Genomic DNA, 70,014 nt, shown 5'->3' on the forward strand with positions numbered 1-70,014 from the left:
TTTTTATCAGTAAACTATCTGTGACAGTGATGTTACAAAAATTCCAAGGTGCACAACCAAGCGCCGCGACCACTTGCCAGCCATGATTATGTCGTTTTTCTGGCGCGCGCACCTCGCGCCGGCTTCACTACAGCGAGTATAAACTGAGCTTGAGCCAAGAACAAAATAGAGTTCAGACTAGAAAAGTGCAAAGCTGGATAAGCTTTCATCCCACAGGGTATAGTGCGCCTCAAATACTGCATATCAAGAAGCTCGGTTGGAGTTGTGAGAGTCCCGCTATTGTGGCAAAGGTCCATTAAAGCACCAGCACATCAGAAACATGTCTACCCGCCTGTTTTGTGACTGCACAGAGCCGAATAATGCCACATCGGGTTTGCCTTGAAAATGAGTCTCTTTTCTCTCTGCATCCTTTTTTCCCCCCCACTAAAAAGAGGCGAAACATCTGTGGTACAGAAAGACAGTTCAGTCAAGCCTTGTTTTGATGCTAATTAGTCCAATTAGCCTCCCCCATCCCCCATCTCACACAGTTTTAAACAAAGCTGAGCAGCAGCTATGCTCAGTTTAACCAGCTCTTCAGTTTGATGTGTGGCAGAGCTGGAAAGCTGCAGAGGCCTCTAGTTACAAACACAGACGCTACTTTAAACAGTTTTCAGGGCCCCTTCCCTTCACAGGGTAAGACTGCACCCTGCCATGTCCTTTGAAATAGTCTGTGGATGTCCCTTTCGCAAGATTTCAGCACAGAAACATGCTCTTGTGCAGCAGGAGTCGGTCCGCAGTGAGGAGGCAAAATTCCCACAGACGTAATTCCATGATTAGCAACGCTGAAGGGCACGTTCCACATTGGGCGCGTGCACCTCGTGATAACAGATTTTATGAGGAGGTGTTAATGAACCAGTTAGATACAGTTGAACAGAGAACTACAAGGAAATAAGTTATTCTGAACATAAGAAGAATAATTCATCATTCCTCTTTGTGGTTTATCATCATGAATCAACCCCCATCTTCTCTCAATTATTTCTCTTTTATAAACACAAATGATACAAATCGCTCTACCTTCTAATGACATAGAGAACAACAGCGAGCGTTTGAATTTTGCAAATATTTCCTCCTTGAGGCAGAGCAGCTGTAAAAAAAACAAGATTTCTGCAGTGGTTTCATTGAATCCCCATGTTTTGTGACCCAAAAGGAAATGATACATTCAGATGTTTTTACTTTCTTTGTAAAGGATAGACCTGTAGAAGCGGTCCAATAAGATTATTTCACAGGTTTTCCTATAAAATGATTGCATTGGCTGTAACGTCACTGTGTGACACTGAAGCAGGACTGCAGCATGCCGCCCTAACTGCTGCTGGACTACAGAGGAAACACTGAATCATAGCACATTAAAGCAGAAACAAATGATGCTGCTCTGTATCTGCTGGATGTCTAAATAGTTCCCTATAAGACACTGGCCATATCAGCGTAAAAGATGATAATATGCTGTGTTGGCCGCTTGTTTCCGGCACCTCCAAGTGGCCAACAAAAATCCATTATAGCAAGTTTAAGTCAGTACTTTATGCTATCTACAGTATGTATGAGGCTGTGGATGGGGAGCCAGCAGAATTTCAGAGCCTCGTGCTCTTGCAGTCCGTCATTGAGCCTCTAACCACACAGCTCACATAGTAAAGAGATTATTGAATAGATTTAACATCCCATGTCCTGGTTGCTGTGGTACCACATGCCTTCTTACTGCCTCGTACTGTAAATGTGATTCATGTTCGCTGTTCGCCAACTGACACCACAGTAGCTGCTGAGAACATTACCATCCCTCTGCCTTCTCTCACATGGTTTATAATTGCAGAGCAAATGTCTCAGAGGAGCAAAACAGAAATCGAACCACAGCGACCTTCTGCCAGTGATCAAAGACCCCCCCCCCCCCCCCAACACAGAGAGAAGGGGAGACGGAGGGAGGGAGGGAGGGAGGGAATCCACACAAACCATCTCACGTCTCAGCAAGAGCTACCTGCTTTACATATGAAACACACCTTTCTCCCTTTAATTCCCATGAAATCGCGCAGGAAGCGGTTCTTGCAAAGGGGGAAGTGATGTGGAACGGCTAGAGGGGCCATTACAGAAAATCCCTCATTACACCCTGGTCACAGCTTTGGAGTATTACCCCTGTGAAAACACACTCTCACCCCTGGGTGGATATTATTATTTCTTCTTTGTGCCTGGTCTCTAGACAGCTACGGTAGGGTTAAACTTGTCAACATACGCAGCTGTAGCTCGCTGTGGAACCAACAGACAGGCTGGTTTAGAGGAATATATTGAGAAATACAACAAAAAAAACATGGTTTATAAAATAGACCAGCAACACAACAAATAAGAAAAACAGCAAACACATTTAATAATGACTTATTACAATTTTAGCCATGGATTTATGGATGGCAATGCAAGTCCAGCGTTTGGTCTGTCACTTTAGTCAAGATGACTATATCTCAACAACTGGTGGTTGGATTATCATGACATTTTGTACAAATCTTTGCTATACTGACGTAAAATAAGGGCCTATAGCGTTTTTCTCCTGAGGTCCATTTGATCAAACCAGCATTATATGCACGTGCTTCAGTGAGCTGAAGACTGTATTTATGCCTCACTGTGACTGTTAGGACAGTAACGTTACTACAACAGCACAGCCACGAACTGTCACACAAAAATGCATTTTTTATACAGTCAGAAGCCATACAAAATATCTCGAAATGCATTATAGAAGACAAAATGATACGTTGGGCTCACAACATTGATACCACCATCATTTATGTTGGAAGTTGCCTGCACATAACAGCCACTTTCATCAGACAACAATCACTATCAACAGAACGGAACCACTGATAAAAAAGCACATGTAAACAAACTGCACAAACCTTCCTCTAGAAGCTTATTATCTCTCATACATGGTCAACATATAAAGCGTGGAACATTGGCTGGCAAACACATAAACGATGACGAAATGCACAAACTGTCCAAACAATAAAACTGTACTAATTGACAACTGGCAGTTAATTGAAAGCGATGTGAACTCACCAGTAACAGAAGAACAGCGCCGCAGCCTCAGTGTCCAGGCCGTTAACGTGGGTTTCTATGAAGCTGATTGACAAGAGATCCAGGTAGTTGGTTCTCGGGTATCTTCAGCCGATGCAGACACGAGAAACTCCGTTTGCATGCAGCTGATGTGACAGGTAATGTCGAAGAGATACAGAACAGGTAAGTACGACTTGAACAAGTCGGGGAAAACGTCCTGATATGGCCTTATGAACACGAGGGCAAACTGCTTTGTTTAAGGCGCTTCGCCTGCTGAATCTCAGCAGATTATCGTCACTTACTCCATCAGGTCAACAGTGATTCTTTTAACTTTCGGCCGTCTCTCTCTGACGCCTGATCTTTGAGCAACCAATCAAAAACAGGGTCAACGGAGGTCGATTTTGTACGAAATTACGACATACTTTATATTTTATTACGAACGAATCTCAAAGGATTCACTTTCATATAAAAGTTTAATTCAAAATATTATATATATATATATTTTTACTGGATTAAATAAAAAAAATATTGACATCAACTTTTTAGAGCTGGGCTCCTCCTTTTTTGGAGGAAAGGACATTCAAATGTTGAAACGGATCAACACAAACCTGACTCACGTGTTTGGGAGCAATCGTTTTCTATGAATAGGAAGGTGTATGCTACCTAATACGGTATTATAGTGCATATAATAGTAACTCTATATTATTGTCTTTTTTCCTTAATTTGGTGTTCCTTGCCTCATGATGATCACTGACCGGGGTTCATAGATTATCCCGCTTTTTATTTACAGCTGCACCATTTCTCTCTCCACATTACAATTCTGTGTCATTATGAAGATTAACAATGCAGCCATGTGGATGTTAGTGCTGCTTCATGGATATTTAAACAGCATATCGGTGCAAATTAATATTAAATTTTACTATATCATCACTATTTAATGAGTCATCATTTGGGACAGTTTCTTGTGAAATATGTCAGTTATCAATAATTTGTTCTTTCTTTATTAAAGCAATCCACTTGTTAATCCTTTAAATGTGCCACATGTGCAGCAAAAACAAAGAGGAACCAAATAGAAAATCTATTAAGACTTTAATTTTCTTAATGCTTTTAAATACATTTTTGGACAGTGGTTAATAATATATTTTTGCATTAATAAGTTACATCATAAATAAAAGCAAAAACATTTTATTTTCTCGTACGTTTTTACAACATTTATAGCAGCAGACGTGGCCAACAGAGACTTAGTTACCTTAAACACCTGCGTGTTTCCAGTTTACATGCGTCTTAACCAGCCCCAAATCTAGACCAGGACAGTTCCAACCCCAGTTTAAAACAGAAGTATCAAACCTGCGGTTAAGTCAAACCTGTGAAACTGTCTCAGGAGTCTTCCAGGAACCTCTGCACCAGTGTTCCGAAATGAAATAAGTAACAAGGAAAACACTGGGGTTGGCCCTAAAGCATTGGAAGTCACGGGAGGTAGCATCTTACTCTCCTGCCAATCAATTTTCTTTTTTTATTCATGCAGCAGGCAATGTTTATTGATCGCTATGATTATCAGAGCCATCCTTCCACATTCAACTGCATTTTTCATAGTCTCTGTGGTGAAAGCTGTACAATAATTGCTTCAACATAAAGTTGTGTGTTGAAGGTTTGCCTATGCACAGATATCTTCTTCCAATAATTTACCAAGGCTGTCTTGCGTAGTAAGACACCGTTTTATCATTAGAACAAGGCACTGGCCGGCAGCAACACTGAAATAATTGCGTACAAAAAATATGACATGATAACCTCAGATCTGCCAGTTGATGTGCCCTTTACACAAATCATATTGCACTTGGCACTTAACTTTTATTTTAACACAATACTTTGGAGAATGAGGAGGGACAAAAGCTCGGGTTTTTTTCTCAAAATAAAGTGGTCTTACAGAAGGACATCCAGTTAGTTGTCAGATTATTCAAATGTTCCAGATATGAATGAGCCAATCAGAGCTCTGATGAATGATTGATGGGACATGCAGCCAATTAAGGGCAGAATATAACTTCATGTAGACGAGATCGTCTATCGAAATTACATTTACGTGGTACAGCAGAGGTTAATGGCAGCTAACCTCTGTCAGATCTTTTATCATTAATGTCATTACGTTAAGTGGGGTTGAGAATGGACATAACTCAATAAAAGTGTATTATGCAAACAAATAATGTGCTTATTTTTTGCATTGGCCAGTAAATCACGTTGAATATAAAAGCAAGATCTCTGTCACCATTAAGAAAATGTGCAGTTTTTACCGTATCAGCTTCAACAGACAAGTTCTCCTCTGGTCGTGCTACCGGTTCTCCAGACATATTATTTTGTGCTAATTCTACAGTGCATTTTCTCTTAACATAAATGGTCGTTTTGTATATTGAAATATACAGCAAAGATGTAACAATGTCAAATGATACATGCGTGGAATTAATTTACACTAAGTGAACAGGTGCGGCCTTGATGTTGGGTGATAAATTGTGCTAAATCTGGCTTTGCTAGGGTTGGCACCGTGCAGCGGGCCAGACACGGTAGGGGGTTAATCAGGGAGCAAAATGACCACCTGTTTTTGCAAAGCAATGAGGAAACTAACTTGTCTGATTGGAGCATTTATATGGGGACTATTTTTGGGGTGGTTGCCTGATTGCTCTCCTGGAGAATGGTGACTTGAACAAGGTAATGTGGCTGTTCTGATGATTACACTGGGTAACTACACTGGAGTTACTGCCTGCTGGCAATGAGCCTACATTAAAATGTCTGGTCTGAAATGTGGACGCAGAGATCCACAGCTTTTTTTTTTCTGTGTCTTTCACACGTATCCTCTCACAGTTCAATCATACTACGCATACACACACTCACACTTGATTGCAAGCAAACAAATAACTACAAGTGCATTTGGCATTAATGCTAATAAATGTACATGGAAGCAGTTGGGTGTTGACACGTACAAAACAGAAGCAGCCTTGTGTGCTCAGTCACACACAGTCAGACATATTTAACGCACACATACTTCACACAAGCTTTCGCACACACACACACCGCTTGTTTGCAACTTCTGCCAGCTTTCTCCCTCTGCATGCCGACTGTGTGTCTGGCACCGGGGTTAAGGTCTGGAGCCACACACAAGCTGTGTGCTCTGTCTGGCTTTTACACACTCTAAATGGGCTTTATGAATGGCTAGGACTCAATGACTGAGTCAACACCAGGGGCCACACTCAACCCAATCCGACAACGGGTCTTGGAGATAAGTCAGAAACAACATTCTCCCGGCGCAACCAGGAAGCATGTTTAAATTAATATGCCACCAGGTTTTCTTTTGTTTTGCACTGCAAACATTGCGCTGTAGAGTGTGTCAATCTACAGATGTGTTGCTTGTTTGCCATTTCTGGCTGAGCCCAAGTGCCTTTAAACAGCATTCTGCAGCGTCTATGTGTGTGAGTGTGTTTGTGTGTGTGTGTGTTTGTGCTCTCGTTGCCCCATCAAAGCCATGTTTAATCTGCTCGCTGCAATGAATCCAGCTCTCAACATTGCGTGAAGCCAGTGACTCTGACAGCCTTGCAATAATGGATGGCCGGATGGAGGCCGCTATTCACAATCTTGTTCCCTCAGTGGGATGCATGTTTGCTCCATATATGACCATCAAGAAACACTCACCTACTATACATACAAACAGATGCATGCACACAAATCCTCACCACTTCTCTATCATTAGATCCAACACTCGACTGACACTCAGATCTGAATCCAGACTGAAGTCTGACTCAACAAAAGGAGCTGCCGGCGGAGTAAGAGGGCGGAGGCCGGACGTCAGAGTTTCAAGCCAGTCGGCAGCGTCAAACGATGTCGGAGCCCGTCGTTTACGTGACTTCCCAGTGGACGGCCGAGGGGAAGTACAGATGGGTGGTGGTGGTGGAGGAGCTGGGATCACCTGGCTGGGGTTTATAACCGCAGGAGACGGAGGGAGCTCCAGCAAGAGAGAGGAGCAAAGAGGGGAGGGGAGAAAGCGGTCATCCTTGTGCAGCTGGGAGGCCTGGGACTGATCGGCTTGAGAAGGAGGAGGAGGCGAAGGGCCGGGGACTGAGTGGGCAGGGGATTTATGATCACAGACGTTGACAGACCCTGGAGGAGAGGTAGTTAATTAGATTAGACACTGAAAGAAATTGCGAGTGCCATTTAAGTTGTGCTCTTTATTAATTGTGAGATACTTACCAACACAAGTCAGGGGCTCATCCAGAATGTCATCTATGGATTGCCGAGGGTCCATCTGTGGCCAAAGGAAACACTTAAATCCCACTGTGTAAAAGGAACTCCAGGTGATCTCTTCCACTTCATCTACAGACTCTAACCTGTGCTTTCTGGATAGCCTCCTGTAGTTCTTCCTCCAAGCTGCGAACACAGGACAACGTCTGAACTGGACTTGCTGTAATCTGCACTGGCAGCTCAAAATCCTGGCCAATCATATCACACGGCTGGCAGCAAAACACCTGATTGGAAAGCAGGGGGAAACCAGTTGACAGGTGGGTGATGAGAGTACGCTCACATGTTTGACCAGTTTTATAGATTGAAGACTACGTAGCGTGCCCTTGAAAAGCGATTATCCAAGATGTGTGTGTGTGTGTGTGTGTGTGTGTATTGATTTGTGTGTTTACCTGTGTAAACAACACCTCTGTCTGTGTGTCCGTTTCTGCTTTCCGTCTGGGGCATCCAGGATCCTGTTGCAGGAACGGATGAAGGGATCCTCCACAAGACTGGAGGAATAATAAAAAAAAAGTAATGATTTTAGTTCTGGAAAGCAGTCATCCTGTTATTCTCCCACTCCTCATACATAGACCAAACAAACAAGCCTGTCTTTGCTCACCTCGTTGCCCGTGATAGTGGAGTGGTCCCTGGGCCTGCTCCGTAACCTCTCCCTCATCTCCAGCTCCACACTTAGCTCCTGCTGCTGTTGCTGCTGCTGCTCGTTCTCAGTTCTCCAAGGAGTCCCACACTGCATGGGCGAGGACGACGACATGGGTAGACTGGGACTTGGAGTTCCTGAGGCGGTGCTGGCAGGAGCCAGGAAGACAGCGTTGGAAAGACACTGTTCACCAGCCAAACTGACTGGCGCAGCATTCGAGAAACCATTCGTCACGCTGTTCAGAATTCCATTTTGAGCGTCATTGAGAATCCCATTAGGAACTCCGCTGTCCGGGACGTACATCTGTTGGTTCGGGCTGCTGCTGGGGGAGTCTCGTCCAGAGCTGGAGCTTGAGCCGGGGCTCTGGCTGGGTGGCAGCGAGGGGCAGGGGGTGAGCGGCTCCAGGCTGGTACCCAGCTGGCAGAGGGGAGCGGGGGTGAGGCAGGAGCGGGGAAGCTGGAACGGGCGGAGACGCTGCAACAGAGCAGGCTTGGTGCCGGAGACAGGGAGGCCACGCTTACGTAGCTGCTGCCGCAACTCTGACACCTGAAGAAAAGGAGGAGGCGAAGGTGGATGGGCAAAGGACAAGGAGAGTTTGTCTTCACCATTCCTTTGTAAATAATAGTCATCATTATTTCAGTGCTTTCATAAATGTCTTACTGTTAGATCAACAAGATTTGCAGGGAGAAGCTCAGGCTTGGACGCAGGGTTTGTGTCAGTCGGGTTGAGGCTTGCTGTGGCGGGAACAGGTTGGGGATTCAGGGGCATGGCTCCAGAGGACTTCACATCATTGTGCTCTCCGCTGAAGGAAATGACAGAAGCATTACCTCAACCAAACAATCTGAGGACTAAAATCCCTTGATAAAGAGATCTGCCTAGTTTGCTGATTTAGAATTACAGCCATCTATACGCATACCTGGGAACAACAGTGAGCTGTTGTTGTGATTGTAGTTGTTGCTGCTGTTGTAGTTGCTGTTGCTGGTTCTGGTGGATTTGCAGCTGGAGGAAGACCTGCTGCTGATTCAGGAGATGGGAGTAGGCCGGATCTAAAGACTGGGTCGGAGTAGTGCTCTTCTGTTTGGCCCCTCCTGGAAATAAACAATTGTTTCGGATAAATTCAAACACCTCTCCAAGAGCAAGACTTGATTTGACAAATGAAAATATTTTTTAAATAAATGTTGGAAAGTAAAGCATTATACCTCCAGTCCCAGACCCTCCTCTCTGGTCTGGAGGAATGTACTGGTGATATTTGAGTTTCCTCATTTTGGGTGTGGTGTCCCGTGGTTTCCGTGGGCGGGGGAGATGGTTGAAGTTGAGGGAGGAAGGCAATGAGGAGGTTGGACTGTGGGGCCGTGCTGTCTGTAAAGACACACATTACCCACATTTCAACTCTAACCATGCTGTGGTCCCGGTGACTGATTTCAAGAGTAGTGTGTTGAATATTGCAGAGAAAATGTAAAATCATTTCACATTGTTTCACTGTATTTGCCCCATGTCAAGGTTAAACTCTGACATGAAATGAACAAATGCCTCACAAATCTCCAGATGACAGCGTGTGCTGGTTCTGACATACCGCCATGCCTGTGTGTGAATGTGTTAACCTACAGGGCAAATACTGAGCTCCCCCAGAAGTGCAAATTGACAGTAATGAATGCAGAGCAGCTTACTGCAGAGCATTGTGTTTGACAAAGCAGACGAGTGACCATCTTATTTGGTTGAAGATCTCTCCAAGTTCTTTAATGTCTGTGCTGTAGGAAGCACATGCACACACACAATCTAAATGTGTGTTTAAATGGCATATTACCGCATGTATTACTTTCATTCTTGAGATTATAATGTTATTTTGAGGAGTTGTCAAAAGATTCATAACAACAGAGACCCTTATGAAATTCAAATGAGCCACAGAATGAAAGTCAAGGCGATATGTCATGTGACAGTATTAACATGCACTAACCCCACATTACCTTTGGCAGCAGGGGTGTGGTCTGAGAGGTCAGATACATCCCATTCGGTCTCCCAGTAGTTGCCATGGAGTTTGATTCACTCATAGGTTGTCTGATGCCCTCGGTTGCCGGGAGCAACGCCAAACCAGACTGAAGGCAGAACATCAGATTTTCAGAGTTGACATATGAGGCTATTTATAAACTCACAAGTCTGTTAATGTGAGGATATTGGTGGGAACTACTTCCTTGTTGCTGCCAACCTACATGGGTCTTAATCTACACTAAATCTCAGTGTCTTTTCCTCACCTGAGCGCGAACGGGGCTGTGGTTGAGGGACGGGCCCACGGCCGAGAAGTCACTCAGTAATGACGTAAAGGCTGGTGATTGGTGAACGCCATGTTGTTCTGTGGGCGAGGAGGAGGGGCAGGAGGAAATGTCATCTTCGAAGACATCAGCAGACAGAGGGAAAGAGGCAGGGCCTGAGGAAATGAAAAGTGAAAGGAGGTAAGGTCAAAGGAGGAGGAGATGAGATTGGAATAAAAAATTGAAGGGAAGAAAAATATGTGTGTGACCCTGTCTGTGTGTGCCGGTGCATGCATATGTCTGTTGACTCACGGTTCTCCAGGGGCAGTGTGTGTTTGTGCTGTGGCGCCACAGGCCCAGGTGGACGCTGGATCCTCTCAGTGAGGTCCTGCGTCTGACGAGACTTCTTCTGCCTCTGGGCCCCGCACACAGTCCTCTCTGCGGGGACGACAAGGACGGTGCAGATAAGTGGAGAGATGATGGGACAGATGGGAGATCAGCAGAGAGAGAGAGAGAGAGAGAGAGAGAGAGGCAAAATAATTTCAGAACATATGTGATGTGAGCATGCACAGCAGTGTTGCCACAGGCAGCCAGTCCCAATTCAAACCAGCAGAGGCATCAAACAATTGTAAACACTCCTGTCAGTGGGGAGATGTATCATATGAACACACATTCGCACAACATTTTGAAAAGGGCAGCAAGGGAAATCAGATAGTTTCGTAAAGCCTGATATTTAAAAAATAGTCTTTTCAAATTAAAAGGAAGGTTAGATGGTGTGGAAAAGATAAAGCGAGAAAGATGTCAGTAGGCTAAACGATGACTCTGATTTCTGGATGGGTGGGTTTATCATGAGCTGTCAATCACTGATATGTATGCAGGCTGCTTAAAATGCAGAGTTACAGTGTGCAACAAGGTCACATATATTTTTAACTGACATCTGATGAAACACCGAGCCCATTATCCTCGCGCTGTACAACCGGAAGCGGAGAGCAGACATGATCAAATACAGACAGACAGAAAGAGAGAGGAAATATGCCACGATGTTGTTTTTTGCCGGGAGCACAGAGGGTAAAGCAGGAAGGAGACATCACTGTAGGCAGGGCATCACCTTGTGCAGTTTCAGTGTTCAGACCACAAGGGGGCAACTTCTGAGCGGCGCCACCGTCAGTTAGACACTGCATCAGGAAACAGCAGGTCAAACAGCCACGGCCCACAGATTACAATGCAGTTCACTCAGGGGAAAGCTGAATAACACTTCAATGTGACCTCATGAAATACTCATTTACACCAGTGTTTGCAAAGTCTGTGGGTGAGATGGCTCAACACAGAAGACCATCTCACCCATTTAACAGGAAAGGAAACACTGACCTACACTTAATCATTTCTCACAATTCATGTTCATTCATTTATTGTGAACGCACAGCTATATGGAAGTAAGACAAACCGTAAGACAGGTTCATAAAAATGTGGTCTCATCCTGTTCTACCAAATATAATCAACTGTACAATCCAATAAAGTAAAACATATGTGGAGGGAAACATTTCTTTACACGGGAACTCGGCTCGCATCCAAATCTGTATTTCATCTACAGCGTGGAAATGTAATGCTGCTGGATGTCATTGAGAAACTGGATGCTACTTACCAGAGCTTCACTCTGGTCTTTCTCTGCTTTTTTAGGGGAGCACGCAGATTTCAACCCTATGGAAACAGACAAGATGTGGTGGTGTGATTAAACCACACTACATGATAGAGGAGCTACTCAGGTGAACCCGTGCATCAACAAAGCACTCTCAGCTTTCAACTCATCCCTCAAAGTTACAGCATGGAGCATCTGAGGCACTCTTTTTATGTTGGCAGGCGTCAGAATGTGCAACCTGCTTCAGCCTCAGACAACAAGGAGGGAACTGAAGCAAGCTGCACAGCCTGTCTGACTTTGAGATTGTTGTTTTTTTCCCATGTCTCTAGATTAGTCTTTATTACATTTGCTGCACAATTTATTTGCTGCTTCATCTTAAAACAATGTCAGATATTTAAAGCATATTGTTAGTTGTTGGACATATGTTATCTTGGCGAAATCATTGCATGTTATCTGCAATTCAATACGCTCCAACATTAGAAGATGCTAGTTTTTTTTCTTCGTAGATCTCTGATACCTGCTATATGTGTGATTTTGTGCAGACTTCTTATTGTGAATACAGTTTTTGCATCCTGCTCAAGGTATAAATGTCAAATTGTATTAACATTGTTATCAAAAGATATGCAGTATAACATTAACTTCTAGGATCTTGCACAATTTTTAAATAAACACAAAATTTTGATGCCAAAAGTGATATCAGAGGAAAGTAAAAGCTGGTCAACCATAGTAAAACCAACAAAGAAGTTAACGAATCATGTGTCAGTGAGGAGAGGGCGACCTGAAGATCATTAACATGACATCCACCCTGCAATCATGGTGTTCAGGGATCAATAACAACGTAACTGATAAACTAACCAGGGTCTGCATTGATTTCACTCTGCCTTCGGTTCTGGATCCTCAACTGCAGGACTGAAAGGCAAAAAAAAGAGATTGAAGCATTACAAGTTGCATTGACAGAGCAGTAAGAGGAAAAGAAAGGTAAGAGTTGAGCAATGCAGGACAGCATGATCACTGTTAAATGACACGGCCTCGTAATGTATTACCTCATGACTTTGCAATGCATATAGATTATATATCTCCTTGGATGCCTGCACACATCTACACACCACACATTATGCACATTAGAATTCAGTACACACACAAACGGGTGAAGCAGGGTAGGGCATGGTGTGATAGCGGTAGGTTTTGAGACCTGAGAGACCTGACGAGGGGAGAGGAGGGGAGAGGAAGGGGGAGTTACTATTTATCTCTCAGTATGTCTATTTCTGTTGATCCCATCCCCCCTTCAGCTGTCCCACTCTCTCCGCCAGCCTCCCATACATCCCCTCTTCCTCACGTCATCCTCGTTTGTGCTGCTAACTACACGACTCTCTGACACCTCAAGATAAAAGTTGAACCTTTTAAAAATTGTGATTTGGAGCAGATTAGCACGAAGTTAAGGAAGCTGTGCTTATCAGACGGGAGTGTCTGTTTGATTTCAATGTCTCTCTGTGTGTGTGTGTGTGTGTGTGTGTGTGTGTGTGTGTGTGTGTGTGTGTGTGTGTGTGTGTGTGTGTGTGTGTGTGTGTGTGTGTGTGTGTGTGTGTGTGTGTGCGTGTGTTCTACTGTTAGATTGTTTCATATTTTGACTGAAGGCCCAATAGAAGTGTTGAATTTTTCATGTATTTTTACCTCTTCAGGCTTCTTAAAATCTTTCGAATTAAACAATCTTATGAAGTTCTCACAACTAATAGATATGATGAGGTGCTGCAAGTAGATTTAGTTTTGAGGGTACTTTAAGATACTTTTTAAACACAAGGTTTACCACTTGTTCTTAACATTGACCCTTAACATCGAGCATATGCTTACGTTGTGATGGTCATTGGAAATAAATTGTGTCAATAGCCAACAAAAACAGATACAATGGTTAACGACTGAACAATGAACTCAAACCAACTGTGTCATGTTATACAAGACTTTATAGACTAGCATAGACTCTTGTATGTACATACATGATGTCAAACAGAGCAGCTGCCCTCAGGAATCATGTTTTCCAGCAGGTGTTTGTACACCTAAGGGACGGCGTCTACGCCATATCCCCGCCTTTCTATTTTACCAGCCGTTAACGACAGCTGCCTGAGAACACAACAGCCGCTACAACTTGTAGGGAAACTTGAATTATTCAGTTACAGGAAGGTTGTTCGATGCTGTTTCTCACAGAATGCTGGCTGTTTGCTGAAAGTTGTAATCAGTCGAATAACACATCAGATAAATAAAACTCAGTAATATCATTTTGAATTAATTTCAGCTGTTCTTTGATTATTTTTGCCCTCAACATCTTAAAAATCTTTACTGATTGTGATAGGATATCATCATTAATAACGTTAACGTTGGTTGGTGCATATTTAGACATTACTATTTCATGTTATAGAGGTTTAAAAGGGGATTTAAATAAAAGGACTTTCCTGCATCAACAAACCCGAGCATGTTGTGGTTTAGGTGCAACGCAGTAACATGCAGAGAACTTTAGCCTCAGGCTCAGCTGTCTTCACATCAATTCAAGACATATCTGTGTATCAATCACTGAATCCATTCACCGTGATCAATACCTTCACTTTATCGATCACAAGTCAGACAACTTAAACGACCAGCCAATAAACCCTCATAAACACTCGAAAATGAATCTTTCTCTCCATTAATTGGCGTGAATTGAGACTCCAGGATTCCTCACCTGAGCGGAACTTGTTCCGGATGAGGAGAGACCTCTCAGAGGCCAGTAGTGTCATGGTGGAGGGGAGGGCGGGGGAGGAGAGAGAGGAAATTCCCGGTGTCACTCTACCAGGAGGAATGGACCCCTCTCCTTCTGTCTCTCACTGTTGCAGGGGAGCAGAGGAAGCAGGGGAGTGAGCGAGACAGATGCTTGTTAATCCACTGATAGACACAACCCGATATTGATAGAGGCACACAAAGCACAGCGGAGATAGATGGAGGGGGAAATGGAGACGCAAAGCCAGCCTCTCAGACCTACAGGCGGACTGAGCACTGCAGTGAGCTGCTCTGGCAACAGCAGGCCTCACTGTAGACAGCCTGTCATAATCACACAGAGAGTCACAGAGGCCTACCCACAGAGACAGCACGAACGACACAGAGAATCAAACAGACAAGTATAGCCAGAGGAAGAGAGGAAGAGGAGGAGCATGACGGAGACAGAGGCCCTATAGCAGAAACTGAGACGTCAGGGCCGGGGGGGGGGGGGACGCCGATTGTGACAGACAAAACATGACCTCGCGACACCTACAGCATCACGCACACACTTATACAGTGACAGCAGCACAGACAAATGTGTCATGCACTAAAAGAAGTGGCGCTGCCTCTCAAACAGGGAGAGCTGGGAATCTACATAAGCTGCATTCGTACACACACACACACACACACACACACACACACACACACACAACCGATTAACAATATTGATTTGAACTGGCCAGCCACACAACACCCAAAGGAAGATTGTTTGAAGGGAATGGACAAACACACACATACACACGCAAACAAACACACGCACACACACAGACACGTGCTGTGGAATAGCTGAGGTTATGCATTCTAAATCGCCACAGTGCCCTTCCTATTCCCAATCCCATGAATGCACACACACCTCACTTATTTACAAGTCCAAAAAGAAGGCCACTCACTCATTAATGCAACCAAATAACAAGCAATTGATTGAGGGTCTGGCACAGGTATTATTTCCCAGTCGGGCACTGAGGCCCAAGGAGGCCCTGAAAACACTGAGAGAATAAAAGCAGCAGAATGAAAGAGAATACTTACAGGAAGAGAGAGAATTGAGTCCCTCTGGGGAAATTGGAGTGGATTTAAGATTAAACTGAGAGAGGTGCGAGATGGAGGAAGAGAGGGAAAGAAAGAACTTCGTAGTTTGTTTGATGACGATTTATCCTTTTTGTTTCCTTTCGGCCGTTTTCTACACTCCTTCTTTCCCCTGAAGGTGAAATGCAAAGAGAAGAAAGGATCAGTGGTTCCTTCGTCCCCTTCCGATAGAAACTCACCCTCTCTACCGTTGCCTCGCTCTCTCTGCCCCCTCTTCCCATCCGCCCCAAAGCATCCTGGATCCTTGGTGCCAACTGTGAGCGACTGTCAAACATTGCCCCTCCCCCTCCATGGTCTCGCCCCCCCCCCCTCCCCTCCCTTTAAACAGCCATTGACTCCCACTCTGTTATCTGCTGACTGATTGATTAACGTACAGATTCAAAGACAATAAGCACTTTTGTGTTTGTTTGTTTGTACGTGATTTTGACAACAACAAAAAAGTAGACACACTGATGAAGTAAGGCCGGCTCCTAAATGTCAGGAGCAGAATTGTCACCCGGCGTGATGTGACAGAAGAGTGAAGCGGGATAAAGAGTCGGTTTAGTACAAGGCAGTGAGAAAAGCCCGGGAGTGTTTTGGACTCGCATCAAATCATGTTCTGCAGCAAGACTGCAGGCTCATATGCTCCTGTCAAGACACCTTTGGGTCACCCTCTTAAAGTGATTTAGTACTGTTTGCGTGTGTGTATTGCGCGTGTGACACCACTGAGAGTCGCAGGTCAGTAAGTCATTGTCCGTCAGCATATACTTTACAGTATGTATGAGCGTTGGTGCCAAGGAAAATCACCCGAGTTTCACCTCAACCTTCCAAAGCAACTTGAGTGAACATGTAGGAGAGAGTTTGCCTGTGTGTGCATGCTCGCTACGTGTGTGTGTGTGTGTGTGTGTGTGTGTGTGTGTGTGTGTGTGTGTGTGTGTGTGTGTGTGTGTGTGTGTGTGTGTGTGTGTGTGTGCCTGTGGGCTGCAGAGGGAAAAAGGTGGGGGAAGTGAGGTCGTTGCTGGAGCACCTGTTCTGTCGATTTGACAGACAAGCCGGCGTGTGCTGGTTCAGCAGGTCGTAGAGAGGGGGAGACAGAGAGGGGAGGTATAGAGAAGGGTGAGGCTGAGGGGACAGCAAAAGTTGGAGAGGAAGGGAGGCCGCAACACTTGGGGAAGCCTTTACTACGGGGGACAGGAGGAGGGCTGGAGCTGATACGGGGAAACGAGGAGGTTGCTGCCATTTTATCTGATGTGGAAAGAAAGATTGACAAGGAGAGACACGAATCGGAGAACACAGAGCAGAGAGAGCGTCGCGTGGGCCAATTACGGTTTCCATGGAACAAAATGGATCAACTAATGGAACACAAAATGAATAGGAACTTCAATTTAATACATAGACGGATGGCTCTTTTGTGCCATTTGCACAGTACGTGTGCTTTTTTTTTAGTCATTATAGAATCTCACCTTTGACAGCTTTTTCTCTGATGTCCTGTAAATGCATTACACGCACACGCACACATACAAACACTCACTGCACAGACAGCATGGCGTGTTATTGAGGGAAAGGTGATGTAATTGCTTATTCCTCTGGTCCCCCTCCACAGACACACCCTCTCTGCAAAAGCCTGGACTCCCTCTCTGAATAACACCTGTTAATCTTCTTCTTCTCACTCTCTCTCTCCCCAACACACACATACAGATGTCATCGAGTTAATCCCGCACTGTGTCTGGTGAGCGAAGAGGCTTGCACGCTGTTAACCTTTCCCTTGTGAAATATCATATTTCTCTGTTTAATTCTGGACTCATCTCTATGTACAGGACCCTGCAACCCACAGGCTATAGGAGGCATCACACAGCTTGGAATAAAAGCATATTCATGGGGGATTTTCATATTAATGTCAAACCTGCCTCCTTCGCTGCTGAAACAGCAGAGATTGAATGTGGATCCAGCTCTCCCCAAGCTCACTGTTTTCTGCCTTTCACCCTGGTATAAGTATCCCTCCACCATTTGAGAGAGCTGAGCGGCAGCATAGGGAATGAGCCAACACATGCAACACATCCTAAGTGTGAGTGCGCCCTCTCATGGCTGAACTGTGCAACGACAGAAGAAAAAAAAGAAATCCTTCCATGGTTAGTTTAGCTTTCCATCATGTTGGCTCTCAGTGGCATTAATGGGACGTGTGTGATGCAACAGAGCAGATATACAACAAACCTATCAAAGTGCCGAATGTATCAAAGAGAGTAAAAGGCTGAAACATACCCGTCTAACACACTTCATTACATCTGCTGCCTCTCCCTGGTCGTTCATCACTGCGCCTATTCTCGCTCCTCTCCTCCTCCACCTTTATCACTTCAATCACTTGGCCGTGTGCCTCGTGCCACTCAGAAGCCCTGCTGCCTGTTCCACTTCACGCAATACGAACACATCAGCCCCACACACACACACACACACACACACACACACACACACACACACACCGGCTTCAAACACACACACAGACACACAGATTGCTGTCTGCACTCTGTCCATCTTCCATCTGTCTGTCAGTCACTGCACTTTGAAGCTGTGTGTAATCTGGATAGCTACCAAACCTACACACACACACACTACTGTACTGCACACACACATCTCCAGCTGGACTGCTGATCTCACGCACTCGGCCGGTTGAATATTCATCATCATCATCATGCACTGAGGACCTTGTAGGCTCAGCGACGGAGCAGTCCAGTGGTGTCAATTAGGGGACCAGAACCAGTGTTTGTGTTGCTGACAGAACAGCATTGAGTCAATGGCTGAACCCTCAGAGTGACCTTAACAATATGTACGCAGCACTTCAATGAGCGTCTACAACAAGAAGGTGCGATTGTTAGTTAGGGCCAATGAGGAGAGGAATACTGTGATGAATTCATCAATGAGCTTCAGCTGAACTGTGATTGTGGATTTTTTTCCCTCCATCTCGTACATTGGAATTGTATAAGGAAGAGATCCTGTTACAGCCAAGAGGACCAGTAACAGTGACCAATAACTCAGACCTAAACAGTAGCAGAGTTGCATCTGAGCATTGTTTTAAGATCAACTTGAACAAATCTAAAACTTCCATTTAATGAGTAATTGACAACGACAGCTGAAAATGGGAATTGTATTAAACTGTATTATTTATCATTTCTGTGTGACTCCTTTGTGAACCAAAAATCAAAAACTTGTAACGAACAAGAATCCCGATACAGTTATATCGTCCGTTGAAGGTAAAATAGTGAAAGAAAAATATGCATTAAACATCTGCTCTTTCAGTTTTACCACAGCAAATAGTCTCCACTATCTCCAGAAACAGACGGTCTCTCAGCAGCACAGTCTTCATTCTCTGCTTGGTTAACCTTTGCTCTTCACAGCCTCCACACCTCTCTCCTTCAACCGACCCCATAAAACTGAGTTTGCCGAACTAAAGTAGAATGAAGCTGATAGCGCAGACCTTTCAGCACGCCGGCGCATCGCTATTCGCACGGTGACCAGCGTAGAAATAAGGAAAGGGTTCGGCCACAAGGACCCACTCGGGTCATTTGAGCGATCCAGTATTTAATAACTTATCTTCAGCCGAGCTCTGTTAGGCCCGGTGGCTTAAATGGAGCAGAAAATTGAGTGTGCAAAAAAACAGAGGTCTCACAAACTCAATTACTCTCTGGAGGCAGTCCAGCAGATATATATCAGGTATCTTCATTTTTTTTTTTCCTCACAAAGTGAGGTTAGGTCTCATCTTTGGTGATTAACTGAGAGAAAAGAATCATCTCTGAGGATGAGAGGGGAGATATGGACGGCCCTAGTGTTCATTATCAAGGAGAGATGAATGTGATTAATATGAAAAGACACATCCAATATACTTCAATTATCTAAACATCTGGAAAAGACACACTAACGTGGAAGAAAGGACGGTACAAAGAATCATTTACAGTTGACAAAATTTAATTCAAATAAATTAACAGAATTCACATTCAACAAAAACAAAATCCTGAATGTAGTGTTTGTTAGAATAACTCAAAAACATTTGGTCAAACTCTCACATGACGAGTTAATTAAAATACAGCTGCAACAAAAGATAAAGCGTTTTTCCATCACAATGTAAAAAAAGTGAATTGAAATAAAACAAGTGCAAAATGACTCACAGTGTCTGACGTGAGAAAGATAGATTACATCTTTCACATAAGATAGTGCAGCTCTTACAAGTAGTACTCTTTATATACACACAGCGAGTGCAGAGGATCCTTCAGAGTAAATCAGTTATCCTTCTTTTCGGAGCACTTGAGGGTTTTATAATGGATTGTATGGGAATGCGTCTTCATTCTAACTAATATTATGAACTCACAGGAAAACCACGATTTCAAGCATGAGCTTTCCCATTTCATATGCATATATGCAACTTTTTTCATACAGCGAAGGCTAAAATCTATTTTGACTGGCTGAAGTGTTGACCACCACGTGGAATGGGAATAATACACATTCATAGAAATAAATTAGCTTAAAAACACTGAAATAAATATTGCAAGTGCTCCCTTTTTTAGTGTTAATAAATGAGAAAGGTTTAGTGTTTAACCAGTGTCACATACGATCACCCTCCTCCCCTTCACTTTGGAGTCTGCAGAAAACGCTTTTAAGTTTCCATCTCAGACTCTGAGCTTTCCAAATTAGACACAGTGGAGCTGTACCATTCAGCGCTCTCTTCTTCGTCCCGCACTCCGGATCCGACACCGCCTCCTCTGTCCCTTCTCTCGTTCAGCATTTCCATGGCTACTTGGTGGTAAGGATGTTTGCGTTTGGTGTGTCGGCGCAGCGTGTTGCGCTCGGCAAAGCGCGTGTGGCAAAGTTGGCACTGGTAGGGTTTCTCTCCGGTGTGGACCCTTTGGTGGCGCTGCAGCTCGCCGGCCTCCCTGAAGCGTTTGGCGCAGATGGGGCACACGAAGTTCCTCTGGCCTGTGTGGATGTGCCTGTGTCTCTGTTCACGGAAACAGTAAACGTGTCAGAAATCTGTGACGCTGTCGCTCAGCGCTTTTATCAAAAGTGCCTATCATCAATGGATCACATGACTACTTGTAGAAGAGAGCGATGGCTTGTAGCGATGAACCCATCAAGGCTCATCAGCCGACGCCTCGGCTCTGCAGAGCTTCGTAGCATCTCTCAGCTCATTGTTGCGATTCACTCTCGCCGCTCTAACAGCAGCGTGCTCGGTCGCAGCAGGCGGCTGCTGCTTTCAGCTAAATAGCTCTAAAACAGCCACTGTGCACTACCTGCTCAGCACCAAACGACAGACAGACTAAGTCAGAGACCAGCTGCTGAACATAGTGAAGCATTTAGCAGCTAAAGAGTTACGTATTTCCCCCGGGAGTTGGTGAAAGCCAGAGCTAAATGAGAGTGAATATTGAGCCACAAACATCAAATCAATGCTAACATATGCATTGATGAATCCATGTCTGCTGGATGTACATATAAACAACTGTTTGCTGGCATATCTACTTGAATAAGGTGATTGGGTTCACAGCTCGTTTCTGTTGCACGTGAGTAGCCAAGAAATAAGTTATTTCAGTTTTAACACTCAGTGCACACGTTCGTGACATCTGTTCAAGCGACTGACGTTGTTACTTGTACTGCGGATGAAATGATAGTTAGAATTAGCTTGCAACTGACCTGCAGATGGCTGGAGCGCTTGAAGGCTTTGCCGCACTGCTGGCAAACGTGAGGCTTCTTCTGCGAGTGCGTGATGGCGTGGCGCTCGAGGTCGGAGAGGTAAAAGAAGACCCGCGGGCACAGCTGGCAGTACAGCACCCTGCGGGCAGCCATGTCATTGAGCGACCCCTCTGGAGACAGAGGATCCAGCGGGTCGAGATTATCAGAGGGGAGAACGGGTCCGACGGGAGGGGAGGGAGGAGCGGCCGCGTTGGAGAAGTAGAGATGGTCGTCCAGAGGTAAATGTTCCGAGTGCAGATCAGACGGGTCAAATCTGGGCTCGGAGGCTGGTGATCGGGCCTCCTCATCGGTCAAACTAGCAGACTGGGGGTGCGGAGAGGATGCTGTAAAAGTTGATGGCTTGTTGTTTTCACTTGAGACTTCTTCAGCAGATATGGCTTCGCTTCCAGGCTTTGAATCGGAAGGGCTGACTTGAGAGTGAAGGCTTGCACTGCGACGGTCGATCTGAAGAGCAGGAGAGGGCGAACAGGCGGTGAGAGAGGTGAGAACAGAGCTTACGTTGGTCGCTCCCGACAGCATGTCAGGGGGGTGGTTGGGGCTCAGTCTGATGACGGGGTGGGACAGCGTGGGCAGAGGCGAGCCCAGCGTGCTGACCTGACTGGGGGGCAAAGGGAGGGAGACGGGGGCCGAGGCCGCCACGATCTGGGACAACTGACCGGTGGAAGGGTCGAGGACGGCGATCGCGGTGGAGGCAGAGGCAGAGTCACCGGAGGAAGAGGGTACGGATGAAAGGAGGAGGAACATTGGGTTGGAAGCACCAGGGGAGGTCTGAGTAACTGTAAGGGGAAGCGAGAGACCCACCCGAGCCGAGGAGAGCTGAGGTGAGGAAGGGGAGGACGACAGCAGGAGAAAAGGAGTGTTAGTAGAAGGGTTAGTGAGGATCCGAATGGACTGAGTGGGGATTGGTAGAACAGCATCAGCCTCCTGAACAGTTTCAACAGTTGGCTCGGAGGTTTCGGAGTTTGTAATCAAACTCGTGAAGACTTCTGTAGGTTTCGTTTGATCAGCACTTACTGATGGAGAATCCGCAGCAGGGGCTGCTGAGTCACACGCTGCATTTAGTGCATTATCTGAACTTTGGCTGAGGCTGGCGTCGGCCAACGTGCACAGTTGAGGTGACCCCGATCCTTCTACCTGATCCTCTGAAGCATCGACTTGTGGCACTTTGAGTCCATCTGGATTGAGCGTGTACGGTATTCCCTTGTCGTCTATGAGAAGGAAGTTGTTAGTGTCACAGTCTATCGAGGAGAGGGAGGTAAAGACAGAGGTAGAGAAGAAGGAGGGCGACAGCAGAGAGTCTTCAAGGGTCTCTGTGCCGTCCATACGCAGCACAGAGACCTCTCCTTCGCCATCGTCGTCCTCTTCTACTATATCTCTGTCTCCCTCTCCCTCATATTCATCCACCTCCATAATCAACGAGCTCTCGCAGCCAGAGTCGTCCAGAAAGCGGTCACACCTCCTCTCTCGACTCTCTCTTTTCTTGGGCAAAGTCAGGTCCAGTGGTTCCGTCTGTTCCTCCATTCCCATTTCGTCAAACGTCAAACAAGACTTCAAGATGTTTCCCTCTGTAGTTTCCTCTTTAACCCCTTTCAGGCTCAATATTTGAACTGTATTAGTGCTTGAAATTACAGGAGTTTCTGACCCATCAGCGTGAATGATTTTAACGCCCGAAACATGTTTGTCTTTGCACAGTGTTTCCTCATGGAATGATTCTGGCTTAGCTTCCTCAGTCTTACGACAAGTAACTTCCTCGATCTCTTCTTCATTCTTAACAGAAGAAACGAGGATTTGGCCTGTTTTTTCTGCTCCAGCTGAGACCGACACAGGTCTTCTAAAATGTGAGTGAGCAAAGTCTTTGGTCAGGCTGATGGCAGAGTTTGTGATTGGCCTCTTGCACCGTGGGGGAACAACAATCTTGAGTCTGATTGGTCGGCTGCGTAACACAGGCACGCCAGTCTTCACTGTGATTGGCTGTCTGAACACACCAATCGCACTTGTTTCCTGAGAGGCTGGCTTAGAAGTCCCGCCCACCTCTGGTTTATTCCCATTGATAGATGGCGCAGACTGCCTGATGGTCACTGCTGCTTCATCGGGGCACGGCTGGAGGCTACCTGGTACAGTACAGGGTGAGGGTTCTTCCTTTGGGTCCAAAGAAACCTCGGTCACCGGCCCTGATCCCTCTGCACAGTGGCTGCCATTTTGGACATCCAGGCTGCCCCTGGTCAGGACTGAAGCCAACTGAGAATCCATTTTGGGGCATACCCATTTATATTTCTAGAAGATTGGAATAAGAAAATGAATTAGAAACTCTAGAGTAGCACAATTAGGATATAAATAAGCACAGTTCATGGTATCAAATGAAAATAATTAAAAGCATGTCCTGGGATGGCTGGAACAACTCAAAGTCTGAGTGATTATTATAGTTGATTATTGGGGTCAAGTTGAGTGCAAAAGCTAATAATCACTGATCTTCAGATGTGATATTACTCGCAGCCTGTAGGCTACGTGAGGCACTGAGCCCCCAGCCCCCCAGTCCGAAATGATGAGCGACCCTTTTACCCCCGCCCAACATCACACCGTGTGTTTTTGTGTTGGTTAACTTGCATGATGGGAAATTATAGCTCAGCGGATTTGTTACCGAGGGGTCGACCGGAGTCGCCTATCGTTCAGGGAAATGCACCGGAACACAGGAGGGTCCGACTGATGTGAGCGAAATAGCATTTTCTCTCTCTCTCTCTCTCTCGCTCTCTCTCTCGCTCGCTCTCTCTCTCGCACATGCAACACCAATAATAAAACGCCTTGAAACATATCCATACTGCAAACACAAGGCTGCTCTAAAAGGTGTCTGGGAGTAAACCGAGGAGAACGGTGGCGGACGCCATTACGCACAGTCCTAGGTCCGAAATGCCAATATTATTATGGCGCGTGTGCGCCCTGACAGCTCTCGGACCTGGGACAACGCCGTCGATAACGCGTCGGCGAGAGTAGAGAAGCGTGTATATTTACAGACAGTCGCGGTGTGGAACGGATCCTTCCCGTTGCACCGGAGCTTCCTCGGACCTACAGCCAGCCATTTTAGAGTCGAGGGTCCGAGAACCCGGCAGCCTCAGGACAAACTTTCCCGGCGCGCTGTCATTTATTGCAGCTCTGCTGTCAGAGCCGGCGGAGGACGCTCCTCCGATACGTTTAAAACTGTATTTTAAACTCTACTCCACCCCGTAAACTCGCTGCATAGGGACTGGCTTACCCGTGCTGTGGATATTTCCGGAGGACCAAATATGACTGTGCAGTGTAAAAGGGTGACGCTGCGAATGCCGAGGGAGGGAGGGGTCAAGGGGAGTTGCTATGGTGTCGCAGCCTACCGGGTCCGACCAGTAGCCATGTTCAGCCTATGAGTACGGTTGAACCTGCAGCTTGCGGAGGAAGGCTCTCCGCGCGCCTGAGAGTCAGAGACGCGGGAGGCAGCGCCAGAGAAACAGCAGACAGGAAGCAGGAGTTGAACTCACAACTGTAGGACTTTGTGTGTCATGTCGACTTAAAGGAAGCCAGGGACCAAACCAATTTGATATTACTTTATTTCACATCATTAAAAACTTACAAGCCTCAAGACTCAAGGGAGCCACAAATACGTCAGCGTCTCACGGACCACAATCACAGCATGGGTAGTTTAAGCAAAGCTGCGGGGACTGTGCGATGCTGAGTGTCAGGGGGCGTTTCATATAGTGACACAGTGTCATGAGTGGGTCACGGTCTTCACTCCACATCATTAGGCTCACACGCTTCAATCTCCGAGACCAGCCGGTGAGGGAACAGTTGAAACTGCAACCATGTGGGCTCTGAAGAACAAAGACGAGGTGCAGGTTGCAAAACGGTCAACAATGTGAATCAATGTTATTCTGACTGACATGCTGAAACAGATACAGAGCAAGAAGGCCTGTGGGGGAGGTCCACGCTTTACCAAGGTAGCAGGCTGGTGGCTGCAGCTTTCCATCAAAGCAGGTCTGGGTTGCGGTGAAGCTGCACTGCTTGCGAGGGTGTCTGCAGTAGAACGTCACATTTTCCCCGTGAGGAACCACGGCATCCGTCACGTCAAACGACCAGCGCTTCACTCCGCCAATCACCACGCGGCTTCGCTCAGCAGGGATGAGACAGCGAGCTGTGAGAAAGAGCAACGAGGTATGAAAGTATGATGAACACCAAAATACAAAATGCTGTGTTGATTCTTGCTTGTATGTGGAGTCTTGTTAGTATCGACTACATCCTTATTTAATTAAACTAGTCACAAGCATACCAAAACAACAAAACATCCCTCACCTCTGCAGTATGGCGGGGATGCACTCCAGCTTCCGTTCGACAGGCAGCTGACCTTCTGGGGTCCATCCAGCAGGAAGTTCTTTTTGCAGAGGTAGTGAATGTCAAAGCCAACTTCGTATTCAGTCTTCTGGACAGCCACCACGTAGCCCTGCTCCACCTCTCGAGGAGGCTGGCAGTACACTTCTAAGAGAGGAGCAGATCATCCGTCTGTTTATTCAGGGGATCCAATAATCTGAAAAACTTTTAACAGAGAGCTCCTTATTTGCCGGTTTTAAAGTTAACAGTGCTTCATACGAGATTGGGAGCGAACACCGCTAACAGTGCTGACAGCGCTAACAGTGCAAAATACGGCAAAAGTTCTGGCAGAGCTAACAGTGTTAGCGGAGGGGGGAAGCGGAGGTTGGGTGCAACACTTCTGCGATGATGCCGTCGTTCAGTACGGCGTTAACGGCTAAAAGCACATTGCGACCAACCAACAAAGCAAAGAGAAGCTCGGTTAAGATTACTCCACTATATCTTTACATAGTAAATAGTTGTTTCCAGCGATATTACCGGTCTGAAACCTGTATATTGCACCTTTTAAACCGGAATATTTGAAACTGCAACAATGTCCTTTTTTCTGCTCTTATCTTCCTTGTCAACAGAAGGCCGTGCAATGCCAGGTTTGACCACGAGATGGCAGAAAAGACCCATGAAATGGAGCAGTAGGTATTGAAAGGTGAATACTTGATGGGCTTTGTGTGTTTGTGTCTGTCTCCTTCTTTAATTCACTCTTCTTCTTTCTTTCTTTTGCATGAACACGTGCACACAACAAATAAACGAACATCCCTACCAAGTAAACAGTCTCTCAGTGCATTCACTCACACATCAACCCCCGTTCTCTCCCGCGAACCTTGAAAGAGGCACACACATGGCCAGGGCAAGATACAGTGCTCTTACTTTTACAGATGGGGTGAGGATACTGCCAGGTCTGGTTATCCTGGCAGAAATTTTCACTGCTCCCCACTATATCGGCCCTGCAGGAGAAAAGGAAGAGAGTGATGGAGACAGATGGCAGCGTGTAATGTACAGCATTGACCGCTAAGGACAAAAAGTGATAAAAAAAAAAGGTGTAAATGTTGTTGTTTTTACACTCTGTCGCTCTCTTTCAGAGTGTCGGCATTTTGTGTGCACAGTTCTGGCTGACACATCCACTCGGGCTCATCTTATCCTGTGGATGAGTCAGTGTGTAAAAGGAAGTCAATACAAGATCGACTGTAATCACCGAGTTAGCTCAATGGAGAGATCGTCAGCTGGGAGATCAAAATGAATTCCCTGCCATTCATCGCTAATCACGAAACGTTCCCCAACACCTCCCACAGCTGTGGAAAGTATAGTACATTTACTCTCGACTGTACTGTACTTCAATACAGTTTTGAGATGCTTTAGTTGAGTGTTTCCATTTTATGCTACTTTATACCTCTAATACTTTACTTTTACTTCACTACATTTATCTGACAGCTGTAGTTATTAGTTACATTCCAGATTAGGACTTTAAATAAAAAAACATATGATACACTTATAAAATACAACATCGTGTTCAAGATCAAACCAGAGGTTTTGAACCGAATTGGCTTGTGACCTCTTACGATAAAGCAGTCTCTAGTTTGGGCTCCTTGACAGGCCCAAAGAAGTAACATGATTCAATATTTCACCATAACTGAAATGATTGTGTATAAGTTACAAAATGAATTGCAGATTTGTGTCATTTGTTTTTTCTTCTTTCCTACAACAATACTCATTTCATGACTCCTCAGGTGTATCTTATCTCACTGGACTAAAGTGCTAAACTGTATATGGTTGAAAGCTCCACCACAACCGGCTACAACAGTAAAATGCTGCAGATGCATTAATACCTCAGTAACTGACAATGTCAGATCACATGCTGTGTGTCGTTTTTCTACTTGCATTTATTTGTTATTACTTTAGGTACATTTAGCTCATACTGGTAATGCACTTTTACTTCAGTAGGATTTCAAATGAAAGTATTTTTTAATGTTGTATTGGTACTCTTACTTCAGAAAAGTATCTGAATACTTCATCTATCACAGCTCTCCTGTATTCAAGCCATCCCTCCGCTTCATGCCTCATCTTCACACTCCATCCCCGTCTTCTCACTTCCTCCATTTGTACCTTCCAATCATTTTAGGTTTTCAGAGCCTCTGCCCACGCACTCGCTTAACCATCGACCCCCATCTCTCACCCAGAAAAGCAGGTGTAGCGGATGGACGTTCCTGCTGTAGCGTCGCCCTGGATGCTGAAGGTGTTGACGATGTCCTCAGGCAGAATGCAGGTTTGGGCAGCAGCAGGTTCTTCAGGAGACTGACTCTCTGTTGGTGAAAGAAGAACAGAAGGTTGAAGACTTTATCGGCAGGTCCTTTGCTTCGGTGAAGGTACTGTTAAAAATACCTCAGTGCAAGTACACTGGTCCTGCATTGACGAAATGCAGGACCAGTACTACTGAAAGCCTTCAGGTACTTTGATATAATATTTTTATCAGAGAAGTTGCATCTCCCCAAAGCAGTGGAGGAATGTGCCTCAGTACATTTACTCACGTGATGTACTAAAGTACAATTTTTAGATACTTTACTTTGCAAAACACATCAGAATCAGCACGTAACTGATAGGCGACGATGTGATTGTGCAGGTGACAACGAGGAAGGAAGGCCGCATTTGACTCCATGTCTTGTTCTATTTGAGTTCAAATAACCCTTCTTAGGTAATAAATCAAAGTTCGATGAGCAGGTGACGCTCACAGCTATATATCTGTGATTGTATAACACCGGGCACTGCTCGTTCCTGGAAGTTCGAGTGCCTCACGCTTGTGGAAATATAAATATCAAAAGTGGTGCTCGGAGAGAGGCTGGAGCGACCCGAGCTCCATCAAGCGCTGGGTTTCGGAGATGAACGCGGCTTTGAAAGGAAGAGGCAGCTCTTGCCTGAGGGCTGTCTTAGGTATCTGTAACCAAGAAGCGTTAATATAAAAATGTAAAGGGACCTATGGGAGAGGGAGAGTTACGAGTCTTGTTTGGCTGCGGATGAGAGCCTGAAGCTCAGTTCTGTTTTCACATATCGCCCTTCTCCTGCCTCTTCTACTGCTGCCACCTACACAAGCTGCTGCTGCACCAAACTGCTATGAAGCAGGTATATCAAATTCATCTTTAAAAAAAAAAACACACCACAAAACAGTGAGTTTGAAAGAACCACAGTGTTAAATACACAGCAATCCGATTGCGACCAAAGATGTAAAAGGTTGTGTTTTTCTCCCACAAACACACACAGACACACACACACAGATGCATGCACGCACCACAAACTAAATAGCCTCGGGCTGCATGCTTGTCCTTGGCTCCCATTGTACAGCGAGACCTTATCAGAGGCCTCAGATGGAAGAGGATGAGAGGAGAAAGAGATGAGAGGAAAAGAGGACGAGAGAAGAGAGCAGAGGAGAGGAGAGCAGGGAACAGAAAGGCCTGGAGCAGCATGAGCAATAGAGCTCTCTGACTCTCCCGACTGTGATCTGTCGCCCACGCACACACACACACACACACAACTCTTACACATGTGCAATCCACCCCCCCACACATACACATCTAATGTATACAGAAAAAAATCTACCTCTCTACCGCCCTCCCATAAACACAGACACACACACTCACACACACACAGACTCACAGCAGACGCACATTCACACCCGCTCTGTGGCACTTTGACAGTGATCGGCCGCCCACTGCCTCTCAACAGGCATGAAGGAGCTCGACTCACACTCTAACACACATGCAAAGGACACACACAATACAAACGCTCTCACACGTTCAAAACCCACCTACCTTCTGCCTGTCTCGCAGCAGGAGGATACACTCTACGAGGAAGAGAGCTGAGACTCGTATCCTTATTTAACATCTTTGAAAAGATACAAAATCAGGAGGATGAGAAGCGGCTGGGTTGAGGATTCCTAAAGCATATTTACTGTAGCTCCATGGCTCAGACCTATAGAGCTTAAACTGTATTGTTTTCATCAGAGTTGACAGGTCGGACTGTGTGTTGATGAGATGAGTCGAGATACTAAGAAGTATTGCTAGCTGTACTTCGTGTACTGCTGTGCAGCCCTACGGCACAGCAGTACACGAAGGCTGCCGAGCGGTAGAACACATTCTGCCTTTTGTGGGCCACTTATTCAGAGTATTTGTTGGTCTATATTTAGACCAACAGAAATCTGAAGGATTCAACCACATGATTATCTCAGGGCTCAGGGGTACTTTGGTTGTAAATGAACTTTCAAACACTGGAAGTCCTTTGTGTCCTTTGTCAGCAACTCATGCTTTTGTTTGAATGTGTTGACCTCTCTGTTCCGGCCCCTTTGGCCGACACAAGTGCATCTTTAAATCAAAGCTGGTCACGTGTCACTTTTAGGTCAATTCAAATATTGCACAAGATCTCTCGCAAACACAAGGTTGGACACGACAAGAGTGCCGCTTATAATGAATTTATAATCCTAGATTTTTATTGAAACTGTGTTCAAGAAGTTGTGATTCATCTTGATATGAATAACAGGGTTTTTGTATTGCATTGCCTTATATATAGTAAAATGTTGAGTCGTTTATTAGTCTACAGTTGAATACATCTTACAGTCTAATTTTGTCAAAGTGTAGACTTGATAATATAACATGGTCCACAGAATGAACAAATATAGTTTCATACATATAGATTATAAAATATAGATTACTGTGCTGTGGTGTACATACAAACACCACACGTGCATCCATGTGATCTTCACACACACACACACACAGGCGTGTGTTCAGCCTTCCTCTCCTCTTTCAACTTATTAACAGTTCATCTGTAAAATCCTCCGACAGCCAATATGAACAGCTAAAGCTCCGGTTGCTATGGTGATGAGGAGAATAGGTCCCAGTTGTGCAATGTCTCAGCCGGCACACACAACCACAGACGAGTTTCATTCCTGAATATTTCTCTCTCTCTCTCTCTGTCGCTCTCTCTCTCTCTCTCTCTCTCTCTGTGTGTCTCTCTCTCTCTCTCTCTCTCTGTGTCTCTCTCTCTCTCTCTCTCTCTCTGTGTCTCTCTCTCTCTCTCTCTCTCTCTCTGTGTGTCTCTCTCTCTCTCTCTCTGTGTCTCTCTCTCTCTCTCTCTCTCTCTCTCTCTCTCTCTCTCTGTGTCTCTCTCTCTCTCTCTCTCTCTCTCTCTCTCTGTGTGTCTCTCTCTCTCTCTGTGTCTCTCTCCCTGTCTCTCTCTCTCTCTCTGTGTCTCTCTCTGTCGCTCTCTCTGTGTCTGTCTCTCTCTCTCTCTCTCTCTCTCTCTCTCTCTCTGTGTGTCTCTCTCTCTCTCTGTGTGTCTCTCTCCCTGTCTCTCTATCTCTCTCTCTGTGTGTGTCTCTCTCTTTCTCTGTGTGTGTGTGTGTCTCTCTCTCTCTGTCGCTCTCTCTCTCTGTGTCTCTCTCTCTGTGTGTCTCTCTCTCTCTGTCGCTCTCTCTCTCTGTGTCTCTCTCTCTGTGTGTCTCTCTCTCTCTCTCGCTCTCTCTCTCTGTGTGTCTCTGTGTGTGTGTCTCTCTCTCTGTCTCTCTCTCTCTCTCTCTCTCTCTCTCTCTCTCTCTCTGTCTGAGTGCCTTGCATAAACAAAATCACAATAAAAGCCACGTCTAATCCTCGCCCACATCACTGACCTAAACTCATCAACTGTACACATGCAGTATGGCTGCTGCTTCCGTTACAGAACAGAGACACAATATTACATTTGAGAAAGTAACAAAAACCACAGCAGCATTTTTGTGAACCTGCCATGAAGCGAGAGAGAACATTTCTCTGTTGAACTCAAACCCACCTGTGCAGATGGGCTCATCCCCGCTCCACTGTCGGTCGCCTTGACAACGGCGAATAGTGGCATCCAAGCCGTTGGGCAAGGTGAATCCTGGCTTGCAGCGCACCTCGAGCAGGGCGGAAAAGGAGTGAGTGGGAGAGAGGAGGCGAGCCTCTGAGTTTTGACTGGGGGTCAGAGGCCAGGGACAAATTCGACCTGAGGAGAAAAGAGACAATCCAGAGGGAGGAGAGACAATCTCAGAATGTGCTGGGTTGTTAAAAGGACACTAATGAGGCTGTATAACTACACTGAATGCATTCACAATGCCCACTCTTACAACGCACAGGAATAATACAAAGCTTTGGTTCAGCACTGACACTCTGAGCCCAGATTTTGTGCACGACCAAGGCTTTTTCCCCCAGGAAAACACACACAGATGTATGTTGGCACAGCTGCGTTTAGACACACACACACATTTAATGACTGAGCCCACAATAGTGTTCACAGTGACAACTGAAGACACACACGCATACAAATAGTTACCTGGAGCCACACAGCTGAGACCACACTGGCCGTCACACAGGCACTGGCGCTTGTTGCCACAGTCTCCGTCAGCTTTGCAGGGCCGAGGACACGTCCTCCTGCGCTCCTCTCCCACAAGTCTATCCGGACACAACCCTGTTGTGATACCACACACACCATCACAGTCATTGTTCCTTTGTTTGCTTCTGCTCCATTCATGGGCCCCTCGTAAAACGCTACGGGCTCTCATGAGATTGTGTTTGCCAACTCTGCTTTGTTTTCTGTTTGAAGGAAAGTGAATTCAGTGTGGGTGGCCGGGCAGATATTTGCCACCCAGGTTGCCAGATGAGTAAGTAGTTAGATGGCAGGCTTTGTTGCTCTTCACCATACAGCTATCGTGTTTTTATTTTTCAGGAAAGTGAGAGTGTTGCCTCACTTCTGCAAATAGTTTTTCGTGTGTTTTCTCAGATAAGTAACTTTGTGAAAAACGTAACTCATATTTGAACAGGATCAGGGCATAGGAGTAATCTGCAACCCCTCCTCGTTTCCCCTCACTTCTATGTATTCCATCACATACCACAGAAACTAATTCCCCACTGATTTTACATTTGTAACGTTGCCAACATCGACACACCCTCAATGTACATGAACATTTGAGGGGGAGAGACAGGGTTCCCCATTATTCATTTCTTAGAATGAAAACATGTGTGCTACTGTATTCACTCTGCACAAAGCCATGTGACCACAAACACACACGTGCTGTGCTAATGCACACATGATCATCCCACAACAGCATGGAGGCATGGTGTACAGTACATACATGCAGCGGCTATGATATTAGAAACATAAAAATGTACTGCACATCATGAAACCGGAGTTATAGAGGCGCCAGGTTCACCTTTGAGGGTGCGTGAAAGGCCAATGATCCAACACAGATCAAGCATCCCATAATTAGTAAACAACCAAAACAAAAAACACAGGCAACTTACATGACTTACCCATGTATTGTACGGTATTAGCAATCCAAACTATAACGTTGTGCCCAGTCCCAAGCCCTGACATGATGGTCTTTACATTCAAATACAATCTGCAGAGCAACAAAGCATGCAGAGAGAAAGTGCAGAGTATTTGGTGGTAGTCCAGCTGTGTTCATCGTGTATGCAGGGCTCAGCGCTCTCCCAGGTGTGAGTGACGGCTGGAGTCAGAGGGCTTACCTGGAGCCTGCGGGGACACCGTTCCAGTCAGAGCCCATAGGGACAGCAGCAGCAGTGCACAGTCCATCCTTCAAGCCTGGCCTCAGACGATATGAGGGAGGGACATGCGGACACAGCATTTTAAGGAAGGGGGAACGAAGGGTGGGAGGGAGGTTGGTGGGGGGGTCAGCCAGGAGCACGCATCTGGTTTGTGTTGAGGAGGAGAGAATTGGGGAAAATTCCACTGTGAAGGACCTTTCACCCATTTCTGTTGAATTATAAGATAAAAGGGATGACACACACACACACACACACAGTAAACAAACAGGGAATGTTAACAACAGAGGAAGTTGATGCTCTCCTATATACGCATTCAACATCGCAGCCAGGTGTGACTTATATCTTCAGTTCTTTAATTGATGCCGGTACACACACTTATTTTGTAATGATACCCTCTTCATAATTAGTATTCTAACTCTATTGGGGAATGAATCTGAGTTGTGCTAAACATTGAGTGCATTTCATTTCAGGGTACTATTTTAATTTTATTTGAATTTTTATTTATTTTTTGTTATTTTGGACGAAAAACAGATATACATCATTTTATAGAAATCTTAAGTAAAGAGGTAAAAATGAAACACCAAAAGTATGGTTCACATTTTGTACCACAATGTAATTTGCAAGTAGAAATGTTATCGTCAAGGGAAGTAGCGTTGCATTTGTTGGGCAAGAATGCAAAGAATCCAAATGGTCTGCTTTGCCAATCAAAGGAATGAACACAATGTGAACATCATAACAAGTCTGGGGACATTTCACTTCATATCATAGTTTGCTTATCAAGCTTAAGTTGAGAAATTGAAACAGCATTCCTCCTGAAATGTGACCTCTGTTGCCTATGCTCTCGGTAAACACTTGGCTTTAATTCAATATGCCGGCACGCAAGGCTTACGAGAAGCTTTCAGAACCACAAAAAAAACAATAACATTGTGATGAAACAGCAGAGCCAAGCAAAGCAGTAGTGAATGAGAACAATCTTTTATTGGTGCTTTTGGAAAAATCTCGACTACATCCAAATAACCAGCACCGAGTGGGCTGGACACCATGTACACCACTGATGCAGCAGGGCAGTTGTAGTTCAATAAGAGTCACTAAAAGATTTACCAACCACATCTGTGAGGATATTAGAGACTACATCCTGTTGGGAGAGCAAAACAATCACTGATTGAGGTGATAAAGGCTGAAATAAACCAACAAGGAGCATATTGATAAGTGTGCATAGTCTGTACACCGCTGGAGAACAGAAGAGGTCATCACAAAAGGTAAAGTAAGTCTGCATGAATATCATGTTCAAGTTATTGAGCCACGCTTTTGGAATCCACGCTGGCAGTAGTGTCCGTAGTGGAAGTGAGTCATGTCTGGAGGTCTGAGACGGGATGCAAAGAGCAGACTGAGGGTTGTTGTTTTTTTTCATTTGAGTCGTCTTTCTGAGGAACAATGAAGATCAAAGGTGTTTCAAGGTGCAACAGATCACGTTCATCCAAAGAAAGAAAACCATTCAATAATATAGAACAGCAACAACAAGAGGGATAGTCATCATAATCATAACAGTAATAATACCAGTAATGGTAACTATTCATCATGGTCATTCAGGGGATTAAAAGCACTCGATCACTAGTCATCCTTCCCCAGGAACATAGTGCACCATGCTCCATGTGTAGGTGTTGTGGATACACAGAGATTTTTTTATACAGTAAAAAGTAAAGAGTAATAAAAGGAGTAAACAGTAAGGAAGGAGCAGTATTGAAAAAAAGCACTAAATAGCAACAAGCTTTGTGGATCAATATAGGAAATTTTGGCTTTTATTTCTCCCAGAAATCTGAGAAATGAACACCATTCCACTCAACGGGGGTTTTGAACCCATCTCCTGGAATACATCAAATACACAAAATAGTACAGGCCTATCCAATATACAACATTTCTCCCCCCCCCAAAACAATGCTAATCAAAGTGTGTTCATAAAGTACAGTAAAGTAACGATGTGCGTTTGACTGGGAAGATTGATTACTATTTTAGGATGCAATACAAACACTGAGATTGAACTACTCTGTGTACCGCCGAGGTACAAGAGAGACACGGGGACACAATGTCACGGGAAGAGTTCGCACATAACTGTGAGGGGATTGGCTGTAAGTGAGAGCGGACAGAAATAGAGCAGTTGGATATAGAAACAGAGGAAGAGAAACGTCCCGACATTTCAAAAGAGAGGATCAAGAGGGAGCAGGGTTACCCGGGGCATCACAACAGGCTTTCACCGGCTTGGGTGAGGTTCGACGAGACACCAGAGTAGATGTAAAGCACTCAAACGGGGATACGGAAAAGGAGATAGAGTCAAAGATAAAAGGATGGACTCGTGAGAGACCAATCGCATGAAGTTAAGTTTAAAGTACACCGAAATAATATTGTTGAGAAACTCAAGTTAATGAAAAAAAAGGATGAGTTTGATCAATTGAAACAGAGTGTTTACATGGCGTCTCCTCTTGTCTCTCGCTCTCTCTCTTCAGCATGCCCATTCCCAGTGACAGAAGCATAACAGGAAGAAAATTAAGTGCTTGAATAAAATCCACAAAAATGTTGAACTATACGATTATAAGATAATTTTTGCTCTCTATATTACAATTGTTACATGCGTCCTCGCCCCTGCTGCTGCATCCTGACTATAATAATCAAGTCGAAAAATACCCATCGATGGCTGAGCATCTGTTAAACGTCTCCCGACTCTTCTATAATAAAAAGATATTTACCATAGCTTTCTCCCGTCTCTATGTAGAAAATATACAAAATTATTCTCCAAATTTGCTCTCCCTCTAATTTTTCTCAAGTATTATAAAAATATACAATTCTCCAATAACAAAACTCTTAAAAGTCACATCTTTTCATCTGTTAAATTATTCTCTCCATCTTTCACTTTTAAGAGTTGACACCTCAACGAAACAAGACACCTGAGCTTCAATACGCAAATCTTCCCCTTGTCTTTTACATTCATCATCATCATCATCACCATTTTTCTGTCCATCGTGCCACCCAAAGAATTCAGAGTCTTAAATTTAATCCAGCTTATATTCCTCCTCTTTCTGATTTTGCTCCACGTCGTCATCACTGGTCAGCGAGACGGTTCTCGTATTTACTAAGGATGCTGCGACAGCGGCCCAGTTCCTTCCGGATCTCGGCCACTTCCTGTCGGAGGGTGGCGTTCTCTCTCTCCAGGTAGGCGGCTCGCACGGATATTTGGTTCTCCTTCAGACGGCGAGCATCTCGGGAACGCTTTGCAGCTTCATTGTTTTTATACCTCCTGGTCCAGTACTTATCATCCTAACAGAGGATGGAAAAATACAGCACTTTGATTATTAACCTGCCAATTTGATCCTATCATTTGATTCACCTTGTTTGATCAGAGGATTAAGGGATTACTAGGTCGTGCTACTTCAAGAGAATAATCAATGAATGGTCAGACTTGTTTCTTAAGAAGCGTGTAGTATTCTTGTGCAGCCTCGCTCCTTTGGTGTTTTTGGTAATGTGGGTGTTTGGCCATGAATGAGTGTGGGACATGTTCCTTTCACATGCTGCATCTTCAGAGTTTGGTCAGTACTGTGTTTTATTGATCTTATTTCTATTTTGTTGCCTCTTTTTGATTTTTTTAAAAAGGTTTCTCAAGTAAGTACTTTCTGCTCTTACATTATGAATTCAATGTTGTATACCTTAGAATTAGAGCTATAACAATTAGTCGTTTTCAATCAAGAAAATAAAGATGGTTCTAGCTTCTCAAATGTGAGGATTTGCTGCTTTGCTCTTTGATGTGTCTTTATAAGTTAATCATGTTTGGGTTTTGGATTGTTGGTATGACAAAATAAGCATTTCTGCAACACTGACATAGAAAAGAACCGAGTAGAAGAGAATGGAGACCGCTTGGAGCGTCTGCAGTATTTATTGATGTGTGCATCCTGCAAATATGGACACTGATTGTATTATTATTGTTCAGTGGGTTTTATTATCCATTTAATGTTATGCATGTATTCAATTTCTTATTATATTTATCTTCTTTTTATTCAATTCATAAAACTATTTAATTGTTTCCATGCCGCTATGTGTAAAGCGCTTTGGGCTGCAGCTCTTGTGAAAGGTGCTGTACAACTAAAGAAGACTTCAGCCTGCACTCACCTTCAAGCCCTCGGGCACCAGGATCTTGCGGGCCTTCTTGATCATCGGCTGTGGCTTGAGTTCCTCTTCGCTGAAGGAGTGCCTCCTGGGGTCGTAGTTCGGCTGGCCAGACATATCCATGTCCGAAGAATCCATGTCGTACATGCCGATCCCATCTGGACCGCTGTCCGTGGGCGTCAGCAGAGGTGGACAGGAGGACGAGGAGGAAGAAGAAGGAGACTCACAGGAGTCGTTCATACTGGTCTGACTCCCTGCAATCAAAGAGAAGAACAAACTTGTTTTACTTTATTTTCACTGAAATACATTTATCCTGAAATCAATAATATTGTCAAACTTCAACAGAGCAGCTGGTGACAGCGGCCTACTAAGACAGCAGTAAAAACACATGCAGCATTTCATCATAATGACCACCAGGTGGAAGCAGAGAGCTACTTTCTTCCTGCTATAAACAACAAACAACATTCCTTTGCCTGAGGATGTTTTTCAAACTGCTTTTATGGACAGTAAGGTTTTCAGGGACACGGTTGTCTTCAGAGTATATTCTGGGGATTTACCCTGAAAGTACACCGAATTATATAGTATAATACATCGTATTTGTAGCGTTCAGATAAACATATATAAAGGAGCTACTTGTTGTAGTGAGATACTGTCAATGAAAAGCTCTGGCTATTCCATTACACACTTTTGTATCATTGTATCTCGACCTAAACTATTTTATATCAAGTGCTGCACCCTAGGTTAGTTCAAAGGATCACTGATATACATATGATTCATTACACAAAACCAGTTTCTTTAAGTGGGGCCAGTATAGGGCAATACCTCAACCCACCCCCTTAAGGCCCAATGCACCTCACTCAAACTGACTTTGCTTCCCTATAAGAGCCTAAATCTTCCATTGACTGTTCCCGTATCTCACAGGGGTATGTGTTAACCTCAAGATTGATCTGATAAGTCCAACTATCAACAAAAACAACCTTTAAATTATTCAATCTGGCAAAAGGAACTGTTACATTACACGACAAACACAGAGAACTTCAGTCAGCATTGTTATCTCGCTCCACGTACAACGAAACCTGTACGCCTTTAATCCCACAAAGCTGATAGTTAATACAGTCTTATTATGTGGAAACAAACAATAAAAAGTACACAATCTGGTTTTAAGGCCAAAGACACCTTTACGTTTACAGGCAAACAAAAGCATCGCCTCTATCTATATGTGTTGTCACCTGTCAAACATGCTATCTGTAGATCTGTAATGTACGAGCAGCTATCACATGACTAATGGCTGTATAATGGCCAGGTATTATGAAGGCATGTTTTTAAAACAGGTGTTCCCTCATGATGTTGCCATGTTTCACAGTGACCGCAAAAACAAATTAAAGAGCGCTTCCACAGGCACCAAGACGAAGTCAAGCACGTCCCAGAACACATAATCAGCGGGTCTAAACAAACACTGAATCTTTGAGTGTGGATACTGTCCGCAACCAAGTGCCACAGAGGCCAGAACTGATGCACGCTTTCCCTCTAACCCAGAAGATTGTAATGATTAATGCTGCATAAACCCGACAGCAGGAACTAGTCAGTGCAACCGCCTGGTGTCGTGTTTTGTTGGAAGGAAAGCGTGCAAACCCTCAGCCCTCCTGTGGTACATAGCCTCTCCCTGCTCTTTGAAAAGCTCTGGAACGCCGCCTTACAAAGTTGATTTGGCGCATTTTTGTCCACGTGTCTTTTAACCTTGAGAGAACAGAGAGACTTTTGCTTTTCAAGAAACAGTCACATATGTGACTGCACACATTTCTGCACTTGTACAATAGCATTCCTGAGGCCGAGGGGCCCCGGGGCTGCTGTGAAGGCTTAGGTACCTTACATAGTCATTGTTAGGTGTCGCTCCGTTTAACATTTGTCAAGCAGCTGGTTGGTGGGCACCTTTATGATGCTGCCGATTACAACACAGCTTGTTAAGTTTCAAGCTTTGGGAGAGCTGATGAGAAAATAATTTGACATCTCAGCCGCATAATAATACACACACAATGTTAAACTATCATTTCTCCACTTTCAATCCGTTATGGTCATTTTCTATTCTATGTTTTTGTAGTTGTAATCTCAAATTATATCAACAGTTAAATATAAAGAGATTATCATCCAAACGCATGGGACTTTAATCATGCGATATAAATGCATTATCAGCGTCTATAAACATGCACTTTGTCACCTAAATGTCCTGCGTCAACATCCCATGCGGCATAAAATTCTCCTGTGGATATCAGTGCACTTGATGTCATTCATCTGTGATCAAATGTTCCCGTTTGAAGTCCAGCAGCACGGGGGGAAACTCTTCCTGTTGCTCTGCATGTCCCTCCTCCCGTGGGCTCCTCCTCCGTGTCTACTGGCCCTGCCTCGAGTTCTCTCACTCCAGTACTCACTAGCCTCGGCACGTGTACCGACGCGCACACATGGCAGTGGCGTGTGAAGTGGGGAGATTTAAAGACACGCAACCGCAAAGACTCCACACTCTCTCTCCCTCCCTCTCCCTCTCTCTCTCTCTCCCTCGCTCTCTCTCTCCCTCGCGCGCTCTCTCTCTCTCTCTCTCTGTCTCAGTACTGTTTTGACCCTGCTGCACGTTTATAATGGGCTGGGACTGAATGCTGATTGTGTTGCACACTGCAGTACACAGATCACATGCCGAACAAAACCAAACCTCCTTGCGAGGTTGACTCATCAAATATAGCTCAAGACTTCTTTCTTTCAAGCCATCTACCTTTCTTTGTCTCTTCTCTCCACGGCTCCCTCGCCCAACTTTTTTTGCACTGCACCATACTACAAAAAACAAAGTCCAACATTGTCAAGCAGCCATTTCTACACTCTTGTGTGTTTTTCTCTTTCAGGCTGACTTTGCGCGTAGAACCATGTGACCGTGTCTCCTTGTCTTCAGTTTGACCCCAGAGGTCAGAAAATAAAAAGCTTGGTCACCAGTGTGTTTTGTTGTAAACGGAGAGTTAAAAGTGCTGAATCACTGGCCTATGGGGACATTATAACCTTCATCACATATCACCCATTATTAATTGTAGGGTCTACTAGTCCCATATCAGGGGACAATTTGTCCATTTCAGCTGCTCAACTCTGCAAAGTTTGCAGAACCCTCTTCCACGATATTGCTGTTTTGAGCTGATAAGGAGAAACCTTGAAAAAACGACCCGTCTGGGTCACTTTTTACTCTGGTTCAGCAAAGAACAAATCGGTCCATGTAAGGGAACTCACCATGCAAACAGTCATTTCCACCTCCGGGGCCCTGCGGCTGAGCCACCTCCAAACCGATGAGCGATGGAGAAGAAGAAGGCGATGAAGATGAAGAGCCGGGTGGGGATGAGGGCGGTAGGCACTGGGAGCTCTGGTTGGGCACAGCTGACTGGGAGCTCTGCGAGGGGATCTGGGCTGAACTGGAGCTGTTGTTATTATGCATGCTGCCCATTCCATTTTCGGTCAGAAACTCCTCCAAGTCCATGTACTGAAGCTGGAAGAGGCCCCCATCTGCAGGCAGGGTGCGATCCCACAAGAGGGGCCCCAAGAACTGGTTGAAACTTCCTCCTGCATTTCCACCAGTACCACCAGCACCACTAGCACCAGCAGCACCAGCAGCACCAGCAGCACCAGCAGCACCAGCAGCACCAGTACCACCACCACTCCCTCCTCCACAGCCGTTACTGTTAGTACTGTTGCCTATTGCACTGCCATTCCTTACGGGGCACACTCCCATGGAGTCCTCATCAACGTCCAGCTTCTCTTTGTCTGCCAGAGATAAGAGAGCAGAATCATAATAAGAACAGATGGAGGATGATGAAGACCAATTGTCAGTACACAAGAGAGCTCTTTCACAAAAAGGTTTTCTGGAGACATTTTAGTCAGTGGACGCTAACATTGACTCAACATACTCTGGCAGGTGTATTCATGAGATGCACTTCTACAAAAAAATCTCCCTTTTATCCTATGTCCCACACACAAGTACACACTCGCAGATGGACCAGATGGTAGCTGAATTGCAGCACAAGCAAGAGCCAAAACCAATTTGTTGTCATAACACAACACATCCATAAACTCCTGAACAAATCTCACGATACTTGAAGGCACGTTTTGGAAACTGCACCGCATTACAGCTGAACCGGAACGTGCCCGCGCTCATTGTAATCTGGTTCCCAATTTGAAGTCGCAGCGGGGATTATAATCCAGGTGAATACTCATCAGAGTCATGGAAGAGTCATCGTGAATATGTGTGTGTGTGTGTGTGTGTGTGTGTGTGTGTGTGTGTGTGTGTGTGTGTGTGTGTGTGTGTGTGTGTGTGTGTGTGTGTGTGTGTGTGTGTGATGGTGCATCAGAGTGCATGAAATAAAACAAATGCAATGTTTGTTATATAATAATGTTGCATATTTGTACTGGAATAACTGCATCAGTGGGTGGAACAGAGGGGTGTGATTTATTCAGTGCACATATTGGAGATAGACTGTGTCATGTGCTTGTGCTGTACATTCAACACAAACAGCACTGTCACATAGTATCAACTCATCCAATGAGAGAGCGTCTCACCTTTTGCATCGCACGGGGGTTTTAAACGCTGGTCTCCCTTCATGGGGTGCTGCAGGAGGGATTTAAGACCTGCCATAGAGTTGAGTGGCCCCCCTGTGAGGGAGCCTGCAGGCTGGGTACAACTTCCAAACTGTGGGCTTGTGCCAGCTGGGAGGTCGGGGTTCGGAAGCTGGGAGAGCTGCCTGGACATCCTGGGCCAGATGGGGTCGTAGAAAGATAGGCCTACTGGGGGCACTTGAAGGGGCGTGGCAAACTGACCGGAGAGCCGACCAATAGGACAAGTATGCTGGATGACTGCGCGCGCGTGTGTACAGGGGGGAGGTGTGGGGGTGGGGAGAGAGAGAGAAAGAGAGAGTTTTGAGAAGAGTCCTTGCAGAATAAAGCAACCATTGTAATGCAATCACAAGTATGAGCATAGAATTAACAGATGAATCATACTTTGTCAACTTAAATGTAGTTAGTTACCTTTCACTTGAGGTTGTGCAGAGTTCCTTATTTCCTTGCAGAAATATTTTCATCGAAATATTCCATTGCAGTTGAATGTTGTTAAAATTCTTCAGTGGATGAAGCTGGTATTCTCAGAGGACCAGTGTGGGAGGGACACTCAGACTATCTGAGAAAGAATACTGTCCATAATAATAAAAATAATAAAAAATACAAAGACGTCTAAATGACAACGTAACCCGCAAACAGCACGGACGGGGAAATGTTACAATTAAAACTTGTAGAATAATATCCCGAATTAATCGTTCCGGCAATCAAAAAGAAGATCCCAAAATAGTTGCAAAGCAGACCTCCGTCAAAACAACAAAACTGTGTGTACAAAAAAAAAAAACATGCACAGCGACGAGAGCAGTGACTGTGTTGGTCAGATGACAAGTTGTATTGGTGTTTCTCTCCTCTGCTGTCGCGCTCTGCTGTCCGTCGGGGGGGAGGAGGGGGTCGTTTCCTCTCTCTCTGTCTGTACTTTTTTTTTTTGCATCCGGTGAATCCAGTCACGGGCGCACGGGCTTAGGTCTGTTAGGGCCGCGCGACGTCCACGTCCGATCGTCCTCTCTCTCCCCCGCTCTCTCTCTCTCTCTCAGCTGGAGCGGACACGGGCAGTTCACGTGACGTCACACCTCGCGGAACAAGCGAGTGAGGCGCGAGGAGGGCGGGGCCCCGGGATTTAGCAGATCTCTCTCTTATAATTTATGAGACACACCTACCCTCGTGCCACACCTCGAGCACAGCAAGCTGTTTGTTTTGTTTGACGGGTATGAACCCAGTGACTTGTACCAGGTTTGGTTATTTGCTGCAGCAATCACGATATAAAGTGGTATTAGATTTAGTATGATGGCACACAGTAAACCGTCTTTAGACGAGTAAACATTGACATCACGGACATATTAATGCTCATGATTACTGGCTCAAGCCTTGTTTGCACATCTCTGTTCACCCACAGTTGTTGGCTTTCTGTAATAATCAGGTAGTGCAGCATGGCTTTTCCAGTTTCCTTGTAATCCACAGAAAACGTGACTGCCGTTTTTTTCAGGCGAGAGGAACGTTTCAGCACGTTGCCTCCCGGCGTACAATAGCTGTTCCAGCTCACGTGTACGAGGCACGCGGGAGACGAGGCCTGTGAGGCTCGCGGCTCCGGCACCGATTGGCTTTGGAGACTCGTCGCTCCGCCCACGACGAGCGCCTATTGGACAGAAATAGGTCGAATAAACCTGCCCGCTCGGATTCCCCCCAGTGCATGCCACTGCCGCGTGAGACCAGTTCGAAACACAAAAAGCGCGAGGGCTGTCTGGCCTACTGTACAGTTGCAGAGCACAAACAAAAAACATTGCGCGCCACAAGAGTTCACCTTTTGTTTGTTTGTTTTCCAGACTAGGACATGTCAGCTCCACATATACAGAATCCATATGAGTGTTGTGCACTGAATGTGAATATTAAATGTACCAGGACTGTCTTCTGGGGTTCTGGGCCCCTTCAGTTAACACCGTCTTGTCTTTTAAATAAAATTATACAACTAGGTTTTGTCCAGCTGTGGGTTCCTCACCACCTGGATCCACACCTAAAACAACAGTGGGTGTGGATCATCTTCTTCTTCTTTTTGTTTGAAAGAAAGTCAGATGGATTTTTGTATCATCAATCTAAATGCAAACACACCTGTGACTCATTTTAACATATACGATTTACTCCTTTCACTTCAACGGTCTAACAGTAAATTAATCACAACATTGTGGTGTTGCTCATTAAAGTATCTTACTGTTTCAGATTTGTCCACCATGAAATCATTGATTTGGAATCACAGAAAGGGCTAGTCAAAAAAAAGAATCAAATTTCTAATGTTGTGAATTTATAGTTCACACACATGCAAAAGTACATTTCATCCTTCATTTTTAAACATTCAGTGAGACTACCGAATGATTCTCAGGCATTGTGTTTACTTGGTGGCCTTAATCTCGTAGCAAACAGCAGACAGGAGGCACATAATTCACACACTCATACAACACTCAGCCTCTCCAGTCCACCCCCTATCTGTGCAAAATCCATGTGACTGCCACACTTATCAACAGGCCAAGTGTACAGTATAAATAAGTTGCCTACTGCCATCTGGTGGCGCTATGAGTGAGAGGTTTTACACAGTATACTGATAATATACTGCACATTTTAATTATTGAGAACGATTCATTACCCTGGAGTAATCTGGCCAACCCCAATGGGAAACCTACCTTTAATGTAATGTATTGCTATGTCACAATGAGCAGCACTGTGTCTGTTGTGGAATCCTTCAGGAGTCTGGGGGTTTCTCTCAGGACCTAAAGAGAAAAGAGGATGTACTTCCTTTAACCTGCCTCAGGAGCTGCTCGTACGATTCAACACTGCAATAACGCGGCCTGTTCTCTGCACGTCCATCACAGTCTGGTTCGGATCAGCCAGTTAGAACTGCAGAGAAGATCAGGGGTGGCAGCCAGCCCCTCCATCCAGGATTTACACTCCCCCAGATACATGGAAACGGGCCAGAATACCGAATGCCAAAACAACCAGACACAAGATCAATTTCTTCCCACAGCGCGTCCCTCTGATGAGTTAAATCAGTCACACACTTTCAATAACCCTGTAACACCAAAACATTCACTGCTCCCAATATAGATCTTTTGTTTTTAGTTTTTAATGCAACATATATATTGATATATCAAGTACAAATCCTACACGCTGTATGCACTGTATAGACATGTATACATGCACATACTGTTCATAACTGTATTGACCATGTATGCCTATCAGTATTTATTTGCACTGTTTGTATAGTTTGCAACTTACCGAACACTTAACCTGTATAAAGACTTTTGTATATGCTTTTAAAAAATATATTTATGTACACACCGCTCGGTTGTCGTTGTTCCTCGCTGTTGTCCATTTCTGTGTACATTAAGAGCACAACAACTGGGCCAAATTCCTCTTATGTGTATAAATACTTGGCCAATGAAGGTGATTCGGATTCGTATACATCCTGAAAACCGTTTAATCCAGTGACATGGAATTCACACAGGACATGAAGATCAATGTCATTTTAAAACTTCAATACTGACTTTGCTGACAGTTACAATGTCCTCGTGACTCGCACTTTGCACCATCTTCAGGATATTTAAAATGACAAATGAAAGGAAAACAAATGATTACACTTAAGGTTTATTCATTGCTGAAATATAATCAACTACTGACTTCTCAGTAAATAATGTGATAGAAATCTACTAAAACTATCATTTTTCTTCAGAAGAAAAAAAGGGAAGGCTTGACAGGGGTATGAACATTTCATATGTGAATAAAGTGACATGATGTACTTAAAACTTGCTTCAGAAGAAAACAAAAAAAGGCTTAACAGTAAGAACATGATTGCAACTCAGCAAAAAGTAAAAAGGTAGAAGGGGTTAAGTATACGATTGGCATGAAGACTGATTGGGTTACACACATAAATACATGGAATATTACATTGGTTTCTATTATGATATAGGTCCTTGTCGTTAACACACCGTGAAGTACTGTAGAAATAATCACTGCTAAAAAGAGCATACAAATAACATGAGATAAACATGTGTTACAGTCCACTTGTTTAACCTGTTTTCAATCTCTTGGTATAAAAGCGAGGAATATCTCAAATAAATGAAGTAGTGTGAACATACTAGGCAAGGCTTTTTGTAAGTTTCTTCATTTTGGCGGGAGAGGGAACCTTGAAATGCTAATTACCAGCAACGTTGACATTTTATCTATATGTGATTCAATCACTAGGGAATATAGAGCAACTTTTAAATCAAGTTTTAACACTACAAACTTCTGGGCGTATACTGAATAAACCATCACATACTGTAGGAGCGATTTCACAACCTCAGCTAAAAACTTGACCAGAGAACAAACATGCACTGACAAACTATCAACAAAGGTCTTTGTCCTCATGTCCCTACTCCTAATAAATGCACTTTACATGTTTAAAAAAATCCTCAGAACCTCTAAGTGAACAACAACAAGACAAAGTACACAGCAGAGACGTTTATCATACAGCAAGAGGTGTAGCAGGGAGTCTAGTTATGGGGAGGAGAAGTACATTAGCAGGTCATTTCACCTAAACTTGTCTAGTAACTGCACAGTGTCAGCCAAGCATAGTGTCAATGCACTTAAGGGGTTAATGAACCTATGGAAACAGTCACGTCTTTGAAAACACCTTCCAATATAATCTGGAAGGATTTCTGGTGAACTATTATAGGATGCGCTACAGTAGTTGTTAACACACTCGTTCTAATAGTCAGCAGAGTAGATGTCAACAGAGACATGAGGAAAATTATCCTAAAAGGCAGCATTTGCCTTTTTAAGTCCCTTTTTTGTTTTTGTTTTTTCGCCTTCCCATTTTAGAACTGAAATATCCCACTGGTGTGACACTCTTTTCAGGTACCGGGACGCTCAGTATCTATATGGTCCCTGTAGGTACGGTATCTCCTCCTGACCCTCTCGGGTCGGCCTCTCTTCTGGTCTCTTTGAAAGCTTCAGCCTGTTGGCATCTCCTCGCTGCAGTCCTTTAGCCCTGCGGCGGCAGGACACCTTGTGCCTGTAGAGCAGCGTAGCATTCCAGAAGCGAGTGGAGCAGCGTCGGCAGGAGAAAGTCCCTCTGGCGCGATGGGAGGCCCGATGGATGAAGGCGGACAAAGCCCTGTGAGACTGCTTCCCACATACACTGCACCTGAGTCGCTCCTGAGTGGTCGAGGCTTTCTGTGGGTGTTTAACTGCCATGTGGACAAGCAGTCCCGCTTTACGGGAAAACACAGCATTGGGGCACATAGGACAGCCAAACCGTTTCACGGGGACTTTGAGAGACGAGAGGACCTGCACCTTCATCCCCCCTGTGTTGACAAGCTTATACCCTCCACTACCTGATCCTTCTCCTCGCCTAATTGTCAAACGAAGAGAGCCTTGTTTTTTATTCATCTGCCTTCTTATTGTACAACTTATCTTTCTCTTCTTTTTGCTTCCATCGAATCTGACTAAATCTTGGGAATCCCATTTATTTTCCCTCCAATCTCTCCTGTTGGACTTTTTTTTTTTCTTCTTGAGTCGTCTCATGTCATCGTGTGATAACTGGATGCTGCAGTCGAGGTGTTGGTGGGACTGGCTCCCTGACTGATGATGAGGATGATGGTGGGAGATATGATGATGATGATGCAGATGATGATGTTCAGTGGAGGGCAGTTCCGTGAGGGGCTGGAACGGGGCGGTGGTGTGGAGCGTACGGCTACGGGATCCAGCTGGATATATGTGCTCTCCTTTCACCCCGGCTGGGGAATGCGGGTGCTGGGGGGCCATGATTGTAGAGTTTGGAGGCAGAGGCTGCGAGTAAGTTGGAGCATTAGAGGCTGAAGATTGGGCCGCAGCGTCATAAAAGAGAGGAGAGTAACCAGGCGGTGGTTGCGGGGGTGGCTGCTGGTGGCTATGAGTGACGACGCTAAGACTCTGCCCTCCGTGGCCTTCTGTGGAAGGAGCCATCTGCAGCAGGGCATTGGTGGCAGCCTCACTCTCTGATGTTGACTGATTCACATCACTCCCGCCTCTGTTGTCTCCAGACCCACTGCTGCCTTCTTGCGGATTCAGCGCATCCGTACGGGTCATCCCGTGCTGCGATTGCCTGTGTCGAGTGAGGCTGTTAGAGTAAGCAAATGCTTTTCCACATACCTCACAGCAAAAGAGCTTTTCACCCCCACCTTCATGGACCGTCTGATGATGGGCGGTCAGATGGAAGTGGTGGCGGAAGGACTTCCAGCATATAGCGCAGGTGTAGAGTCGAGGCGGAGGTGGGGCTGGAGGCTGCGACTGGGGGTTGGTGTCTTGAGGCTTGACGTCTTGAGGGTAGGAGTAATAGGAGGAGGTGCTTGGTGCTTGGATCTGGCTCCTGTCTTGGGCCACGCTACATTGAGGGTTGGGGTTAAAGCTGTTAAGGTTATCCGCAGCTGGTGTTGTGGGCACCTCTTCCAGCTCCCCTTTCTGGTGGAGTTTACTGTGCCTCCTGAGGCTCTGGGAGTAACCGAACTCTTTTCCACAGATGCTGCATTTGTAATTCTTGGCCCCGGAGTGGACCGTTTGATGCTTGCTGAGGTGAAAAGCCTCTCTGAAATACTTTCCACAAACAGTGCAGTGATGGGGCTTCTCTCCAGTATGGATGCGGTCGTGTCTGCGTAGGGTCTCGCGACGTGCAAATCCCTTCCCACAGACGCTGCAGAGGTGAGTGCGTGGCAGGCCACTGGACCCCATTCTGGGGGTGTATTGCCTACGTTTGGGGGGCTGTCCACCAGCTGCAGGATCTTTCTTAGCTCTGGGTTTGCGGGGACGTTTTGGTTTGGCAGTAGGATTCTGTGGGTTGCTGCTCATAGCCTCCTGGCTCCCGCCACCTCTGAAATTCTTATCTAAACCAGATGTTGATGAAGGTGAGCCCAGTGGACCTAAACCAAGACCGCCTAGTAGACCTCCTATGATGTCTCCCCTATCATCCCCTCTATTTCCACTGTTACTAGCTGCTGTTATAGCAGAGATTGCGTTATTGACAGAGCTAGTGACATCATCCTCTGAGTCATCCAGTAGAGAAGAAAGGGGCAGGTGGGGCTGTTGCTGCGGATGGTGGTGCTGGTTGTGGCTCTGTGAGTGTGGATGCAGTGTCGGAGCCAAGGGTGCCTTTCTCAGAGCTGGGCCCGCCATCCCACTTCCACAGGGAGAGGCACCAGAGTAGCACGGAGATGGATTACCTTGAGAACGATGGTCGTCATGGTAGCCTGTGTAACGATTCCGAGAGTAGTCAGTGGGGTATTTAGCATCTGATCTGTCCCTGTCATTTGAATTAACTCCCCTTCCAGACTGAAACAGACCATCACATCCTAACCCTGATTTTGGTTCTCCTTCCCCCACAATGATTACACCATCTTCTTCCTCAGTTTTCCCATAACTAACACCTCTATTGCTCTGATAAGTTGCCCCTCCTCCATTACCTCCTCCGCCCCCTCCCCCGACTCTGTGCTCACCATCAGATCCCGTCTTGCCGCCCCTTTGTTTGGGTCCCCTACCTGGCTTGCCGCAGGTGCCTGAGGCAGCATGGTTGAGTAGAGAGGTGCTCTCACGGAAGGCACGACCACAGGCGGGACATCGGAATGGCTTTTCCTCATGTATCTTCTCGTGGCGTGTCAGTGACTCTCTACGATTAAAAGCCCGAGAGCAGGTGGAGCAGCCATATGGGCGGGCTGAAGAGTGTATAACACCGTGTTGCAGGAGATGCCCTTTTTTCTTAAAGCCTTTGCCACAATCAGGGCAATGAAATATTTTGTCTGGGCTAGGACAAGAATTGGTTGGGGCTGGGGCTGGGGTTGGGGGAGTTTCTTGGGTCGAATGAGGAAGGCTTGGGTCAGACTGAGCTTTAATGTGAATGGGGTTTGGGACAGTAGAGGAAGAATTGCTAGTACCTGCAGTGGTTGGCTCATGCATGCGCAAATGCCTGCGAAGGCTTGAAAGGTGAGGGAAGCTTTTGCCACACTCTCCACAGCTATAAACAAGCTCTGAATCAGACTCTGTGTTGTTGGCTTGCATTGAGCTCTGGTTATCAGATTTAGAAAGGTGAGCATCATTAGTAACCAGTACTGAGGCAGCAGTGGAAGAGGGAGCAGAGGAGGAGGAAGAAACTACTGATGAGGATGAAGATGATGAGGCAAGCAGGGATGATGGGTCTCCACCCATATTTGACATACCAACCCCGCTCCCAATTAAAGCTGGGGGCTGACCATGACTAAGCCCTCCACCATTACTGCTAGTAGTGGGATTACCACTGTGGCTGCCGTGGCCACTACTGCTATTACTACTGCTTTCAGATTTTCTCTGTGGCAAATAGCCAGCCATAGCTTTCTTCCTCCTACTGCTACTGCCGCCGCTACTATTACTTCCACCTCCACTGCTTTCCCCTTTACCATCATCTTTAGATAAAGATAAATGGAGTGGCAAGGGGAGCGGCAAACCTGCCTCCTGCTGCATCAGAGATGCTATCTGATTTGACGAGAGTACAGGGATGCCCTGGAAGTCAAAGCCACCCAGTGATGAGGAATGGGGGCCTGGGTGGAGTGGGTGGTGAGGATGGGAATGAGAGTGAGGATGAGAAAGGGCGTGAGGTGGAAGCTGTTGCTGCTGTGGAGCGTGATGTGACTGGGGGGTGGAGTGGCCATGTGAGTGAGAAGAATGCAAAGCAGGAGGCGGAGCAAGACTAGAGCCGGGGTCCCCGCCTGTCTGACTTAAACCAAGCCCTAAGTGGTTATGGGTTCCCTGTTGGACAAGAAACTGCTCTAAACTAGAATTAGAAGGCACCCCAGAAAGGAAATACTGATTAGCAGCTAACATGCAACTAAATTGTTGGTGAAGGCTTCGCGCATCAGACTGGGCCCCAACCAACTGGTGTCCCAACGAGCTGACTGCACTGCTGCTAGAAGGGTTGTTAGAGGTGGCCACAGATGTTGAAGTGGAAGGAGAGGAAGAGGAGGGACCAGATGATACTTGGGGGAGAGAGAGGCCGGGATGCAGAGGAGGAGGGGGTGGAGGTGCTGATGTTACTAATCCCCCTAATCCCCCAGCACTCCCACTACTACTACTTCCCCCAGCAAAGTGCTCAAAACGCCCTATACCTGGGTGTAACTGCTCCTGTGCTAGTGCTGCCTCAGACGGGTGGAAAGAGCGCAGGAACTGTGGGTAGCCTGACGAATGGCTTGAACTGCTGCTGCTCATCTTGCTTGACTTTGAACGAGAGCTCTGAGATGAGGAAGGCTGTTGTTGTAAAGGTGGGGGAGGAGGGGCACTCATCTTGGCAAAAATGGAGGCAGAATCAGAAAAGGCGTTACCTCTTGACCCCTGCAGGGGGCCCAAGCCAAGTCCAGACAGAAGAGCTCCAGAAGATTCAGCCTGCTGCTGCTGCTGCTGCTGGAGTTGATGCTGGTGAAGTTGCACTTGCTGCTGATGTTGTAGTTGTCGATCTAACCCGAGGCCTTTAAACTGGTGGGCCTGATGCCCACTTAACATCTCTATAATGTCCAGATTGTACTTTCCAAATTGGAACATTTCCCACTCACTGGCACATGGGGGTGCACGGGCCAAACCTCCAGCACTAGGAGCGGCAACAAAGATCCCACCACTGACTGGTGAAAGACAAACTTTACCCTAAGAGTGAGGTTATGCTACTAATATTTTCCAGAACTACTTGAATGTCTTAAATCTTAAGTTCGTCTCTCCAGATAGTTTACTTCTGGTGCTGCTACTCCCTGTTGATTATCCACTGCCCACACTCTACTTCCAAAATGAGTGGGGTGGCCGGGAAGATGAGTTTATGATCAACGGGTAAAAGTGTCTTTAAGACAGGTAGATGAGTTCCACCTAATTTAAAAATGGCTTAGAATAGTTTTTATTGAGAAGCAGTTCAAATGACTTCTTCTGGTTTCCTTTGAGAGTTACTGCGTTGACATTATCCTTCATCTAAGCAAGATTCCTGATCCGTGTTCAGCCGAGACGATCCTACAGCTGGAAAAACAAAATTCAAAAAGGGATGAAAGTCATCGGGGGGGAACAGGACTTTTGAATAAAAAAAATCTGCTAACTGTCTTTGGCTAATAGGCCTTCAACCTATACAGAGGTGACCCCCATCTATTAAGGTGAATCTACATAGACATTAACTTAAGTCTGCACTGTAACATTACAAGAGATTTTTCCCCAATGGCTGACAGTAGGTGAAAGGATTATTCAGTCTGTATTGTAACTGCAAATCACAATACTTGAGTGGAGAGAATGATTATGTTATTTTACTTGAATACTTTTGGCATCGGGTTTAATTTGCCATTTTGCTTCTACACATACATTAGATTTGAGAACACAAATTAGTACTTTTGTTAGGTTTTAGCTCTCACGAGTGTCTTATTCATGCTGCAATTTACCTACCAAACGTTTCTTAATATTGTGAGGCAATTAGCCCCTCAGTTTAAACGATTAATGTACATTTCGATGTCCGGTTACATTTCTCAGTTCTCCCTCTCCAGGCACGTCTACATGCTAATAAACACGTGCAATATTTTGTTTTGTAATAACTTACCATAATGTGGTTCTGCTGGGTTGCAGCACAACCAGAATTGTTGCATGATTGCCAATTCTTTATATCATTAGGTACATCTTTACTAAAGGAGGCAAAAGTTACTTTCATCATTCTTACTTGTCTACACATATAGTTGTTCATATTAGGCCTCTGCCATGAAGGTTGGTGCTGAAAGGAGGCCGAAATTGCTTCTTTAACAAAGCTACCTTGGCGAAAGTGACCCAATTTATGACAATATTATACACTGACTTACCTACCACTGTAACCCGTGTGTGCTGCAGCGGTTCAGTGATGTACAGTATCTCACACTATATTTACTACAGAATAAATACAGTATATCTGGCTCTCTCTGCAAGTACCAAATGGTATTGAGGAAGAGAAACTGACAGAATAGAGGTTTAGCCGTGTTGCGTGAAATGCCACATTATGCCAGTGTGTGTGGACATAACTGATTTTACACTGGTGGCATCCCTGCTACATTTTACACTCTGTGCCGTCAACATACTGCAAATCATGGCTCATAATTATTACCATGAGAAAGTTGACCGTTTTTCGGATCTACATTCTCGTAATCATATACTAGCACCATACTCACCATTGCCTTTTTTTCATTTCCGTCAAAACATAATGTCAAAATGCAGTCCATGTGAATGTCTTTTGTTTTTAGAAATGTTCTAAAAAGGAATATTGGAAGTGGTCGAACCTGAGTCGAAATGGTGGGGGGGGGGGGATTACACAGTATCAGATGCTGTGTAATAACTTAAGGTGTGTCAAGAGGAGGACTGGCCTGTAAATATCAAGTTACATCCATTCATATTGCACATTTTCCATATGATATATAATTCATCCTGTCTATTGATTTATTTATATCTATGGCACTTAATTATACTAAGCTGCCTTTAGTTGGACCTGTACTCACTGTGTGCAGTGTCATTAAAGTCGGATTAAATCTAATCTAACCACAACCACCAACAATATGATACGTTATTTAATTAAATAAATACACTTTTCACAGTCCAAAAAAGGGGGAATAGATCATTTAACTGTGGCGTCATACGTTAGGTTGTTGTAGGCATTAAAATGTGCTGTTATTCTACTTGTGAAGGCTGAGAGTAACGTTACACCGGCTCCGGTAATCACTCCATTTGAATCACGTTTTGCTCACCTCGTAATATCTTACCGTTTCCTCTAATCGATGTGATGAACCTAGTCGGGGGTGAGCTCTCCTGGCAGATGAGGGTGATAATCTATCGCATATTTCACTGCCTCTCATTTTAACGTAGATCCTGTGAAAGAAGGGCAGAAAATGCTCAAATTAACACCAGTAACACACCCGCTGCACAGTGTAAACATTAGCGGCATCTTTACAGGCGCAAGTAATAACGGATGCACTCGAGGAGGCATCCTGCAATAGTATTGGCTCACATTTGGGAGGAAAACATTGGACGCGCTTGCATGCACAACTTCTCTCTTTAGCGTCGTATTCTACACTGGCTCGGCATGTTTAACCATTTGGTGCCTCACGCAAAGAACACCACCACCCGCTGTAAGCTAACGTTAGCCATCTTTCCGATTCGCTTTATTAAAAGCACGCCGACGACCATTACCATTACGAGGCTAGCGTTAGCATTATTACACATGCGTAACCTGTATTCGGTAAATATTTACCCACACATTGAGTTGGAGCATAGTTGCAGATGGATGAGGCCTGTAACGCCTTCTTATAACTGCCTAGCTAGCTATCGCCCGCGTCCATGTCTGCGTGCTGTTTTCCAGTCGTTAGCCAGAGCCATTTTCACTGATGCTGAGCCGAGTGAACACTTACACGGTTCCCGCAAGAAATCAACGCCGACCGCAGCCGCCTCCTTTGCCGTTAGATTACGACCGTTTGCGTCGAGAGGGAGCGTTAAAGATTTCGACGGCCGAGGAAAAAATTTGGATGGTCGGTGATGATATTTTTTTGGGTAAAAGTGAGTGACGTGTGCTCCCTTAACATCGGTCCTTTCCGGCCCTTGTAATATTTCCGGGTAGCACGAGCGGGGCTCACGGGCGGCTGCATAGGGCTCACAGCGGTTTTACCGTTCGATAAAAGAGGAATAATCTTCCACTAACGTAACACATTCATATCATTTGTTTAAATTCACTTCCACAACCCTCTGCCCGATTATATTAAAAGTTACCTAGTCTCAGTGCAAGGTTGAGGACTTTACCCCAGGTTGCATAATAGATGATGTTTTATAGGCCTATTATACTTAAAATTCGGTCTTTTGGCTATAACTAATAAATAAATTGCATTAGCTGAATAGAAATAGCCTCTGTGGTGCTCTTTTATTCTATCTCTTTGTATTAGCAATTCAATGTCTTATTTATTAAGTTTATGCACAGGCCACAGCCATTTTGAATTATGCCATAAAAGTTACACATAAATTAGTTTCATGAACTTTACGTCTATTAGCCTATGTATAATTTCTGGAGATGCATAATCTGGTGATGTGATGGTAGGTTTAGAAAACAGGTCTTCAGGAGCATGAACACAATTGTTAATGATTTTTATTTATTATTTATTGTTTTTTTAACAGCCAATCAACATTAATAAAAATTTCACAGATCTATGTGTGAATAAAAAGTATAATGTGTACGCGTGTGAATAAATATTATAAATTCATTGTGATATTATTACTACCAAAGTACAACCTATTCAGGGGATATACTTATCTTTGTTCTCAGTCCCATTTGATTGTTTGTCTGCAGTTTGAACATATGGGGTATACAGTATTTACAAGAAGTGCTTGATTAAACCAAGAGCTTGTCATTTCATTTTTCATTGGCCTTTCAGTCACATACACATCCATACTTCTGAGTGTTAAGAATAATGTAATAACAATGAACAAAACAAGTCGCATGCATTTCTCAAGGCACTCAAGATAAAAATGAAGTTTTTTTCTTGACATCTCTTCTTGGCCTCTCCTGTTCCTCTATCCCAAACAGATCTACACAATTGAACCACTTTAAAAGTGATCAGCCGTAAATCAACAAACTCCAGATCAATATGATTATTAGCTTTTCTTATCAATTAAAAGACATTTTGAGTGAAGGTTTCGTGCAGGTTTTGTCTCAGACAGAGCCGAGGAGCTACTGAACCTCCTGGTGGTGAAATGTGCAAATTACAATGATTGTACCGCATCAGTGGCAGCCAGTGCCTAAATCAAACATAATATTTTCCGTGCCCTTTGTGTACCTCCTGTAAAGAATATTTCTCCACCAGTACAATGTCACCGTCTGCTCTTTTAGTTCAGCCTTCATACATCTCAGTGCAATAAATGTATTCACAGGAGGTTTTAAATATGAGCTCAGTAGCCCTCACCTCACTCTAAGGATCCAGCAGGTACTGATGATATAACTCCGCACTCAGATGGTCTAGAGCTGTGAATTATATGAAGACAAATTTCGCCTTTTCATTTCATTTAAAAGCACTGTTGCCCACTCCCACTGGCACTGTATCGCCCTAATGTGGCTTATACAATATCTCACATCCTGATGTGAGATATTGTATCATAGAGCCACTGTGTGCTCGCTAACATACTGAAGACTAATGGCTTTTTGTTAATATAGAGCCGTTGCTTCTGGTTTGACCCCTTGTAAAACATTAATTTGTCTTGTGATTATTTTAGAATCTCAATATTGTCTCTGATTGATCAAGCCACTGGTCTCAAAACCTACACCACTGCTATACTTACACATTTGAGGTGCTTGTACTTTATTTGTGTATTTCCATTTTGTGCTGTTTAATATTTCTACTCCACAGTAAATCACGAGAAATATTTTACTTTCTACTTGTTACAGATTAAGACAAGTGTCGATGTCGAACTAGCTGCATCTTCAGCTTCAACAGCTACATGAATGTGCCAGTAATAATAATCACATTTTCTGCTTCATGAATACTTTTAATAGCTTTTGATGCTTTAAGTGCATTTCGCTCATACGACTTAATATGTCACTGCAGGACTTTTGCTTTTAATCAAGTATTTTTATTTTGCAGCTTGCTACTTGTATTTAAGTTGAGGAGCCAAATACTTCCTCACTGAAAACGTCAATGTGAGCTAAATTCTATGCTGAAAACATAGATTTCTGCTGAAACAGAGGAGTAGGCCTAGCTCATTGGCTTGCCATCTGTTTTATTACAGAGTCTCACTTTAACTAGATTACACATCAAATTCGTAAGATTTTCCTGAATTGCAAACAATGAACAAGTCTAACTGAAGTCTGAACTATTGTCGATAGATTTGTGTGAGAAAGCACTTGGCGGTCTACTCCTCCAAGTGCAGTAACTGTAAGGCATACAGCCCAGTTCACTAATATTAATATCGTTGCAAGGTATAGGTGCAATGTGCAGAAAATGTTTGTTTCTTTAAGAAAAGAGTGTGAGGGGCCAAATGGTTGAGGATACCGTTAAAACATTCCACACTAAGATAAGAATATATCACTGAATGACAGAAAACAGTGCCTTGGTTATTATTTATTATTATAACATTCATAATAATAATAAAAATAATAATTCAAGAACATTAATGCAAGAAACTTACACTGTATAATAAATAACAAACCTTTTTTCCATCAACTTTATTATACAAATTCTTTGAGAGTCACTGTCGTATCCAAGGGGAGCAATGCATTGAAAAATAAGAAAAGGGTTGTTTTGAAATCTATATAGGCATGAAAATAAATCCATGAATTTCATTAATGGACACAATCCCTGTCCATACCATTTACTGTTAATAATGCTTTACATTTCAGGTGGCCATTAACCATCCTCTCTCTAAATGAATTCATAATGTTAAAAACACACACCGTATTCATTCATTTCTTTCTCAGCTTTTTAGCTGACTTGTCTGTCTGTGAGTTCTTAGTTGTGAAAAATAAATATCCCCTGTAGTTTTGTAGGAGGCTATGACAATAGAAAGACAACTAAATATTATGAATTTGGCACTGTACAACTCATTAAATACTAACACGTAATTTGTAGAATCCTCAAATTAATGTTGAAGACTCAAAATATTCTGATTGTACTAGCTATACAAAATACAATACTTTCACAAATTAGATTAACCATTTATAAAATTGTGATAATGAGTTTCGATAGATATGGCTTGTGAGATATTACAGACTTTGCTACAGACCTTTTGTGGCTCTATTAAAAAAATCTAATACTACTGTATGTCACCTGTCCTATTTCCCTGAAAAAGACACTCAAAGCATTCAGGTTTCCATTAGACCTTCGTTTTTCTCCACCCGGTAAACATTCATCCAAAAACACATACATTATGGCATCATGGGTTTAGTGTATACAACCCATAATATGTTATTGGGTCAGGCTGCTGCAGTTGAGACAACAGACCGCCTCCGGTCTGGTTTAACAACGTCTGGCCCGTCCCAAACACATCTACCCCTCACTGGTTGTTAAAACACCGTCGTCTACACATACGTTTAGAAGGCGGCAGATTTTTTCAATAGATATTTTTGTACCCGAGTGGAAACCTAAGTAATCACTTGAGATCAAGAAGTCATAAGGCCGATGTCTAGGCACAGTACATATCGATGACCTTCAAATCCAGGCATACTGTAACTGCCTCTCAATGAAATGGAGCTGGCATGCATCAAGATTCAGAATGTTTTTAAAAACTTGAATTTATGACCAGATGTATGAAAACACCAACTAGTCGTGAGAATGCTAGTTTTCTAAAAACAATAAACACTGAAATCCCACCAAGTAAAAGAACATCACATTATAAGATAATTGTTAATAATAACCATAACAGTTATAATAATCATTAATAATAACACTCCATCATATTCATAACAACTACATGTAGCACTGTGTATAAGGAAGATTGTCCAAATGAAATCGGTGTTCCTGTTTGTCAGTATTTCTTCTCTGTACCCTTTCACATGGCTGAACAGAAACCAAGCAGTAACAAGTTCCTTCATTGATCTGCGTAATTATCTCTGATTCCATGTTTTAAAAAATCCTCTCTATACAATACCTTCAAGTGATCGGTCACAATGTCGGCCGTGCTTGTACAGAATGTAAACCTCGAGGACGCGATACAACGCATGTCTGTATCTGGTGCAAATAACAGGGGATAGATTTGTGCAAAGTTTTTTTTTGTCTCCGTTTCTCTATGAACTGTGCTTAAATTGCTCTTGTTTTTTGTACACATTAATACTTAACACATCATGACAATATCAACACAAAATCAAGAAAAAGAGATAGCATTTTATATGGACCACAGATATCACATACTACAGTGTATAGGATAGGATAGCCCTTAGTATTGATAAGCGTTGTTATTGATGAAGATTTTTTTTCTTTTCTTTTTGTTTGTTTTTTATAACTGGCTGAAGTGCGTTATGATACAGCAAGTTCTTCCTCTTGAGGACGGGGAGGGCTTCCTAACCATCCGAGTCTCTTACGCCATATTGAGCCACGCAGGAGAAAGCCTCGGGTCGCCCTCTCTCTCCTGACTCAGAGGTTATTTTTGGCTTGCTCTGAAGCCAATCCTTTGACTGTACAAAATATCACCGACTTGTATAATTTGTCACCTGGTGAGAATAATAAAATGGTGATTGTCAGACCAGCTTCCTCTGTGGTATTTTCTTTGTATCTCCATAAATGGCTTTGAAGGACAGTTGTGTAAGTGCAATGTCTGCATCACAGTCTATTCATTTGTGCTCTGTAGAAAAACCTTTGCTCTTCGTTCACAACCCGCAGTAAAGCAAGTTGTCGTTTTATTGGTAAACTGAACACATGCGTCTCTTGACTCGTCTGTGTTTGTGTCAAGATATTTCTGTAATAACATGGCAGATGGCTCTATATTATTTGGTGGCCCATCGTTTTTACAGTTAGGTCCTGATCTTGAGATGGGAACATGAGGGGAAACTCACCCATAACGTACTCTAACATCAGTTTACACTCCTGTAGTGTAACAGTGATCAGTGTGTGAGTCCGTCTGGGGGTTTGGATCTAAGGTCACATGGAAAACTAGGCAACCCAGGCGTCAGATTGGTAGTGTGGGTATGTCCGCGCTTTCAAATCCTTCCAAGGCTGCAGTGTCCCAGTAAGAAACAGCCCCCACCTCGTCCACTCATTCACATGGGAAGCAACAAAAATCCGTTCCTTCTCCCTGTGATGAGGTTCAGGTGTCAGATCTCCAAAATCCCTCACCAGGCACACGGTTTATTCACACTCATCTGGTCCACCGGGCTTCTCCCCCGTGAGGTTCAGTTTGATAAATCATTGTCGGCAAGAGCTGAATAGGCTGACAGTCCAGCAGGTAGTTGGCTCAATTCTCCATTGAATTCTGTGATACAATATTCCAGATGCTGCTCCTCTTCATCAACCTCTCTCTATATATATATATATATATATGTATATATACGTATAAATATGTATATATACATATATACGTATATATATATATATGTATATATACGTACAGTATATATATGTATATATATCGTCTTGTTCCCTATCTAATATGGCTCCTGAGTACGTTTTGCAAAATATAAAAACTAAATTATGAACGACACTTTTGTTGGTTTTGTTTCACCCTTCCAGTCAGTCTATCTATAGTAATGGCACCGCTGTATATGGCAATATGGCAAATTTTGTTCCAAAATATGGCTGATGTAGGCTATTACATAATTGGAACAGATATTCCCCATCTAGAGTTTCAATTAAGTAATCATATTTAAGCGATTTAATTACAAGGTAACACAAATTTCAATAGCCTAAACACGTTATACTGTTACTATACGTTATACTTCTAGTTTTATTTCTTGTAGTTGAATATCTAATAGTTAAATGCAGAAGGGTGATCTAGTCCCATATCTTTGATGAGGGGTAAACTCTACATTAGGCACAAACCTCACACCGTCACCTCATTTTTGCTCCCCGTCCTGATGCCCTGACTCCCTCCTCCGCTTCCTGCCGACCCCCCACCGCCCCCTCCCGGTATGAAATGTAGCTGCTCAATGGTGTTCTGCCGTTTCGCTGCAAAAGCCATCCTTCTGGCGCTGTGGCCCCCTAGTGTTCCCGTTCCCATGACTACCCCCTGCGCGGGCGGCTCCCCCGCCCAGCCCATGCCCCCGCTCATGTGCCCCGTCATGGCCGTGCTCCTCTCCTGCTCTCGTCCAGACGTGGGGTGAGAGTTCATCTTGATCATGTGGTGTCGGTCGAGGGAGGGCGTGGCGCAGACGTTCTGCTGTGACTGGGCCTTCTGCTGGCGAGGCAGCGTGGGGACAATCCCTCCTGTGTGGGCGTATGGATCTGCAACCCCCATCCCGCCGACCCCCATCCTTTCCTCCAAATGGTCCGGGGACATGAGCAACCGTTCCTGTCTGTCCTGCCTGTCCTGCCTGTCCTGCCTATCCTGCCTGTCCTGCCTGTCCTGCCTATCCTGCCTGTCCTGCCTATCCTGCCTGTCCTGCCTGTCCTGGGTCTGCCTGTCCTGGGTCTGCCTGTCCTGGGTCTGCCTGTCCTGCCTGTCCTGGGTCTGCCTGTCCTGGGTCTGCCTGTCCTGCCTGTCCTGGGTCTGCCTGTCCTGGGTCTGCCTGTCCTGGGTCTTCCTGGTGAGGGTCTGCGTGTTGGAGTTCTTATTGGAGGCAACCATGGCTTTGTAGTACTGGTGTTGCTGGTTCTTGGACAACCTGGACAGTGTTCCTGTGTTGCCAGGGACGTCACCCATGTTGAGCAGCTGGTCAGAGGATTTGACTTTCCTCGCGGTCTTGGAGAGAGTGTCATAATTAGGGTTGTAGTGGGGCTCCGGGGGATCCAGAGGGTAAGGGTTGGGGGTTGGTGAGGCAGGCATGCCAGAAGGTGGCGGCGGGATCCAGGGACGGACTGCATGCCTGGGGAGGGTTCCTCTACCACTGAGGGTGTAGTCTCCACCCCAGTGGAGGTGGTGCTGAGAAGACTGGAGAGCCGGCTGGGCTGTGTGAGGCCGTCTCTTGGTGGTGCAGTAACCAGACGAGTACTCATCAAGACCTTTCTCTGGAAGCCAAACAAAATTTCTCTGAATTGTTTATCACCACAGTAAATAGCATCAGCACATAATGATGCATCCTGCACTTTGTGCCCTGGTGTCAAGAGTGTCACCGTGCTTCAGTGCTCGCGGAACAGCTGCGAGGGAAGAGAGGGGCAGACAGACTGGTACATTTTGTCCTTATTTCTCGTAAAATGAAGATACTTACCGAGGCGTTTGAGCGAGGAATATCTGTTGAGCTCAGGCTTGGTGGCACTCTCATAGGAGGGCGGCAGCTGAGCCAGGTTGTGCAGGGAGTGGTGGAAGGACGGCTGGGATTTGGTGTTGTTGTGTTTACTGGAAAGCAGGGTGCCTCCAGCTGCCAGCTGAGCGTTGTTCATTCGAGGGGTGCGTTCTACAGGGACCACAGCGAGAAAACAACTGTGTGTTAAATGAGATTTGCTCCTCTGGCTAGAGCGCGCTGCACGTAGCCGTGTGAGAATCTGCTGACATTCACAGACAGACTTTAACTTGCTTTCAACACAAGCAACCAAAGCTCTGATAATCATTATTATTGTTGGGATGAATGAGTCTACTGTTGAGCTTAAATGAAACTGAACAAAGTAAATGAAGCATCGTGGTGATTACATGCAATTCACAGAGGAGCCCGGCTTTCACCAGCTGCCTTACCGATAGTTGCGGTGTGTTTGGGGCTGGTGCCTGATGAGTGGATGAAATTGTGTTGCAAATTGCCCACTGCAAGAAGAACACAAGGTAATCAGCTCAAAATGGATGTCAGGCAGTTTCCAGTTCAATGGTCCTTTAACATACAAAGATGAAAGCAGCCAAAGACATTTTTGCATCAATTCACCTTCACGTCATCTCACATGCACAGTGCTTCTCACCATCTTCATATAAAGCATAGATATTCTGTTCTGTTTTTTTCCACAATGGCTACAAACACGATGTGCCCCGGCACACAGAGGATGCTGTTACAAAGCTCTGGTTGGGGCTCTGACTGTGCTATTCACTCATGCTGTAAAATAACCTGAACTCTCACATCTGTTGTCCTTGCTGGGCAGTCCTGGGGCATAAAGATTTTTCGGAGGTCTCCCCAGTGTCCCCTGTGTGTCCGCTACAGCCAAAGCCACGCTGTTGTTTCTCTCATCCTGCTGGACTGGGCTCGACTGGTGCCGCAACATGTCGACCAGGGCTCTAATGAAGTAATAAAATAAATTAAAAAAAAGGGAAACACAAGATGAAATCGGCAATAAACTATTGGCTAACGGCTGCCGATCATATCAAATTCATGAAGTTATGTCACGCAGTCTATGTTTTGATTTTTCATATTCATCATTGTCGATATTGTTTACAGGGTATCGGTTTCGGACATTGGATTGGTGGGTAAGTGATCGATCATATTCATGTGAGGATAAATGTAAATCATTTAATTTGAGATCAATTTATGAAAATGTCAATCTCATATTTGTTATATGAGATGTATGTGGTGTTAAAATCTTTTTCATAAACACCAATTGTTTGGTTATTAATTTGTGGACAATGATTAACCTGTAACTGTGCTTGAATAAGCAGAATTAGAAGACAACAATACTCTATTAATCATTACCATTCTTTAAAGGATCAACCTCTCGCTCTATATAAGTCGACAACTGTCGTCCTCCACCACTGCACCCCAAGACAGAAAACTGCAACCTGTACAAAAATCTAAATGCAAATCTTTATTGCCAAGATTACGGGCAATATAAGATATAAAGCTGAGAGGAATCTGCAGCAGCCACTCGATGAAGATCAAATATGTTTCATCTGATGACTAACAACATCATTCTGAGCCCATGGTGATGAATGTGGGCCTTTTGTGGAGTCCCGAAGACCGAATTTTATTACAGTATTCATATGGAAGTAACAAATCCAGCAGTGAGAGGTGATGGAAAAATATTTTTCAAAGCCTCACCTGGGCATATTTAGGTCCCTTTGGTTGGCTTCCTGTTGCACCTTGTTGAAGACCACCTTGATGCCCACGGCGACAGCCACCATGAAAACGATGACGCCTCCGATGACGAAGCCCGTGTTGTGGCTCTGCTGCTTCAGCGGATCAAAGTCCGGGTCAGGACCTAAATCATCTGATAACATCATGGCGTCTGTCTGTGGCTTGGCCCAGTCTGGAGAGTCGTAGTTTTTACAGATGTCCTGCTCCAGTTGCCGGGTGCGATCTGGGCAGCAGAAGCGGTAGTGGCAGGTTCCACAGCAAAAGACGAAGCTGTCCTTGGAGCAGTTGAAAGCGCTGTCAAACTGTCCCATGACGTCATAATAACCCCGACATACATCCATCCATATGTCCATCAGACGAGGTTTAATGGGCTCTACCTGGGCGGCGCCTAAGGGAGGTGCGAGGGCCTCTGATGAAGTCACATTCTTGGGGAACATGACCTGGGCAAGGGGTCTTGGAGGCGTCTCAAGAACTCCCTCTGAGGTTTCCGGAAGTTTCTCGGGGGTTTTGGTCCTGCCTTGGCGGGCTGCCGGCCTGATTTTGACCTGCATGGCGAGGAGAAGGAAAGGGGGGCTGGGGCTAGCCTTGGGCTCCGCGGTGAAAGGCCTCTGTGAGCGGTCTATTTGCTGAGATGGGGGGGACGGAGAGGTCTCCGCAACAGGGGTGACTTGGGCAGTAAGGAGGGAGAGCAGGGAGACAGCGAGGACTAGGAGATTGGTGGTGGGCGTCATTTTTACATGACTAAGAGATCTATTTTCTGTTGTTGAGTCAATGCAGTTACACCGCTGTATCCGCTTTTGCAGTTTAACCCACTAAAATAGCATGTGAAATAACCAAGTACCATGAGCAACCTACTGGATATTGATGATGTATCGTAGTTTCATTCAGCAATGTTGGATGATGAAATTTGAAGCCTGTTTTGTTTTTGTTTTTGTCAGAAACGGAGTATTTCTATGGTGTAATATTAGAAAAGGTCAGGAACATTCCAAATCAAAAGGTCTACCACGATCAAAAACAGTTGGTAGGTTTCAATAGTTGTCATTAATGGTATTAAAATGGTTTTAATTTACTGCTAGAAAGGAACTCTGAATGTGTAGTGACTTCATCTGTTGCCCTCTCATGAACACTAAAATGAATGCAGCTTTGAAAAAAGGACAGATTGAAAAAAACAATCTTCATGCTTTTAGTGCTTAATGCCTTGTCCTACGCTTCACCTCGCACAGAACAAAAGGACAAATAGCTGACGCACCGCTGGATGGAATACATTTTTGAAAGCACAAAGGCCAGTAAAAATTAGAAGCGAGGATTTTCAATAAAATATGGCAGTCCGATACATTCCTGTGCTGATCATGGCACTTGAACAATCGTCTATGGCCTGTGTTTCATCAAATGTAAACAGTTTTATCTGTTTTGTTCATTCCTGAATCTTAGTCTGGCACTACATACATTCAGAACTGGCACTTATATAAGCTGTAAGCAATTCCTTTCTGAAAATATCTATGAAATCTAGAATACTTTTCGTATATTTTGTGTTCATCGGCATTGTAAACAATCAAACGGGATTAACAGACACAACTGTGCATTGGTCATGCCTAGTTTCTCTAGAGCAGGGACATGTCTCCACGTGAACTTGTTCTATAGGCACTCGTCACATCATAGATACGTCGTGTACTTTATCTCAATCTTTTCTAGCGTTGCATTTCTGTGCATCCGTAGTCGTCTGGCACGGACTGTAACTGTGGGCTGGTGGTGATAATGAGGGAGGCTCAGCTGAAGTGCTAGAAGACTGTACCAGCTGAAAATTAAGAGTAAGCATAAACCAAGGAACTGACTCCCAGCCTGTGAAATGCACTGCAAAATCAGGCAAACGTCATGGAATTTAAATGCTCTCTATTCAGCTTTTAGGCACAAAACGTTACCCGTCATTGAACAGTATCACTAATTAGATGTGAACTGAATGGCACATTGCGTCTCCATGTGACATGTCTCTCCAAGTAAAATTATTCCTGATCTGTCTCCGAGGTTCAAAGAATATCACTTTTGTTGAGAAATATGTAAATGTGTGAAGTTATTGTGTTGGAGGTGTTGGCAATAATAGACAGAGGCAGATCTGTCTCCCACAGAAATTATAATTGCATGTAATTATCAAAATGTCCCTATCTGTAGCGGAGAATGTAGGCACAGATGGGGGAGACAGAATGCTGAGATCACCGAGGGCTCCGCTTGTTTCGGTTACATGCTCCTCTGACCTTCTGCGGAGAGTTCAGAGGAAGAAGAAGGAGAGACACAGAGGCAGCAGTTCTCCAACAAAAGAGTTCCTCTGTCGTCTCTAAATCTTCTGCTTGATTTCCAGAATTTTCTTCAAGTTTACACGTCGACCGACCCGGAATGGGTCCGCTGCAAGACAAACGAGAGGCGTGATTAGAAAGACGCCCTGCACTGACACAATACAGACTTCTTTTTATTCATTGCGTTGTGGCCATCGTGAGAGGCCGAGTGTGTGTCAGTGCGCCTGTTTGGTCGCGGGAGCTCCTGAGAAGCCAATGATGTGAGAAAGGGAGAACGAGAGCAGAGGGATAAATGCAGGGTAGGGATTTAAATGAGCAAAGAGATTGTGGCGAGCGGGAAGAGCCAGAGGTATAGATGCAGAGACGACCATGAGTGGGAGGGCGGTGTGTGGGTGGCACAGAATCTAGTACATTTCTCCCAGCACTTACCAATACAACACAGCACATCACACAAACAGCACCACCAAACAGATCTGCATATGCAGCCAACGCCACGCACAAGATGAGTGCTCATCGAGACTGTAAATCAGCTGCTGTTGGAGCAGTTAAAGGGGTAAAAATGTGAAACTGTAAAAAGGCTTTGTGTGCATGTGAGAGAATATAGTAGGAATTATTTAAACCTTCCCTGTCAGTCTCTTTCTCTCTCTCTCCTTTATTCCTCTTGCTGCCTCCTTCTCCTCTATTCTCCCTTGTTCTGCCTTTCTCTCTTTCTCAGATTCTGTGCGTGGGTTGAGGCCGCTAACTCTCTCAGAATAGCACTGCAGCTCTGTCTGTGTGTGAGTGAAAGAGGCAGCGAAAGAGAAGCGAGGCAGAATCCAATCTACACCCATTAGCCAAACCAGATTTCAAAGTCACATGTGCCCGTCTCCTGCTCGACAAGATGACACCGCTGCTCAACTTCCATTACCAGATTTTCTTTCTGCTCACTTAATGAGGATTTTCTGGACAACATGTCCGAACCACTCCCCAATGAATGTGCAGTTACAGCTTTTTTTTTTAAACCGTGACAGAGATCTAAAATAAAGAATTAAAAACATGCAGGGTCAGTCCTCCTGCACCCTAAAGCGTGAATTGTCCAATGTCAAATTTTCCCAGCAAAGTGACTCAACATACAATAGAAGCAAATGTTTTCCTGTCAGTATCTCTGTATTGTGCTGCTGAAGCAATGCAGTAGAGAGGATGGGAACTGAAGGGTGAAGGGCAACACATTCACAACTGATGCATTCCTGAGTTACATGGCCACTGGAGGTGAAACAAACCGTTTCCACAGATTTATTTTTTCGCAAGCAATTGTATCAACGCAAATAAGCCAAACGGCTCCCCTTACTTTCATTGCTGGTTGCTGACAAGCCGTGCAGACGGCTGAGCATGCAACAATTTCAACAGGTTGTTGGAAATGAAACAAAATGGCCCCTTTTTTTTCTTTAGCCACGCTGTTGCAAAAACGCACTGACATGCGTATCAATGAAGGGGAAAAATCCTGAATTCAAGTCATGTTGATGCAAAATACATTTAATTGCAGTGAAAACAGCGGCGCCGCTTTAGTCTTATCAGGCGAATATATGCTGCGCAGTGACTTTGCATTTGGTCATCGACACTTCAGGGGGAAAAAATCCATCCTTCATTCGGTTAATAAGTTGCAACTTGCAATGAACAAGCATGCGGGAAATGGAAATGACTTGCATGCATCAGAAGGCTAAGAGTGCGTGGGTGTATCCGTGCCGGTGCGTGTGTTTGTGTGTGTAGTCCGGCTGGATGTGTCGGTCCTAGTAACAAAATGTTCAGTACATCGCAATGCGCTGTCGAATAAAGTGTTTAAATGATGAAAGGCATGCCATGAAGCGTAAAGCGTAATGATGTTTTCATGGCGCAGCTTTCATCCAAATGTTTTTTTTGTTTGACAGCCTCCAGCACAGCTGATGCGCCCAAACAAATTGCCTAACACGTTCTTCATACAGACAGAAACACCAGGTATCAAACAGTTTCTGTGGGTAATTCGGTAATTGGTGTTGCATTAATAAAAGGTGCATAATGTCGTGTCTTACCTGTGCGCTGCTGTGGGGTTTGATGCTGGAGAACAGCGCTGGGGGAGCCTGCGCACTGTATCTCTAGCGTTTCTCAGATGGCAGCCTGTTATTGTGGCAGAGGATGATCAGGACAGCTTGAACTGTTGCTGGATCCGTCACCTGTGTTAAACGTTTCTTCCACAAGTGCTGCAGAGCTCAGTCGTTATTTTCGTGTCCCCATCAGGCTATTGATAATCCATCATCACGGCAAAAAGAGGGGAGGAAAAACTCAAGCAAGATAGAAAGAGCGAGAGAGTCAGTGGCGCGAGATGTTCTTAAATTGTCTGATGCATGTGACAAAGCAATTCAACTATCACTATCCGAAAAAAAATCCCGTTTCTCGAAGAGCACAAGTTATAGTGCAACTATTCTGGAGAACACGCAGTAGATTCAGGAGCTCAAAATGACAAACGCGTCATCTGGAAAAAATAAATCCCCAAATTTAACTTTTCTCCATCTGGAATCGACTGGAGCTGGTTCGCTTCATAATTTACAAGCGAGATAGGTTACACCACCTAACTGCGACTGGCTTCACGGAGGTCCGCAAGTGGCGGAGCGCTGTGATTGGTCGCTCAGACTGGTGCTGATGAGACTCTCAACTCCGCGCTGCTCGGCTCTGATGGTCATCAGGCCCATTCAACTAGTGTCGTTCATCTTTATTCCCCTCCATTTAATTTGCCTCTTTAATTTAATGACCCTGAACACCGACATTCACATGACTCTGGGAAAGAAAGAAAATACCAGTCAGGAATGTAGCTGCTGTTCTTTGATGAAAGTAAAATGCTGGGTTGAGACAAAATATAGAAATATATCAACAGGGGGAAATTTGCTAAATTAAAGCAGCCGGTAAATTCAGTGGAAGACCTCCAGAATCCAAAGTGTGTGTGTGTGAATGAGAGAGAGAAAAATAGAGAGCGAGAGATGGTTGCCACAGCAACTGTGTCATTATGTTGGTGGCAATTATAAAAGCTATGAAAATGGGGAAGGGGAGAGGATCCGCGCAAAAGCTCCAACACTGATGCGTGAACGAAACTCTCCATTAGACCCGGACCTGCATTGGTAATTCAGAGATTTCTCAAAAGTTTGAGACGAGCAGGGAGGGCTGGAAATGTACAACACGTTGAGGGAAGAGTGATGGAGATGCGTTTTTGATGTATGTAAGACAGGAAGTTTGCTCCTTTGGCCTCGTGCCAACGTCACACACAGGACCTGCCACCTCACGATTTTCACATCGTCGACAGCACATGAATGATGTTCACTGAGGAACGTAGTGATCACACATTAGACCTCGGGATGAATCATAATGAATACCATTTCACTGTCTGACACAGGACAAACATACCCTTTACATCTGACTCATATCATATAAAAGTGTTTGTTTTACGAGAAGCTGGTATAGATATGCTATTGAGGTGGATAGCAGATGGGGAAGGTGTACGCACTTCCAAAACGGGGCTGAGGAAAGGTGTAAAGGGTTATGTGGACCCCCAGGTGTCTAAGAGGGGCCCGATAATTACCTGCATGGCAGGCAGCTATTTGTGCACAGGTGGGTGGGCTGCTGCATGTCTGCAGCAGAGGCTGGTGGAGCCCTTCATTAGATGGTCCAGTGACGCTCTACCGGGTGCACTTTCACTCAATGGTTTGCTGGGGTGGAAGCAATTACTGATTTCCTCATAATGGTTATTCCATCAGCAGAGCAGGATACAAATATAGAATGGTATTCACTGAGCAGTAAAAACAAGAGGGTATCTCAGCTATACAGGTACACAAACCGCTAAGATTTCCCCAGAGTAAATCATCAATGCAAAGGAACTCTAAATAATAGAGCAAATAGTCATTTTTCACTTCTTGTATTTCAATGTTTTATTAATTTAAATAATTTAAA

At 44.7% G+C, this 70,014-nt stretch overlaps 6 protein-coding genes across 8 annotated transcripts; all 6 read right to left on the minus strand.

Annotated features, from left to right (window-relative positions):
- Positions 1-4,140: 4,140 nt before the first annotated feature.
- Positions 4,141-17,301, minus strand: LOC306782419 (myocardin). Its single transcript, XM_079275764.1, has 17 exons — positions 17,170-17,301; positions 15,671-15,839; positions 14,571-14,712; positions 12,716-12,769; positions 11,867-11,922; positions 11,333-11,399; positions 10,537-10,662; positions 10,228-10,400; positions 9,943-10,071; positions 9,178-9,337; positions 8,895-9,066; positions 8,639-8,780; positions 7,940-8,524; positions 7,731-7,829; positions 7,428-7,565; positions 7,291-7,345; positions 4,141-7,200 (listed from the first exon to the last, which is right to left on the minus strand). Exons 3-17 carry the CDS (start codon positions 14,623-14,625, stop codon positions 6,773-6,775), a joined length of 2,439 nt encoding a protein of 812 aa, XP_079131890.1. The 5' UTR covers positions 14,626-14,712; positions 15,671-15,839; positions 17,170-17,301; the 3' UTR covers positions 4,141-6,772.
- A 2,428-nt stretch (positions 17,302-19,729) lies between these two features.
- LOC306781921 (uncharacterized protein) lies at positions 19,730-23,891 on the minus strand. The gene is made up of 2 exons (XM_079275040.1): positions 21,380-23,891; positions 19,730-20,690 (listed from the first exon to the last, which is right to left on the minus strand). Exons 1-2 carry the CDS (start codon positions 23,687-23,689, stop codon positions 20,349-20,351), a joined length of 2,652 nt encoding a protein of 883 aa, XP_079131166.1. The 5' UTR covers positions 23,690-23,891; the 3' UTR covers positions 19,730-20,348.
- A 1,105-nt stretch (positions 23,892-24,996) lies between these two features.
- Positions 24,997-33,426, minus strand: ntd5 (ntl-dependent gene 5). Its single transcript, XM_079276031.1, has 8 exons — positions 33,343-33,426; positions 32,150-32,284; positions 31,631-31,822; positions 27,996-28,122; positions 26,693-26,769; positions 25,754-25,936; positions 25,398-25,595; positions 24,997-25,275 (listed from the first exon to the last, which is right to left on the minus strand). The coding sequence occupies exons 1-8, from the start codon at positions 33,407-33,409 to the stop codon at positions 25,193-25,195; spliced, it is 1,062 nt and encodes a 353-aa protein (XP_079132157.1). The 5' UTR covers positions 33,410-33,426; the 3' UTR covers positions 24,997-25,192.
- A 920-nt stretch (positions 33,427-34,346) lies between these two features.
- On the minus strand, positions 34,347-43,177 carry dbpb (D site albumin promoter binding protein b). The gene is made up of 5 exons (XM_079275746.1): positions 42,580-43,177; positions 42,115-42,408; positions 40,795-41,322; positions 37,537-37,787; positions 34,347-36,690 (listed from the first exon to the last, which is right to left on the minus strand). Exons 2-5 carry the CDS (start codon positions 42,302-42,304, stop codon positions 36,475-36,477), a joined length of 1,185 nt encoding a protein of 394 aa, XP_079131872.1. The 5' UTR covers positions 42,305-42,408; positions 42,580-43,177; the 3' UTR covers positions 34,347-36,474.
- Positions 43,178-45,527: 2,350 nt separating this feature from the next.
- Positions 45,528-54,739, minus strand: LOC306782561 (uncharacterized protein). 3 transcript variants are annotated; one of them, XM_079275982.1, is made up of 4 exons: positions 54,573-54,739; positions 53,928-54,033; positions 51,510-52,182; positions 45,528-49,412 (listed from the first exon to the last, which is right to left on the minus strand). In XM_079275982.1, exons 3-4 carry the CDS (start codon positions 51,724-51,726, stop codon positions 47,059-47,061), a joined length of 2,571 nt encoding a protein of 856 aa, XP_079132108.1. In that variant the 5' UTR covers positions 51,727-52,182; positions 53,928-54,033; positions 54,573-54,739; the 3' UTR covers positions 45,528-47,058. The 3 variants fall into 3 exon arrangements, with proteins under 3 accessions (XP_079132108.1, XP_079132109.1, XP_079132110.1); XM_079275983.1 differs by having other exon boundaries at positions 53,913-54,033; XM_079275984.1 differs by lacking the exons at positions 53,928-54,033; positions 54,573-54,739 and adding an exon at positions 52,748-52,779.
- A 5,933-nt stretch (positions 54,740-60,672) lies between these two features.
- On the minus strand, positions 60,673-64,527 carry shisa7a (shisa family member 7a; the record flags this gene model as incomplete). The annotated part of the gene is made up of 6 exons (XM_079276242.1): positions 63,740-64,527; positions 62,828-62,982; positions 62,458-62,523; positions 61,997-62,182; positions 61,358-61,796; positions 60,673-61,189 (listed from the first exon to the last, which is right to left on the minus strand). The coding sequence occupies exons 1-6, from the start codon at positions 64,504-64,506 to the stop codon at positions 60,673-60,675; spliced, it is 2,130 nt and encodes a 709-aa protein (XP_079132368.1). The 5' UTR covers positions 64,507-64,527.
- Between the last annotated feature and the right edge of the window lie 5,487 nt (positions 64,528-70,014).

Source organism: Melanostigma gelatinosum (assembly GCF_949748355.1).
Source record: "Melanostigma gelatinosum genome assembly, chromosome: 9".
NCBI lineage: Eukaryota > Metazoa > Chordata > Actinopteri > Perciformes > Zoarcidae > Melanostigma > Melanostigma gelatinosum.

Coding starts and splice junctions, on each gene's coding strand:
- LOC306782419 (XM_079275764.1), bottom strand. CDS start 14,625: ATGACACTACTGGCCTCTGAGAGGTCTCTCCTCATCCGGAACAAGTTC. Junction 11,923..12,715: donor TGAAATCAATGCAGACCCTG/GTTAGTTTATCA, acceptor CTGTTTCCATAG/GGTTGAAATCTGCGTGCTCC. Junction 8,781..8,894: donor CAGCTCACTGTTGTTCCCAG/GTATGCGTATAG, acceptor CATTTCCTTCAG/CGGAGAGCACAATGATGTGA.
- LOC306781921 (XM_079275040.1), bottom strand. CDS start 23,689: ATGGATTCTCAGTTGGCTTCAGTCCTGACCAGGGGCAGCCTGGATGTC. Junction 20,691..21,379: donor AGCGCTCCAGCCATCTGCAG/GTCAGTTGCAAG, acceptor TTCCGTGAACAG/AGACACAGGCACATCCACAC.
- ntd5 (XM_079276031.1), bottom strand. CDS start 33,409: ATGGACTGTGCACTGCTGCTGCTGTCCCTATGGGCTCTGACTGGAACG. Junction 32,285..33,342: donor GGTGTCCCCGCAGGCTCCAG/GTAAGCCCTCTG, acceptor GTATCACAACAG/GGTTGTGTCCGGATAGACTT. Junction 31,823..32,149: donor TCTCAGCTGTGTGGCTCCAG/GTAACTATTTGT, acceptor TTTTCTCCTCAG/GTCGAATTTGTCCCTGGCCT.
- dbpb (XM_079275746.1), bottom strand. CDS start 42,304: ATGTCCAGGCAGCTCTCCCAGCTTCCGAACCCCGACCTCCCAGCTGGC. Junction 41,323..42,114: donor ACCCCCGTGCGATGCAAAAG/GTGAGACGCTCT, acceptor TATCTCTGGCAG/ACAAAGAGAAGCTGGACGTT. Junction 36,691..37,536: donor TGGTGCCCGAGGGCTTGAAG/GTGAGTGCAGGC, acceptor ATCCTCTGTTAG/GATGATAAGTACTGGACCAG.
- LOC306782561 (XM_079275982.1), bottom strand. CDS start 51,726: ATGTTCCAATTTGGAAAGTACAATCTGGACATTATAGAGATGTTAAGT. Junction 49,413..51,509: donor CCCCCTGCAGGGGTCAAGAG/GTAACGCCTTTT, acceptor ATCGTTACACAG/GCTACCATGACGACCATCGT.